Genomic DNA, 72,089 nt, shown 5'->3' on the forward strand with positions numbered 1-72,089 from the left:
CATGGGTCAGATTGATCAGAATCGAGCCTGCAGTCAAGAAATCAGAAGACTGGGAATGGAAAGGGGAGCTATGAAAGAACTAGACAAGATCCTAAAGTGCAGTGGCATAACACTGAATACCAACATTGAGATTATCTAAGCCAAGATATTTCCAGTCACTATGTATAGATAGAAGAACTGGACAGTGAAGAAAGTGGATAGAAAGAGAAGTTGATGACAGGGTTCTTGGAGATGTCTCATCCATAGGATTGCCATGAGTCGAGGTCAACTCAAAGGCAGTTAACAACATCAGTGGGAATCTGGGCTTCCATCTCTGCACTAGAGATGGAACAATGACTTCTTTAGACTACAGTTCCTACAGTCCTCCAGTCATGTCCATGGAAAGATCCTGGCAGATAAATTCTAAAAAGGTAGCTTTTCCAAGCTCTAGCATGTGCCCCTCTATGCCCACATGCATGTCTCTGGCCCAGCTTAGTAAGGATGAAGACACAGTCACCTGCCTCCATTCCACTGTTCCAAGAACTAAAATGCAAGCAAAAGAAAGGTCATGCATTAAATTACTGAAGTTTTTGAAGGCCAAAGATCTTGACAAGAGAAGGCTGGTGTCTGAAGCTAATTGAAGAAACATAAGCTAAATGGTGGGAAAACAAGCTTGTCAGAGCTCTCCAGCAGACAATTAAGATAAAAGGCAGGAGAGAGCAGAATGGGGCAATTTAAGCCATCAACCAATTATCACCATTTCATTCAACTGCATTCTATTCAACACCTCTAGAAGATCAAGAGGTTTGCAATTAATGCTGCGGCATTGGATTGGAAGAATACAGTAGGTTAACATTTTGCCATCCTTCACCTCATGTTTCTCGAAAGTAATAATGGTCTGAGAAGGGAAGAATAATTCAGAGGTCTTTTAAGCTTTATTGGAAGCCTGATCTACTACACTGATTATAATGCTGAAAGTTTCTGGAGATAGGATAAGAGGGAATGAAAGCACTAGGTGACTATAGGGAAATATTACTACAGTGGCTCCAAAGAGTGAGATGGAGTATGCTGCCACCATGTACTTGTATACTGCAGAGATCATACTCAGTGGCCCATGATGCAACATAATTCATGCCAACTGGATAAGGTTGCCTTGGAATCCAAATGTTAGCAAAGGCAGAGCACACTGCTGCAACCAGATCTGCAGATATTTGTTTAAAAAACAACAACACAGCAGAGTATAGAAAGGTTAAGGAGCTAGTGTGGAGTAGTGGTTTGAGTGTTGGACAAGAATACTGGGTGACCAGGGCTTGAATCCTTGCTCAGCCATGAAAACCTAATGGATAACCATGGGCAAGACACACTGTCTTAGCCTCAGAGAAAAGCCACATCAGATGTTATTGGACTCTGTCTCCTATCAGCCAGCACAGTCAAAGACATGGCATGAAAGAATTTGGAGTTCAACATCTGGAGAGCCACAAATTCCAAGCCCCCTCTTCCAAACCAATATGTTGCATCCTTTGATGGTCAGTCAAGTCCCTCAGGAAGCCTTATAAGCAAGGCATGTTGGAATGTTCTGTCTGTATCAGGACTGAGCAACTATGGTCTTCCAGCTGTAGTTGGATTCCAACTCCCAGCATGCCTTACCATTGGTTAATACTAGCTAGTTCTTTTGCGAGTTGAAAACTTAAATACCTCCCACTCTACTTGAAGGAATACCATTGGCCATCCCTGGTCTGCATGACAGAGTGTTGGCATCCTTGTCTTTAAGCTTATGTGTCTATGGGCAGCCTCTTCCAACCTGGTGTCCTCCAGATGTTTTGGAATACAATTCACAGAATTATTGATGATTGGCCATGAGTGCAGGTTGTGGGAGTTGCAATACAAAACATTTGGAAGAGACAAGCTTGGATAAGAATGGGTTAAATGACTGAACCAGAACCATTCTCAACCTTAGCTGTCCTTGTCTAGTATAAAGGAATAATGACTGACCTCACTTGTAGTGGTTTTCTGAGGATCACAAGTTATTATAATTGAAGTACTTTAAAAACTGTGTCAGGAATTAGTATTACAAAAGTTTGAGCAGTTGCCAATTTGTTTTAAACTCAGGCCTGATTCCCTTTACCTTTTAAACTGGATCACAAATCAGTTTGAAGCAGTTCAAATGACCCTGGTTCCCACTTGAATCGATTCGCTGACGTGATTCGGGGGGGGGGGGGGGCGTCTTTTTTTTGCGGTTTTTTTCGTGTCTTTTTGGATAAATCAATTCTGTGCAAGTGTGAACCAGATGTGGATTGGAATTGATTTAAATTTGTTCTTCTTCAGCTGGCTGGAGCGGGTCCATTTTGAACCGATTCATTCATGAATGTGAACCACAAGTGGGTTACTTTACAGGGAAAAAATGTGATCGAAGCAAATGTAGTGGGAACCACACTCCATTGTCAAATCGATCCATTGATTCGGATCACAAACTGCTTTTATTCTAAGTGGGAATGAGGCCTGAGAAGACACAAAAGGAATGTTACTTGTAGACAGTAGGTCTCTTAGAACAGGGTCAATAAAACTTCAAATGCTAGTGAATTATTATTCCCATCACATCTCACTGTTAGCCAAATAATCTGGGATTGATAGGAACTGGAGTCCAACAAAATTTGGAGGACCATGGGTTCCCCAGCCATCCTGTAGAATCATGCACAATGGGATGATGGAGATCCTCCTGTGTTCTCCTAAAAGGTTTGCCTGTGTTAACCATGCACCAAATACTTAGATAAAATCCTTTTATCTAATATCCTTTTGCAAGCTTGGCAAAAGGAACCCCTTTAACAGCTACTGCTGTCTTTGAATATTGGTACTAAGTGCTGCTTTTATGCAATAAGAAAATTGGAGCTCACACTCCTAAATCAAAAGATGCTTATAGTCACAGGCGGTTCCGATGTTTTATCACTGCCAACAAAGTGAATTTTCTGTATGAGCTCTCTGCTTTTGCCCAGTTTAGTTTGTGTATGGTAAGTAGACTGAATACATCAATATGGACTCTTCCTGTCATCTTGTCTGTTTAAAATGGATGATCATTTCAACAGAACCTGTCTTTTGTGGATTGCTCCTGTAGCAAGGAAGCAAACAAATTAGAACCAGATGTATTAATTGTGCAAAAATAATTTTGTTGTAAAGCTGACATTTGCACAGCCTGGTTAACGGCTAGTATAGACTTGTGTCATAATATTGGCTGCTATTGTCAGCTTGATTTATTAGTGTTAGGACTGTGTATGCCTGCATGCATGTATGCTTAAATTTAGATAATGGAAGGAAAGGCTGGTTAATTCCCTTTTCTGCTAATATTCTGTATTTGCCAATGCAGGCTGGTTTCTACTATTCTGACTCATTTGCAAAGATGCTATCATCATTATTTTTTTCTGGGTAAAACAGATTACTGATAAGCAATAGTAATTCTTGGGGCATTGTATGCTTGGCATGATGGCTGATGCCAGTGGTCACTAGGCAGCCCATCGCTAGTGGGCTGGAAACAGGTTCACCATGCTTAATTTGGCTGTTTTTCTCAGCTTTGGGGAATTTATGAGGTGTAAGACTGTTTAGGAGGCCCAATAACACAGCAGCAGAGTAATCCTTCATGTGCAGAAGTTCCTTATTCAGTTTTTGACATACCTAGCTTTTGAAAAAAATTAGTCCTGAAGGTACTGGAAAAATCCCTACCTGAAAACCCAGGGATTAGATAATATTGAGCTAAGCGTGATGAATTTTCCTCCCTGAAATCTACCACTCAACCTTGTTTTAAAGATGTATGGTTGCTCATGGAGAAATCCAGGAATGACCTAAATGTAGAATTTCCAGGTCTGGAACTCCCTTCCCGGAGAAACTGACTTTTACAAAATTTCAGTACGCCTTTGAAGATTAAATGCTCAAGGGGACTGGACCTTGCGAATTGTACTTCACTTGAATTCCAAACTGCAAATGGGTAGGGAATATAACAACAACAACAACAACAACAACAACAATTTTAACCTACATTAATAGACCCAGTTTCCAAGTCAAGGGAAGTCATAATCCAACTGTATTCTACACTAGGCAGGCCTCAACTGGAGTACTGCATTCATTTCTGGACACCTAATTTCAGGAAGGATATGGGCAAGTTGAAATAGGCCCAGAGAAGGACAGTAAGAATGACTTGGACTTGATGACCTATCTGGCCCTTACAGCTCAATGATTCTATGATTTCATTAGATGCACTGATGCAGATCATATACATTGTATAGTTGCTGTGGCCAATTCATCTACTGGAGACCAACCCTGTGACGACGAATCTCTCCATACTTAATCTGGTCCTCAGAAAATTAACATGCTGTTTGCCACTGGGTCCATAATCAAATCCATATCAACTTGGTTGTTCTGCCAGAGTCCACTGGCATAGCCTTCAAGAATCCAGTGTCATTTCCACACCACCACTTTGTAGAAGTCGTGTGATTTATTGAATTATGGATTATGGGTAGATTAATTTAATGTGTCTGTTATATTTTCATCTTGAGTCCAATTGCATTGTTAGCCACAGCCCTATGCTTGAACTCAAATATTTCCCTGCTGTAAGTGAATCCATGAATGCAGCCATCAATTGCCTTTCATATCCAATTTAGCTCCATTTGTCTAACCTGTATTTGATTCATGATAGCCATCATAGTAATCCATTGGTTGTATCATCCGGTGCTCAAGAAAACAGTCAAATAATTAGGATGCAAAAATCATAAGTCTTTCATTAAGTTGTTGCTGGAGATTCACGTCTGTGCCAATATGATATATTTCAAACCAAAGGGATTTTCCTATAAAATTGATTCACTGATTCTGAGGAGCCATTTCAGAAGTCTGCTCCCAATGTTGTTGGTAATAGAAAAATAAATGCAGAGTAAATAGAATTTCACAGCAGTGAGACTCACTGGGAAATCATCTTTAATACATTAGGAATAGCAGTAAGTTGTAAAAGAGAGAGGAAAAAAGGGGACTACTTTAGTCTCTGATAGCCTGTATATCTCTTGGTTGGTTTCTTTCTCTTTTGTCAATAGTTTTGACTTAGTAATATAAATGGCATCAGGCCTTGTTTGCACAAAGAGGTCAGTGATGCCTGCATTCATAGTTAAGACCCTTAAAATACATTATGTTTGTCCATTTCTTGGAACTAGCATTTTTATTAAACAAACACGGTTGGTTTAAGAATTACAATGCTAAAATAAAAGAAACAATCAATGCAAAGGAGTCTTCAATTGTGTTGCACCTCCAGTTGATCATATTTTCCTTCTAGAACTGTACTGGCTTAGTCTGCACAATTGTACTATCCCAAGGAAGGCATTGTTGTAAGAATCCTATAATCATCATTCTGTAATGATATAGGCCTATTATTCTTTGTTGATGTCTAGTTCTGATCCTCTTTCAGAATCAACACTATAGTTGCTTCTTTTCATGTCTCAGGAATCCTCTCATTCCAAAGAACAGAATTCAGTGTTGTAAAGGCAGTAAAAGTGCATTCTGAAAACATTTATAGTAAAGGGCTGATAGCCCAGCCAGCCAGGTATTTTACCAGGGCTTTGCACTTAAAGTTCTGCAAAGGGACAGAGCCTGCTGACAGTAGACAGAGACAGAGAGTGTTCAGGGAAAGATTGCTTCTTAGATGTTCTCCCAGGTCTTGAAAGAGCTGTTTGTGAATGCCCTGATCTGTTGGATTCGTGTTTCTGGTTGAACCATGCCTCTCCACGCTCTGTGTCCTATGGCACTGTCTGACTTTCCTATGGACTCCACCTGGAATGGATATCTTGTGCCTTGTTTTCCTCCTTCTTTTTACTACTAAACTCTCTGTTCACAAAGAGTTTCCCGAGGAGAGAAACAGATGCAGTCCACTGACCAAAATAAGTCTTGTGTCCCTGATCCCTCCCTTCTTTTTTTGGCCTTCTTCTAACAATTGTTCAGGTCGAGTTATTTATTGTTGTTCTTGTGCAGGCACTGCCTCATCAGAATGATGTAGCTCTTGTGATTTAATAGCCATTTTAGGGAGGCTGGCAGAGTAGATCCCAAAAGGAGAAAGAAACACATTTCATCAAGCTATTTGACAATGGACCTGGAATTGTAGCAAATGAGCAAAAGCCATTTGGCATGAAAATGATTTGGCTTGGCTGAAGAAATGAGTCTTTGTCCTTATGATGATGCAGCAAAATCTCCACCACCCTCTTCCCAGGTGAAGCACTTTGCAAATAGAGGGAATGGTGTGAAAACACAGCTGACAGTACCATCTTAAGATTGTATATTCAGAACTTATTCCCAGTGAAGAAGGTATAGGATTGCAGTCATACTGAAACTCCCACAGACTCTCTGTTTAGGAATACAAAGCTGCTAAATATAAGGTTAGAAGGAATTTCCTCTTGCCTGGAATAGGTGGCCAAGACAGGGGAGGATATAGAACAAGCAATCGGAATGCCAGATTATTATGCTTTATTTATATAGCACTGTAGATTTGCACAGCGCTGTACATACAAACAGTAAAATAGATAAGATTAAACCTGCCCATGGTGTACAGTCTAAGAAATAGTAGCATAATACATATAAATAATACATAACAATACAGGAAAGGGTTCAATAAAACAGGCAACAAATTTAAAAACGTCAAATAGCAAATAACAGTCACTAAAATACACAATTAAAATACCACAAGAGTTCCTGCATGGCAGGGGGTTGGTATGGATGGCCCTTGTGGTCTCTTCCAACTCTATTATGATGTTTATCACACTATGCTCTTAAAGAGGTACTATTCCAGTGTGACTCCTCTAGCTGCCTCCTGTTGCATGCTGGGATTGGCAGTTTTAAGGAGCTGAACTTCTCTGCCTGAGAATTCTAAATACCCCTCCTTAAAACTGCCAATCCCAGCATGCAACAGGAGGCAGCTAGAGGAGTCACACTGGAATAGTACCTCTTTAAGAGCTCGTCTGATAAACACCTATGATTCTATCCTTGATAGAATGTGATCCTGCCACATGCAAATTGGAGTAATCCAGGCTTTTTGTAGGAGGGGTAGTGATGGGGAACTCAACAAACTCCACAGAAAAAAAGCTTTGCATTTTTTTGCATTTCAGTCTCATAAACCTCTCCTTCTCAAACCTCACCATTTTACAGGGAGATGTATCACATGCTGCAGTATTTCTGATGCCACCAAAGGCAGCATTTGGTATTTCCCTAACCGACTAGTAAGGAGCAAGGGATGATTTGTGTTTTATTAAGTGGAATACTATTTCTCTGATAATTGTCCATTTTGGTGAAGGGAATTATTTATTCCCTCTGCCTTTTAAAAAAACCTTTGGGCCGTTAAAATTATTTTGAGCTCTTCATCAGATTTCTTTGAATAAATATCCTGCTTCATGAGATTTCATTGAAGGCTAGACTGTTTTCTTCCTTTAAGTCATCCTTCAAGGTGCAGGCAGGCCAGATTTGCAAAAAGGTCCTACTATTGCTAGCCAGGGCTTGTTTCTAAAGCTGCTTGTGTAAGGTGCCTTATATCCTGTTGCATGGTGAAGACAATGCTGTGGAAATGAAAAATGAGTTTGTGTAAAAAGTTATCTTCCCTCCAAAGAGACTACGGAAATAGCATTTCACAGCAGGGTTTATTACTTTCCCTTAAGATATATAGACATGTGTTATCAGTTTAATGCAGAGATTGAGACTCATAGAGCAATAGCATCAACTTCCAGAGTCAAAGAATGAGTTTAGCCATCCTCTCCGAAATTGCTTGAGGCCTGATCCTGCATGTTTTTACTGAGATGCAAGTCCCATGGAGTTTAAAGGGATTGACAGAAGGGATGTGAAAAACTATTCATCTTGATATTTATTACAGTTCTCCAAATTCCACCTGCATTTCCCCCCAACTTTGTATTAGGTTATGAAATTTGTTTTTTTGTCTTCCTGCATGGAGAGTTGTATGCATTTTTCTTAATGTTTGTGGTTGTGTGTACATTATTGCTAACATATACGGTTTCCCATTAACTAGGCTGCTGCCACACTGCAGAATTAATGTAGTTGGACACCACTTCAATTGTCATGGCTCCACCCTATGGAATCCTGGGGATTTGTAGTTTGTTGTGGTACTAGAGATCTTTGGGCTTGCCTACATGATTAATATACTTCTCATTCTAATCAAACAGACTGTGATCTGGCTACATGCAATTCAGAGGAATTCAGGCTTTTTGTGGTGATGGTGGTGGGTTGTATACTGTGTATTTTCAGCAGAGGGAGGGTGAACAGATGCAAATTTTCATAGGTCAGTTGAGCAGTGATGTGAATGTGTGAAAATCCACAGCAATTCACATAATATATGTAGACTAGCCCTCTGACTGAGAAGGCTAAATATCTTACAAAATAACAAATCAGAATTCCATATCATTGAGTCATGACAGTTAAAATGGCGAAGGGCCTGGAAACCATGCCCTATGAAGAACGACTAAGCCTGGAGAAGGGAAGGTTAAGAGGTGATATTTGAAGGGATGTCATATTTGAGGAGGGAGCAAGCTTGCTCCAGAGACAAGGACCAGGAGCAATGGATGCAAACTCCAGGAAAAGAGATTCCACCTCAACATTAGGAGGAACTTCCTGACAGTAAAAGAGCTGTTCAACAGTGGAAGATGCAGCTTTGGAAAATGGTGGAGTCTCCTTCCCTGGAGGTCTTTAAACAGAGGCTGGATGGCCATCTGTCGGGGATGCTTTGATTTGGATTTCCTGCATGGCAGAATGGGGTTGGACTGGATGGTCCTTGTGGTCTCTTCCAACTCTACAATTCTATGATTCTATGAAACTAGTGTCAAACTGCATTAATTTTGCAGTGTGACAACACCTCAAACCATATTTATGCATTTCTTGAGTTGTACATTTTTTTGAAAATTCATATTTTGAGCATGAGTGCATGGTTTCATACATATTCTATTTCTCTAAGACACATTGGAAGCCTCACAAATGTGTGAATTTTCAAGGCAAGATGTGCTTTGTCTCTCAGGCCTGTTACAGACTGCCAAAATAAAGCTGCTTCGGGTCTCTTTGGAGGTATGCTATTTAAATGATGCATGGGTCCTAAAAGTCCGGAGGTCGCGCCAAAGCCACATTCAATTCCTAAGCACTGAAGGGCAGCTTTGGTGCAGCTTCCGGATTCTTAGGATGCATGCATCATTTAAACAGCATACCTCCAAAGAGACCTGAAGCAGCTTTATTTTGGCAGTCTGTAACAGGCCTCAGTGAGCTTCCAGAGGTGTAAAATGGATCTTTTCATTGAGAATCTCAGTCCCAACCAAATTTGTTGTCATTTCTAGACAGCAGTCAAATCTTAAACTCTTCATCTTAATCTGGGTTTTTCTGTCCTGTAGCTATCTTGTCCTCCTGAGTATTCTTGAGAACTCACCCCAAGGAGAAGGTCCATGTACATATGTGTCAATTTTTGCATTCTGAGACACCAAAATTATTACTCACATAGCTATCCCTCTCTCCTTTTTAATTTCAACTGCCAGTTTCTCTCTCTAAGGTATTCTAAATGCAAATTCCAAAAGGAAGAAATAAGATGCATTGCCACTTGTGTAGTAGGCATTATAAACCAGTCATAGATTGTGTAGGGGAAATGTTTACGTAAAAGATAACATTTCTTATGCTAGTGGGCAGATAATTTAAATATATGCACACAACAGCTGAGAGATTTCATGTATTAGAGAACAAAGTTGAAAGGCTCTAGAGAAATGTTAGCATCAGGGGACTTAGAGAATTTGAAATTGGTGCCTTGGGATTTCTTTACACTGCCATTTGTTTTGGACATTATATAAAAACAGGGTAAATATACAGATTCTTTTTTCTTTGTCCTTAGTTTAAAATTGCTGTTTTCCTCCTCTTTTCATGTGAAGGGCACGACAGAGACTTTTTTTTTAAAGTAAAAAAGGGAGATCTGGTTCATTTATTGTACATTTTAAATCTCTTTGGTGTTCATATATTTACGTATGTGTTAACTTATATGATATTATAACATATATGGATTCTGTATGTGATAGGAATGTAATACTTAGATATTTCAAACTTATTATTTTATTACATGCATACTATATTCTTTATAATAAGCATATATTCTTTCTCCCCGAACTGGGAATTAAGACAGCTCACAACAAAATTAAAACCGATGCAGAAGAAAAATATAGTTAGAGGTAAAAAAAAAATACAAAAGGTTAACATAGGCCCGTTCCGGACGGGTGTCAAGTACGTATCCAGTACGTACTAGGGTTTGGAAGGGGCGTCACTTCCTGATGCCCCTAACCCTAGTACGTACTGGATACGTACAAAATGGCGGTGCCCTTCCACACAGGTGCCGCCATCTTGATGTAGTGGATGCATAGCGTCCACACGTCGTGCCCCGATGTGACGCCATGAGTGCGTGACTAGCGCTTCGCGGCATCACATCCGGGGCGCAAAATGAAGTGCCATTTTCGGGCTTCTTTTTGCTCCGCGCGGTAGCCGCGTGGTATGGAAGCTGCAGCTCCCTCGCGGAGCAACCGGCGGCGGCCACAGACCGCCACTTTTAGGTGGTCTGTAACACGCCATAGTAAAACATGACAAACATGGTAAAACAGTTACTATTACTATACTATTAAAACACTATTGAATCAAAGTAATTTAAAGCATGCAGTTTAAATAAAAGCAACACCAATTTCAAAGCCTTTCCCTCAGTCAAACAGCCAGTTCAACTACTGAAAAACTACCAAAATAAAATTTTTGCTTGGTGGTAGTAGGAGGATAAGAAAGAGGCTGACTTTCCTTGGGAGGATGTTCTGGAGCTTGGAAGCAGCCATCAAGAAAGTCCATCTTGAATTCCCCAAAAGAACGGCCTCCCTTGAAGATCTCAGAGCTTGGATAGGCGCATGCAGAGAGAAGTTATCCTTTAGGTAGCTTGGACCACAGGCTTATAGGGCTGTATAGGTCATTTTAAATTGTGTCTGGGAACCAAACTGTTAACTGGTAAAGCTGATTTAACAAGGGAGCCAATGTCCTCTTTGTAACCAATTCTGATCAATAGCCTGAGCACAGGCCTATTTTACAGTTTGTTACTTTCTTTTGAAAAAATGCTTGCACTAGCAATTTTCCTACTGCAATCCATTTAAAATGTTTTTTTAAAAAATTGTAACAGCAGGGTTGAGAGCCATGTGGTTCTCCTGGTGTTTGAATGTAAGCCCCATCAGCAATAGGCAGCATAGTCAGTGGTAAGGAATGCTGAGACTTGCAGTTCAACCAAATATGGAGAGGGTTTCCCTGTGATTTATAGGCCCCATACACACAGGCCAAAATAAAGCTGCTCCGGGTCACTTTGGAGGTATGCTGTTTAAATGATGCATGCGTCCTAAGAATCTGGAAGCTGCGCCAAAGCCATGATGCAGTCCTAAAGACTGAAGCACAGCTTTGGCACAGCTTTTGGACTCTTAGGATGCATGCATCATTTAAACAGCATACCTCCAAAGTGACCCAAAGCAGCTTTATTTTAGCATTCTGTATGGGGCCATAGTTTCTTCTGGCTGAATGTTTTAATAAATATAGGGCCCAAACAGAGGTGCGTTACAGACCGCCGGATTGCGGCGGTCTGCTGCCCCCGCCGCTTGCACTGTCTGGGAGCCGCAGCTTTTAAACGGCGCGGCTCCCAGACGCTGCCGAGAAGGAGCGCGGAAATTGCGATCCTTCTAAGGCCCCAGAAGAGGCGCCGCAAAGCGCAAGGGGCGCATTTGCGGCGTCATTTCCGGGGCGACATGTGCAGACGCAACGTGTCCAGCACGTAAAGATGGTGGCACCTGTGTGTATAGGGGCACCGCCATCTTTACGCCCCATCACGTGCTAGGGGTGAGGCCGGTATGGACGCTAGGTCCTCGGCCAACCCCTAGCACTTGACGGGGGCGTATTAAAGGCCCGTCTATAATGCGCCAGATAGACCAAAATGAAGCTGCTTTGAGTCACTTTGGAGGTATGCTGTTTAAATGATGCATGCGTCCTAAGAGGCCGGAAGCTGCGCCAAAGCCACGCTCCAGTCCTAAGGATTGGATTGCAGCTTTGGCACAGCTTCGGGTCTCTTAAGATGCATGTGTCATTTAAACACCATACCTCCAAAGTGGCCCAAAGCAGCTTTATTTTGGCCTGTCTGTTCAGGCCCATAGACACATTTGAGGCCTTTTCCATCCTTTTGATTTGTTTTCTGAACTTTACAGGACTTTCAAAGATGGCATTGCAGAATGATGCTGGAACAGGTGTCAGGAGCTGCATTATGGAATGAACTTGTGTTTGAAAAAATGAAAATGTGGTGTAAAATAAAAGAGATGGATTCATGATTTCATTGGTGCTGGGGGAGCAGAGGAATACAAACCACTGAGCTAAAACCTTTTGTAATACAAGTCCCTAATCCCACCCTGGCTGGCATAAAATGCCAGTTCAGCCCAAATACATTTAGAACCCCTCTCTTAATTGTTAAGGTATAACTTGTGGATGTTTCAAATGAGTCTATGAACCCTGCATTCTGAAATGAGGATGGTACGATGGTAGTTGTTCTTTCATCCCCAAAGAATAAGTAGTTTGCATTGCAGTGTTATAAAACCTGCCAAATCTCCAAATTTATGCCTTACATATTTGTTTGAAACTAGTGAATCATAAATGTTAACTTCCAGTGAAACATCAGAGGTAAATTGAGCTTCTCGTTTCAGACTATGCAAAAGAGTGGGGCTGCTTAAATATGTAGATTGATAAACATGAAAACAATCTTTCCACTTATATGCCTTGAAATTGCTAATCTGCTTCCACAAGGCTGGTGCCTTGGAGAAATCGGAAATTATTAGAGGGCCAACGTTTATCTAGATCTGTCTATATTTAGTAAGCACGCGTCCTATAGGCATTCAACACTTGACTGAGTACAAATTGCTAGCTGTGGAAAATACAGTATGATATATATAATGCAAAGCCGCTCTAAATGCAGACTCTGTCTGTTTTCATAGACATGATATAAAATGCAGTTCTGTTTAGTTCAAGGAAACGATTGGCTAGGCATGGCATCACATACCTATGTCAAGATGACTTGTAGATTGCAGGAAGAGTCACTTCCGCACTGGCGCTGATGTACAAGTGGTTTTGCATCCATAAACCCTGACCCAGCAAGGAAGATTTGTGGATGAGAGGAGGTTTCGGTTGATGGAGCTTCTTTGGATTCATAACTGTAGATTCATAGACGATTGCTTTGTTTATAGAATAAGAATGGGCACAGTGCAGCCTGTGGGGACTTTTGAGGACCCCATGCCACCCCACCCCCATTTCTTAAAAAGAAATTCAGCATGACTTTTGGGCAACACATGAAAACATGCAAAAATAAAACATGCAAAAATGCAAACAATAGTTCCATTTCCCTCAGTTTGCTGCTGCTGCTGCTGCTGCTGCTGTTGTTGTTGTTGTTGTTGTGCACCTTCAAGTTGTTTCTGACCTATGGCAACCCTAACACAAACCTATCATGGGGTTTTCTTGGCAAGATTTGTTCAGAGGGGGCTTGTCATTGTCATCCTCTGAGGGTGAGAGAGTGTGGCTTGCCCAGGGTCACCCAGTGGATTTCCAAATATATCATACTGAGCCAGGATTCAGACTCTGGTCTCCAGAGTCATAGTTCAAACTCAAGCCACTACACCATACTGTAGTCCCCCTCAAATTGGTAGCAGGAAATGACGCAATATTACTTTCTACCCTTTGGAGTGGATGTACAGAGGAAAACATGTATTTTGGCTTGTTATTTGGGGGTGTGTGGTCCACTAGGGGTAGGATTTGGCTGCTGACTTTCTAGCAGTTGCCCATCCAAATATAGGCGGTTTCAGGTTCAAGTTGTACTAACTCCAGTTAAAATGGTCCAGTAGTTCCACTTCCCCCACATTTTCCTTTTACTGCTTCCTGCTCAAGCTGAATTGTCTCTCCTGGAAGCCTCGGAGAATGACAGATAGTCTTTTAAATAGGTTTCAGCCCGCTTACATTATTTATTATCACCTCTCTCCATTTTTGCAGCAGAAGTAGTCTTCCATGTCTGATTTTCTTTGTCATTCTTGGCTTGTCATCTTGATTTCAAAGCTCTGGTCTTGCTGGTAAATCAGGGAATCCAAACCACCTTGCTGCAAGGATGGAGAAAAGAGGTACAGGTGCTTGCATTTTGACTCTGCTGTTGCTGCTTCATGCTGATGCTGTCCTCCCACTGCTGTTTTCTTCTCTTCTTGTCCAAATCGTTTGCCAAAAGCCGTAACTGAAAGGCATGGGGGTCTTAATATAATTTTTTTTTGGCGTGTTTTCATGCAGAAAGATGTGATGCAAAACCAAGAAGAAAAAGTGAAAAAAGCCCCCATATGAATCTTGTGATAAAAATGCAAGGATATTGTCCATGTAGATCATCTTTGAGTGAACTCCTCTACTGGGAAAGGAAATTAAATTCATGTTAATCAACACTCCTCTCAGGGAAGGGCAGAGGCAAAGGCGAAATTTCTGTAAGACAGACAAACTCCATGCTGTTCCCCTGCTTTGAATTCAGCCTATAAAAGCACAGCGAAACCTCAGGATATCTGAAATGTAAACTCATGGGCACACTGAAAGGTGTGTTTTGATTTATAATTCCATGGATTAGCTGTATTGCTTAAAAAATGTTGGTGGCATTAATTTGAGTGAGAGCCAACATGGTGTAGTGGTTTGAGCACTGAAATATGACTCTGGAGACCACGGTTTGATTCCCCACTTGGCCGTGGAAGCCCACTGGGTAGCTTTGTGTGAGTCATACATTCTCAGCCCCAGAAAACATCATGATAGGTTCACCTTAGGGTCACAGCAACTTGGAAATGGCTTGCAGGCACACCACAACATTCATATGAGTAGCTGATCAAATTTTGGATGTGACCTAGGCCCGTTCTGCTTGCGTGGAAAGTACGTGCACGGCACATACTAGGGTTAGAAAGGGGTGTCCTTTCTGGATGCCCCTAACCCTAGTACGCGCCAAGCGTGTACAAAATGGCAGCGCCCATTCTACATGGGTGCCGCCATTTTGACATCGCGGACGCCTAGCATCCACACATCGCACAGCAGAAATGACACCGTGAGTGCGTCATTGGCGCTTTGCGACGCCATTTCTGCGCCGCAAGAAGAAGCTGCATTTTGCAGCTTCTTTTTTGTTGCGTGGAGGAGTCCTTTTTGGGCGGTTTGTAAAGCACCCTAGAAATGCTTCTGACATTCTGAGCTGTGTATGTGTGTGTGAGAGAGTATGGTCAAGAAGAAACAGAAACATAAAAAAATATTTCATTCTTCTTTTCAACCTTAGGAAAACCTTTCCTGATTTATTTGATTCTACACATTACTATATGTAATGATAATAGAAAGTAACGTGAAAAGTACAGCATTGATAAAGATAAAAAGGAAGGAACAACAATGTAAATTTAAATAGGAGTTTAGTATTATGTATTATAGCAAAATGTATTTGATTATGTAAAAAGTTAATAAAAATATACATATATATACAAAAAAACTTTAAAGGAGCTACCTAAGGCACTAAGGGGCTGTACAGATAGGCACTTTGTGCTTGCCTTACTGCGTGTTAGGTAGGGATGAACTAGGGCTGAGCATTTACACGCCCAAAGCCCTGGTTCCTCTTCACGTGTGCCATTATTATTATTATTATTATTATTATTATTATTATTATTATTATGCTTTATTTATATAGCACTGTAGATTTACACATGGCATGTGCCTGTCCACACAGGGCACGCCATTATGATGCATGGGTGGTGCAGTGCCCAAATGGTGCTGGCCAGTAGGGGTGCCATCATGGTGCACGCGCGCCGCTATGGCGCCCCTTCCAAGTAGTTGCTTACAGCAGCTTCTTTTTGCACCCAAGAGGGAGCGGATCATTGCCATGGCATGTGGTTGCCGCAGCAACAATCCGGGGCTAAAAGGGGGGGGCATTTAGCTGCCCGTCTGTCGAGTGCCTCACCCTATTTGGAGGTGGACAGAGTTTTGCACCATAGAAAACATATTGAAGGTGTTGACTAAGAGCTGGATTCACCATCACTGTCATGGAAACCACTAGCTTTCCCTGCCATTCAGGACAGGCAAGGATACATGAAGTGGTGTGATGAGCATCTGCAGAACTTCCTAGTTTTACAAAAGTTCCTCTCCCGCATCCCAATAAAGCTTGGCGGAGACTTTAATTACTTGTCTGACACAACTTTCTCATGCAGTAGATTTACTTGGGAGGGTATTGGTTCCATTCCATGATTGCATTTCCAGAGAAGAGATACGCAGATTAAAGACATTAACCTTCAGCCAGTCCGCTTTCCCGATCATTTGCTGTTAAGGGCCTTTGAAAAAAATATAAAAGGAAGCTTGCACAAAATAATAAACTTTAAGTGAGGGACAGATAGGAAGTGAAATGAAGAGAGCTACTTTTCGTAAATTTATAAGCCAATCTGAGAAATTCAAGGTTACGGGAGAGGAAGATGGAGCAAAAACACATAGAATGCATTACTTGCTGTTAAAAAAACCTTGGGGCACCTTAAAGACTAACAAGCTTATTAACCCATGACAGTTCCCCAGAGCAGCAACTTGACCCCTAGAGTTTAATAGATTATTTCTCAGATCCTTTTTGAGTTCTATGATTTTGTGTCTATCACTGGAGGAAGCCTGGTCGGTGGCTATAAGGTCCTCTTCTGTGTTGGCATCCCATTCTAAATCTCTCACCTAAGTAAAAATAGTTTTTTGGGGGTTATTTTTTGGCTATGCTTTGGGCATATGCTTCTGCATCTTACATCTAATTTTGTGTGCTACACATTGTTGTCTTGTTACACTGCTGTATTTCATTACGTTGTGTTAGAAACTAGATTTCTTTTTAAATTTTCCCCCTAACAGGATAGAATGCTGAATGAAGAAACTTGGAAACAAGAAACAAAATCAAATTAACATCAAGAGTGAAACTCAAAATATACTGTAATGCTCAAAGGGAGCCAAAGCCACCAGGTAAGGTTTGTTGTTGTTAACTGCCATCAGGTTGACTCTGGCTGTATCCACACTGGAGAAATCCTATTATTTCTTATATTGTACGCCATAGGCAGGTTTACTCTTATCTATTTATTGTTTGTATGTACAGCGCTGTGCAAATCTACAGTGCTATATAAATAATAATAATAATAATAATAATAATAATAGAAATAACCCAGTTTGGCACCGCTTTAACTGCCCTGGCTCAAGGCTATGGAAGTCTGGGAGTTGGAGTTTGTTGTGGCACCCAGAGCGGAGAGCTGGGTTATTTCTCCAATGTGGATGCAGCTTCTGACTCATGGTGACTGTGGATGAGACATCTCCAAGATCTCTTGTACTCCACTGATCTGCTCAGGTCCTGCAAATCTAGGCCTGTGACCTCCCTCATTGAATCTAACCATTTGGTATATGGTCTTCCTCTCTTTCTACTGTCGTTTCCCTTTCCCAGCATCATTGTCTGGATACAGATTTTTTTTCAAAGGAACTATCCAAGCTGCTGAACATATTTCAGGGATAGGAGTCAGCATCTTGCATAGCTCCTTTAAAGTTTGGACTACAACCCAAAGCACATTTTCTGCCTCATTGATATGGAGCCATCAACCACCACTGGGTGGAAAGCAGTGTCAATACATCAGCCCTACTGAAAAACACCTTTCTCCTCCTCTTACCCTTCTTCTTGAAAAAAGAAAGAAAGAAAGGAAATTGTGTTTTTTTTAGATTGCAAGGATTAACTTGTTGTTATTGACTGTATGATACCCACTTTCGCAGCCTTTCTGCTCAGGCAAGGGAAAATGCTATAGACAGACAGAGAAACAGTGAATAGAAAAGAGAAATATTTAATACAGTTGGCCCTTTGTATCCAGATTCTGCATCCATTGATTCAACCAACCATGGCTTGAAACACACATTGTGTCCAGTCTGAGCATCACAATTCAAGAAGAATGTGGACAAGCTGGAGTGCAACCAAAATGGTGAAAGGTCCGGAAACCATGGCCTATGGGATGAAACTTTGGGAGCAGGGTATGTTTAGTCTGGAGAAGAGAAGGTAAAGAGGTGACATGATAGCCCTCTTTAAATATTTGAAGGGATGTCATATTGAGGATGAAGCAAGCTTGTTTTCTGCTGCTCTAGAGACTAGGACATAGAACAATGGATTCCAGCTACAAGAAAAGATATTCTACCAAAACATTAGGAAGAATTTCTTGACCGTATGGGCTATTAGACCGTGGCACACATTGCCTCAGAGAGTGGTAGAGTTTCCTTCTTTGGAGGTTTTCAAACAGAGGCTGGATGGCTATGTGTTGTGGGCGCTTTGATTGTGTGTTCCTGCATTGCACAGGGTTTGGATGGCCCTTGGTGTCTCTTCCAAGTCTATGATTCTGTGATTTAAAAAATGAAATCCTAAAAGCAAACCTTGATTTTGCTATTTTATATAAGGAACACCATTTTACTACGCCATTGAATATAATGGGACTTGAGCATCCATGGATTTCGGTATCTATGGTGGGGTTCTGGAACCAAACTGCAGTGGATACCAAGGGCCCATTGTATTTCATTCTGATGTAGAATTGTTGAAGTTTTTTAAAAAAGACATTTCTTTGCTGAACTTTTTCAAAGCTTTTTTTTTTTTTTTGGGAACAATGTCTTTAATTATTGTCTCTCCCTCAAAGGACCCAAACATAAAACTTTAATTTACTACCTCTATAAACCCAGACAGTGTGGGGGAGTTTATATTTCCATGTTTCTTTGATGGTTTATTATTAAATATGAATGTGATGGTGCTACCAAAGGGAAAAGAGCTGAATCAGAGGAAATTTGTTGCACTTAACATAATTATGCATTGGGATGAGAATAACCTATAATGATTTAAGTAATCTTAAATGCAGCATGCAGTGAAAAGCCCACTGTTTTTCCAGAAAAGAAAGCCTGTGAAATGTTTCTATTGGTAGTGGTGCCTTAATAATTAATAAATCTATCAAGATCAAATATACCTCTCTACTGATACTAGACTAGAAATTCCTTTAAACTTCATGGTGATTGAAAAAAGAGAAAAACCTCCCTTCACTTTCATTTTTGCTGAAGGTGCTCCATTTGAAAGTCAACTCTTGACTGATGTGAATAAAGTCTAATTAAAGTTTTTTTAAAAAAATACTTTTAAATGTAGGACCAAAATAAAAAAAAGGAAAGAAAAGAAAAGAAAGAAAAGGAAATAAACCTTTCTACCATAAAGCTTACTACTGGCTTTTTGGCCAGCAATAAGGCAGTAGAGAAAAAAATATATGATTTATGTATGGTATATGATACATGGTTGTAAAGAAGTATGTAATGATTATTGTAAAAATGTCCCTTGACTGTCTTCAGTTAAAATTGTATATTCATGTAGACATGAAAAGGACATGGCCGGCTCTCCTCCTGAAAGTTAATTTATAGGGCTTCTTCTTTAATTATTCATTGACAACATATTCTACAAACTGTAAGGAGCTAGAATTGGCTCTTGGGTGTCTGTAATGCAGGGGATGTTGGATGTTGTTGGACTGTAACTCCCAGCAGCCTTAGCCTGCGTAGTTAATGGTGAGGACTGCTGGGAGTTGCAAATTCAGCAATGTTTAGAGTGCTACACTTTGCTCACCCTCTGACTTCACCTTGGTGGGTGAGTGAAGCTATTGCTTCAGGGTTCTGTTTCTGACATGGTGACAACTAGAATGGAGCATAGATAAGTAACTTTCAAGGGCATCATGAGTGTACAATAAAATGGCCCACAGTCAGCTATTGATTGCTGGCTCTCTATACACAAGAGCTCTGAGAAGGTGAGGCTCTTCTGAAAATCTGGACTGATGAGGAAGGTGTGCTAGTGCATTGGAAGTGCATTGGGAGAATGGGCCAAGGACCATTCTGTCCCCCAAAGGGCAAACCACAAGAGCCGGGATCATTCTGTATTATGTGCATCACAATGATTTGTTTGATGAGCAAACAAGATGAAGGTTTTTCTTTTTTGCAAAACAGTTGTAATAATTCAGATGGTTTTACCACCAAGCAGCCATGATGTCCATTAGCATCAGCTTCATGTAGCAAAAGCTGGAAAAATATATACTCTTGGGCATGAAGTTATTATATCTGATGTTTGCTTTTCTGAATGAGGTTCTCATCTGTAGTTTGGAACCTCTGATTTATAAGCACATTAAAAAAAAAGTATTATCCACATGTGAAATTATCTATTTACCTTTCTGGCCCTTCCTTAAAGCAGAATGGGAAATATCATTTGGAATAAAGACCACGAACCAGTGGTGAATACAGCCAAGGGCAAAAATGTGGGGCCAAAATACCAGCAAATTTTAACTTAAAGAGTTTGTACTGTCAATAAGAGTACGATCTCATTTCTTTCTTATTCAATGTGCTTCTTGCATGCGTACAGCGTGGAACCTATCTGCTCCCTTTATCTCTTTCACTCGCACGTCGGCTTTTGCTTTCTTCCTTCTTTGCAATTATGTGTTGTGGAGTGAAAAAAGAAAAGTTTAGTTGCCTTGAAAACTTGGTGTGCTACTCCTGCATCCAAGCTTCTGTCAGTAAATACATTGCTTTGGCACTTTTTGCCCAAGAACCATTGATTTGATTAAGTGGGCAATGGCTTGTTTGGCAAACAACATTTTGATTACTTCAAGCCTGGCAATTGTGTTCCTGTTTAGTTTCCTCAGGCAGCAGAGGGATAATGGCAGACGCCTCACTGCAGAGGTTGATTTCTTGGCTGTGCCACCCCAGAGCACAAAGGGAAATGAAGTGTGATGGGAGGGTGGCGGAGCTTGAAGATACTTCATTGTCTTTGGAAGGGGCAGCTTTTAGGATTTTGTTTACAGCTGGCACGAATGGAACTGAAAGCTGAAGTTACAAGATAAAATAATAGAGAGCTGAGTTAGGCAGTCCTGACACCCCCTGCATACAAATGGGAAGAGAAAACTCACTGGGTGGATGTGTCAGCCCAAAGCGGATCCAGGCTGCCATCTGAAGGACCAGAAAATATTGGGGTCACAGAGTTCCACAAATGACCAGCTGGAAGGACTCATAGCTAGATCTTAGAAAGGACAGTCTGTACATAGCTGGCTATTTGTTATTCATTCCCTTCTGTGATAACTCAGCATTATTGAGTGAGATGGGAATTGTGACTTAGTGCAGGAGAATGTTGCTCTTTTTTGCAGTGTTACTGTAACACTTAGGGCCCGAACAGACAGGCCAAAAGAAAGCTGCTTCAGGTCACTTTGGAGGTATGCTGTTTAAATGATGCAGGCATCCTAAGAGGCCGGAAGCCGTGCCAAAGCGCAACTCCAAAGTGACCTGAAGCAGCTTTATTTTGGTCTGTCTGTTCAGGCCCATAGTTACTTTTTTTAGCAGCGGGATTGTAACTCTCTCAAAGATGGAAGAGGAATGTGACATGGTTCAAATGCTGGGGCATGGGAACCTATTGACTGACCTTGGGCAAAGTCACACACTCTCAGCCTTAGAGGGAGGCTTTGGCACACTTCCCCGCACAAATCTTGGCAATAAAATTTACAGTGCTATATAAATAAAGGTTAATAATAATAATAATAATAATAATAATAATAATAAAACTCTTTGAGGGTTGCCCAAGTCAAAAAAGCACTTGAAGGCAAACAACAACATCAAGAACAACAACATACATAAACACTTCTTTCTTTCTCCAATGAAGTTAGATGAAGATGGGAAGCCAACTGGATAATTCTTAAGTTATTAGGTAATTATGGCCCCCGGGAAAAGGTGGAATATAAATAAATTTATTATTATTATCATCATCATCATCATCATCATCATCATCATCATCATCATCATCATCATTTTAGAGTTTAGATTCTCTCCCTTTTTTCATGATCAGGCTAACTCTGGAAAACTTATATGAAGCATGCCCTCTCATCATGAAATGGGAAGATACCTGAATCTTCAGCAGAAGATTCATCCCCATTTCCCTCCCCATCCATTTAAACAACTAAGTAGCTCATTGTCTTTCAATCATACATAACATACACTCAAGACTGCTCACTGGTCGAAGCAAAACTAATTGTTTTCAGGGGAGAAACACTGAATATCTTGAAAAAATGGAGCAAAGATGGTAGCGCTGGGCACAATACATTCAATATCTATCTTTTAAATAGCTCTTCAGGGTTAATTGTAAACATCTCATTACTTACAGGAATAAATGTTCTCAGTTTTGGTTTCTTGTGACATGGTTTTGTGTTAAGAAAAATAACCCATACAACATTTCTCTTCAACACTCTCAGAATCTTGGTTATATAGCCATCTTCTTCTTCTTATACTAATACTGTAGTGTCTGATTATATATCAAAAGATCTTTGTCCTTGGCTCTGTTTTTGTTCTGTTTTGTTATTACCTCTCTATTATTGCAAGCAATAGCTATTACTTGATAAGCATCTAGAACACTCTCCTTGTCAAATATGTGTCATTGCCAACACTTTTGTTCTTTACAGTTCTGGGACTTCCAACTTTAGAGCTGTGTTTTCTTACCTTAGGCTCATGAGATGAGAAAATCAGCAGTGTCATTCCCAGGAAAAAGATGAATTCAGAAATAATTCCTCTGGAATATACAACTCATGGAAGAGAAGAACAGAGTTATCAGCATCCTTTCCAGAATGTCTCTATGTTTGTATTACTTCCTCTGTGTTCAGTTGTAGAAAGCAAGCAAGGGATATGTTTCTCTGGGAGTGAAAGACTGAGTGTCAATGAGAAAATAATTTTGTTCTCTGTATTCCCATATTTCTTGATTTCCTGGATAGAAGCTTTATATCCACTTTAAATAGTCCAACCAACCAAGCAAAAAACCCTGGGAAATGTGAAACCACGTGTACTTCTGGTTTTCTCTTGGCTGCATTATACAGCAACTAGGTGAAGCCCAAACAAAGCCTGATGTCAGCCATTGCATGTGTTTCCAACTTGGAACTGCCTCTTTCTTATACAAAAAGCACGTTTGGGGTAAAGAATACAGAACTGTCTTCTGCTCCACTTTACATCCTACATTTCCAGTGCTGGAAATGGCTTTGACTCATTGAATCATAAAGTTGGAAAGGACCATAAAAACAACCTGGTCCACCTCCTTGCCATGTAGGCATATACAACAAAAGCAGTTGCAAAAAATAATAATGCCCTCCAACCTCTGTTTAAAGATGTACAAAGAGGGAGAGTCCACCACCCTTTGAAGTAGTCTATTCCAGTGATGAAAAACTCCTACTGTCAAGACAGTCTTCCATTTTTCCCCTCATGTATTTATCTAATTTATAACCCATATTTATCCTCATATAAGACCCAAGGCAACTAACAATTTCAATTGATAGTTTTTGTGGGTTTTTCAGGCTATGTGGCCATGTTCTAGAAGAGTTTATTCCTGATATTTTGCCAGCATCTGTGGCTGGCATCTTCTGATGCTGGATTCAAACACATTGCCATCATCAACTCAGCCAATAGAGATAATTCATTAAATTAATTTATTTGGGACAGCATATGATTTTTGCTATTTCTCCATTGCTGAGTTTCCTTGCTTGACTTACCTTTCAGAGTCACTGCAAAGCATTAATGCTTTCTGTTATATCAGTTTCTCTCTCTCTCTCTCTCTCTCTCTCTCTCTGTGTGTTTTTTTTTTTTGCAAATACAGCAAATTGATGTATATTTGAAGTCGAAGGCTTTCATGGCAAGCATCCATAGTTTGTTGTGGGTTTTTTCGGCTATGTGGCCAAGTTCTAGAAGAGTTTCTTCCTGACGTTTCACCAGCATCTGAAGATGTCAGCCACAGATGCTGGTGAAACTTCAGGAAGAAACTCTTCTAGGACATGGCCACATAGCCGAAAAAACCCACAAAAAACTGTGATGTATATTTCCTCATTAATCAGCTTATTCTTCCAGATTTCTGCATGTAGAATCGGGGTGGTAAATCTTTATTGCCTTCGCCATTATTCCCTCCCTGCTGCTAGAGTAGGATATATTTTGCCTAATGTTTGGATTTATTTATGTCCTAACGTTTGTCACTCTTTGAGCCAAGAATTACTGTTTTGTCACCATGCATTAACACACTGACCTTTTCGGAAACATCTCAGCAGCAACTCCCACTAATCACAAATTGCTCAGGGAATTTCTTCTGCTAGTGACTGGCTGTTTAGTTTTGACAATGTTTTATCTGCACCCCAAGCTGTGTGTTTGTAAGCCCAACCACTTTTCCCTATATGGCTTTTTTCTTCCCTAGCTGTTTCTTCATTTTGTTGCTTTATTATCATTCCCAACAGGATTTCCTCAGACAATGATGTGCAATGGGACATGCAAAGAATGCAAAAGAGGGAAGAGCTGAATTATAAAATACAGATCTTGAACGCTGCCACAGTCAGTGTTGCAGCCTATTAACTCTGTTGAGAAGAGTAAATGTGCTCCGAGTGAGCACCTTCTGTTTTCTGAATGACATTGATGTTTATAGAAGATTTGTTTACTTATTAAAAAAGAGCCAAAAAGGGGGGGGGGGGGGAAGAATTTGCATCTCAAGGACCTCTAGCAACAACAGCAGCTGCCAACATAAAGAAAATAACAGAAAAAGCTGTACAGAAAAAGCTGGAGAAGTGAGGAGAAGTGAGAGGCTAAAGATGTCTCCAAAGTTGTCAGATTCAACATACAATGGGCTGTTGCAAGTTTAAAGAATGAGGTGAAGACTCACTAGGGAACATAGTGTTACTCCATGAATATTTATGTGGACAGAATTTGGAAAAAAATTGAAAAATTTCTTGATCTGAAGGTCCCAGTATCCCTAACATAGACATTGGCCATGTTGGCTGAGGATTCTGGGATTGGTAGTCTGAAAAGTAACTTTTCTGAGATCTGTAGCTTTTGGTTTATCTTCTCCAGAGCTTTGAGCATGTGCCAAATGGATCAAAGTGCATGGATCTTTACATATTAGTTGTATTTCTTGGTGCATCTGCTGCATTTTATGAATACTATGAAACCTCTCCATCTGAAAAGTAGGAGGTGTAAGAGGCCCCCTAAATACAAGACCTGCAACAGAACTGGAATGTCATGGATGCTACCTAAGTTGGATATGGGAACAACAGGGAACACTGCCTGACTTGGAAGTAGCTTTTGCGATGACAACTTCTTGTTTTTGTCACTGTTGCTGCTGTTAATTCTGGCAACGAAATGTTGCATGGTGTCCTCAATATCACCTCTTCTTCCTAGGTTCAGTTTGCACTTTGAATACTCACTCCACTTTTCTTTCCTCCCACATTTCATTAGCTTCTTCACTACACTCCTTCACTTCTCATTTTTTCCTTTTTGCTTCCTTCTTGCACATCTAATTCCATTGCTGACTTCCTTCTCTTTCTACTCAATGTTGCTCTTCATTCCTTGTTCCTATTCCTTGCTTTATAGCTTCTAGCATGTATTTTTATGAACTTCCACACTTCTTCAGATGTATGGAGAGTTAGCCAGAGTGTCCATATACAATACACATGGATAGCAATGTGACTCTGGTTTATTTTTTCAGTTAATTATACGTTTTTGGACCATCATTCTAGAATCCTCCAGCCTCCATGAGCATGGCCTATCTGAATTGTAGACAGTGAACCTAGAAGAGAAACATGTTCAGACAGTGACAACTAAATTATTAACTCTGGCCCATTCACCAAATCATTGCAGATAAAAAGCACAGTAGCGCAAAGTAAGCCAGCCGACATGTGCAGTGTGACAGGAATCCACTTTCCCAATTAAAACTTCTGCTGGATTTACTATCCAGACTCTTTTAACTCTTGACAAGAGTTGACAACACATGTGCACAGTTCTTATCAGTTAATTTGGGGGGCATTGTAAAGCCTATATGAATACCAATACCTGCTTTCAGTCATTTACTTCTCGTTCAGTTTTATGGTAACCTTCTGGGATCCAGGCCTCCTGTGATTCAGTTGCTTTATTCAACTAGTGCACGCACACATGGGGCGGGGGTCCATGATGAACTCAGGGCTACTTTAATGAAAGAGATAATGACAGTAAAAATTAGATTGATTTTGGAAAAGTTATTTTTTTGGGTTGCATCTCCTAGAATCCCCCCTAGCTAGCATGTTACAACCCCAAAATGATGTGTGTTTTTGACTGTTGTTGTGTGTTTGTTAATTTGTTGTTGTTCCCTGCCTTGATCAATGGGGGAGGCAGGTAAAATAATAATAATAATAATAATAATAATAATAATAATAATTTCCCAAGCTCTGCAAATACATTATTGATACTGACCATGAACAAAACAGCTAGTAACAGTATATCATGAAAACTGTTAGCAGTAAGTGAGAAGGTTAACATATGTGACTTCTATTATCTGATGAAAAATTTTGGTTCATCCGTTTCTCTCTGTGATCAGTTTTTGAAGTTGAGCTTGTTGGGTGGTCAAGTACAGTTGGCCACCCAACAGACCGGTTTCCCTGTTACCATTTTTGGTCAAGGTTATTGAGAGAGCAGTCACCCTCCAACTCCAAGCTGTTTTGGATGAAACCAATTATCTGGACCCATTTCAAACTGGCTTCAGGGCGGGATACGGTGTTGAGACAGCCATGGTTGCCTTATTTGATGATCTCCGTCTGGGTATCGACAGGGGAAGTGTGACCTTGTTGATGCTCTTGGACATCTCAGCGGCTTTTGATACCATCGACCATGGTATCCTTCTGGAATGCCTGAGGGAGTTAGGTATCGGGAGCACTGCGCTCCAGTGGTTCCATTCCTACCTCTCAGGTAGATTCCAGATGGTGATGCTGGGAGACTCATGCTCTTCCAAAAGAGAGCTGACATCTGGCATCCCCTAGGGTGCCATTCTGTCCCCCATGCTGTTTAATGTTTACATGAAAACGCTGGGAGAGATCCAGAGACATGGGGCGCGGTGTTATCAGTACGCTGATGACACCCAAATTTATTTCTCTATGTCTCTGACTGCTACAGTGACTAAGGATGGCATCTCTCCTCTGGACGCCTGCCTTGAGTCGGTAATGGGCTGGATGAGGGAAAACAAACTCAAGTTGAATCCTGAGAAAATGGAGGTACTTGCGATAGGTTCCCCAAGTCCAGGGATGGAGATTTGTCAACCACTCCTGGACGGGGTCACACTTCCCCTAAAGGACAAAGTGCACAGTTTGGGGGTTCTTTTGGATCCATCACTACAATTATCATCTCAAGTAGATGTGATGGCCAGAAGTGCCTGGTACCAACTTCGGTTGATACGCTAACTGTGTCCCTACCTGGACCGAAAGGACCTTGAAGCAGTGGTACTTGCACCGGTAATCTCTCACTTAGATTTCTGTAATGTGTTCTACATGGGGCTACCTTTGTATCAAGTTCGGAAGCTTCAATTGGTACAAAATGTGGCAGCCAGACTGGTCACCAGTACACCTAGGACTGACCATATAACACCTGTCTTAATATCTCTTCACTGGCTGCCGATTAGTTTCCGGGCGCAGTACAAAGTGTTGGTTATTACCTTTAAAGCCCTACATGGCTTGGGCCCGAGTTACTTGAAGGAACGCCTCTCCCTACACAATTTGCCCCGCACTCTCAGAACAACTTGGATTGTCCTAAGACCAGATTAAGATCTACTTACCATAGGGCATTCACAGTGATGGCTCCCAAATTGTGGAATGGCTTGCCGGAGGAGATCCGTCTTATTACCACCTTAGATGCCTTTAAGAAGGCAATTAAGACGGATCTCTTTCGGCAAGCCTATCCCCCAGACCTGCTATAACAGCTTAAGATGATACTCCACTTGAAACTACGATGAGGAATCAGATATTGATATTGCACATGTACAGGTTTGATGTGTTTTTACGTTTTTGTTTGTACAATGAGAATGTATTTTAACTATTTGTAATTTTATATCTGTGTTGTTCTCCCGCCTCGATCCGTAGGGAGAGGCAGGATATATATATATAAATAAAAATTATTATTATTATTATTATTAGTAGTAGTATTACAGGTTTTTGGACTTGGTATATGCAAATTGTATGGTCAGCTTTACAGGATTGTTGGATAGGTGAGCCTAAGAATTACTGTAGAACTATTTAGGCCTTATGGCAAAGCATTACAAGAGGTCATTTAGACTCACAGACAGCCATTCATTATTTGTGTCCTTTAAATGGATGACCATTGCCTGTGTCTATCAGTATGATAGATTACAGCAGGCGCACCAAAGAACTTTACAAACAGAAATATCTGCCTGGAGCTTAGATGTGAACTCTTCTGTGAAATAATCTAAGACTTAACACCCTTGCCTTCCTGAGGCTACTGAACCGCTTTCTGAAAGGCAAGGAGATCTGGGAAATATTAAATGGCTAGACCGATTGGGAGAGGAACAAAATTGCCCTCCAGTGAGGCATTTAACAATAAAACGAATGAAAGCAATCCTACTGGCCTCCTGGGCCTGAACAATCTTATACCTCAGGTGTGTGGTCTTTGGTCTTTGTCAGATTAAAAAAATATAACATTTGATATATATCACCATGCTGCATATCGAATGGAATGGCAGATCTGTTTGCAGCATGCTCATTTTTTAAAATGTTCTCTATTACTTTTGGAAAGATTTGTGCATGCAAGTAGTATTGTTTCACTAGTTTAGGGCTTAGGAATCTGTGACCCGTTAATGGTGATTGGACTACAACTTCCATAACACCCAACCATTGGCCAAGCTAACTGGGGGTAATAAGAGTCCACTAACATATTCACATTCCCTGATGGAGTTCATCATTCTGTTTCAATGAGAGCTGGTCAGCTGCCCTGGGTGAACCAGCTTAGATAATTTTAAATCTCCAGTTAATCATGTCCATCCCTCTTTAGAAAGTAATTGGCGACAAGGGAATGGCCAGGCAGCAGCTGGCTGTTCTTCAGTAGCCATCCACAGAATAACACAGGCTTTCTCCTGGTCCCTTGGGAAGCTGACATCCTTTTCTTGCATTGGGCTGCTTCATACCCCACATCATCCCCTTGCTACTGAATAGACATGGGCAAAGGTGGCATCAAGACCATAACATCTAAGCTCAGAGATATTCTTCCAGAGCAAGGCATGATAATGGTTGTAATGAATTTATTGACAAATATATAAGGAGTGCGTGCAGATGTTGATCAAAATATGTCATATAGAAGGTTCACTACCCACATCAACCCTCACAAAGTCCATCTATTAGCAACTTCCACCTGTGGCTCTTTCTGTCTCTCTTTTATACTCTTTCTCTGTTTCTCTCTCTCTCTCCCTCTCTCTTGCATACTCCTCCTGTTGTCAGAGGACTTTCATTATGGCCTGATGCATCCATGCTGGCTAGGGAATTCTGGGAGGTGTGATTAAAAATAAATAAATAAATAAAAGAAAATAATAATAATTTTAATGTTACCAAGCTCTGGGCAAGGGAGAGTAGTTTGAGGTAATGCTGCTTGCTCACAAGGACTGGTTGCCACCCAGCAAACCATTCCACTAGAATGGAGATGAAGTTCTCCAAACATCTGAATGCCCAGAGCAACAGAGCACCCTGGTGTGCTAAGCCAGTCTTTTCCAAACCCAATCAAGGTGATTCATTCCGGTTGCACAAATATATATCCTTGTGTATATCCTTTTGACACTGGTATTCTGACGAACATGTTCATTGTACAGTGTGCCTTTTCCATCTGTGGTGACTTGGTTCCACACCTCCCACAGATGGAAAACAGTGGCAGATCAAGTGACATGCATGTGCTTGCATTAGTAGGCTACATGCACACACTGCCATTGACTAATATGGGGCAGGATGATCTGTGGGAGCTCCTAGATAGCTAGTCTGCCAATATGACAGGACCACTGTACATTTCTTCTGCCTCATCTATCACCTCACCATCATATTGTATGACTTGCATTATATTGTATGACTTGCATTATACCCTAAAGGCACCAGATCCTGTCTGCTCTTGGAAGCTAAGCAGGCTCTGCACTTGTTGGGAGACCACCAACAAATACCAGGTACTATAGCTATATTTCAGGGGAAGGAACTGACAAAACCACTTCTAAAGTATTCCTTGCCCCCCAAAACCTATGAAATTATGGGTTCACCATAAGTTGATAGGCAACTTAAAGGCACATACATGCACAGATATGTATGTGCCTTGGGAGCAGATGTATATTATGGAATTTCTTTAGTCTATGTAATCGTATAGATTGACCCTGAATGCACAAACCCCTTCTCCAAGAAAACTTTATTTGGTGCTGCATAAATTAGCTTGGCCTATCCATTTAAAGTTTACTTCTTTGAGCAAATTTTCTTATGAGGTTTTTATTTTGTAAGTTTAAAGGTTTTTAAAATGCGGGAACCTAATGATTTGTAACCAAAATGAAAGTCTATGTCTCTCATTGATTTTGCTTTAATTCCTTGGAAACAATATCGACCCTTAAGAGATACATTTCAACACTTTGAAACTAGGACATAAAGCATTTTCCACACCATTGATTAATAGATACAATATATCATTTTGGCTTTTAATGAGGCACTTTCTCTTCAATGAGGCACCAGGTTAGAATAAGAAGATTCAATCTAGATTTTGCACCAAAAGAATTGTAGCATATTTCTTTTCCACCTCAGCCTCCAGGGTAATTCAAACAGCAAGTCATTCTATGGATATTGCTAATAACTATTACTTAAGTGTATGCTACATGCGCACACAAAAGCTTTTATCCATTAGAGTTGATTTGATATCATTAGCTTGAACTGCATTTCTAGAAGGCTTCTTGGTACTACAAAGAACCTAGTTGGGAAAATGAATTTACAAACATAAAGGCCAAGATTAGAAGTGTGTGTTTTTTTATTCATTATTTTGTGGCTTTTTAACATTTCTAAATAGCTTGGTAGGCCACAACACAACCTCCTTACACTTGCCAAGGAAATAATTGCATATGTGATGTATATAGATTAACAAAGCCTAGCTTTGTCTTGGCTGACGTGTAGTTCGTTATTAGGTAATATGAAGAACAAGCCATATACTGTTTCTTTACTTTGCTAATGACAATGACTTCAGATTTTTGGGCAGATTTAGGAGCATATGCCAGATCTATCTGCTAGTATAGTTTTCAGCTGGACAGAAAAATAATCAAGAAATGCTGGTGAAATTCTCCAAATGCAGGATTGGAACTGAATTTCAGGGGCCTGTAAAACTTGCTTCAGAAAGAAAAGTGAGTCTTGAAAAGCTCCTGAAATTCACCTCCCACTCAGATTGTGATCTGAGCAAGGAAAAGAAGTCCCAGGGCTCAACAGACATCCCTTTGGAGTGGCCTGCAACTGCCCCTTTCTCATTGGATTGGGGCCATGGCACTACACGCTTTGGCCCCTTTCCGCAGTGCAAAAAAGTGGCTCCTTTTCATGCTGTGGAAAGGGTGTGCCCTTGCCACAGTGGCGGCAGTGGCTTTCGTCCACTCCTTTGGTACCTTTGTTTAATGCTGCACCAACTGGGTGCCGTGATGACCCCGCATGTGTGTTGGTGATGGCATGATGCCAGCATGGAGTGGCATAGGGAGGCCGGCATGCATATGCCATGCCCTCACATCAGCGAATAACACTGGTCTGTAGAGGCTCTTAGACTCATAGAGTTGAAATAGACCACAAGGGTCATCTAGTGAAGCTCCTTCCCATGTAGGAACACAGATTTAAAGCACTCCTGGAAAGATGACCACCAGCCTCTCAAAATACTGTAGGAGATTCCATCTCCCCAAGTTGTCTACACTGGGCCCTTGTATCGCTGACATTTGCTTCCATGACCCCCTGTGGATATAAAAAATTTGTCTGACAAGTCCCATTATATACAATGGCATAATAGCATAATATCCCTATCTAAAATAGTATATCCAAAGTTTTGCTTTTTTGGACTTTCCTTTTGGGGGGGGGGGTGGATTTTCAAGCCATGGATGGTTGGAATCCATGGGTGACCGAATCTGTGGATACAGAGGACTGACTGTATCAACTGTTAAAACAGTTGTTCGAGTCAAAAATTCTACCTAAAGTTTAGATGGAATCTCTTTTGTAATTTGAATCCATTGATTTGTGTCCTAGTCTGAGCAGCAGAACACAAGGTCACACATTTTCAATATGATGTCTCTTCTGATATTTACGGCTCATAGCATGATAGGTTTGCCTTAGGGTCTTGAAAAGTAAAAAATGACTTGGAGGCACACAACAACAAAATCACTTCTGAGGCTGCTGCCACACTTCATAATTCATGCAGTTTGACATTGCTTTAACTGTCGTGGTTCCATCCTATGGAATCCTTGGATCTGTAGTTTGTTATGGCACCAGAGCTCTCTGACAAGGCTAAATATCTCATAAAACTACAGATTCCAGAATTCCATAGCATTGTGCCAGGGCAGTTAAAGTGGTGTCAAATTGTATTAATTCTGCAGTGCAGATGCACCAATACTCTTCTTTTGTCCAAGCTATACATCCTGTGCTCCCTAAGTCATTCCTCATATGGTTTGGTTTCCAGACCTCTTACCATCTTGGTCATGCTCCTCTTGGTTTCCTTCCATCCATTTCTGCCAGCTTTCTTCCCCCCAAAGTTTCTACTCTTCAACACACTCATCATTTTCTTTCCTCAATTTTGTCAGAGCTTGAGGGGATAACAGAAAGGGGAACGGTGTCCTTTTTGTCCTTTTCACCTCATCATCCTGGCTAAGGGCATACTGAGGTGCAGGGGGCATGGGGGCTGTTATTCCACCAAAGGATTTCTCATGACATGCAGTTATAATTGGATTTACATCTGCTCTCACAACTGACTTCTGCTGCTGTCCCTACACTACCACAAACATCAAAGAGGGGCAAAGAGGGGAATAGCAATTTGGGAGATCTGTCATGGGGTGGGAGCTCTTAATCTTTGATTTCTTTTCCTTGGAAAGCTGAAATATTCCCAAATGTATAGGGGTAAATGCTTTAGAGTTCTTGCATATCTCTTGCAAGATGAGATGGGAAAGAGCATACTAGCAATGTGGCTTAATATTCAAGAATCTGCCTATTAACATTTGGAGGCCTGGGGATGAAAACATGATAATTGGTTAATTTCTGTGTGTGAATCTGATGCTCAAATTACAGTTCTGGGGCTGATTTGAAGCTGGCAACCCAATGGCTCAAAGTGGAGCTGAGAGCAGCATATGGGACAGCTTCCTCAGCAGAATAAAGACGAGGAACATTGACTGCCCCCCAGACAAATACCATAAGCTATCATTGCCTATGCTGGCTGGGCTTAACAAAATTTCTAGATTTAAAACAGATACCGAGATTCTAATTGTAATTGAGATGGTGCTCTTTCAGAAAGTTAATTCCATTTGGACACCACTGCAAGTGTCACGTAAATACTTCTGATTCTTGTTTACATTCATGTATGCTCTGTGTAGTTTCTGACCTATGGCAACCTGAAAGGTGAACCTATCATGGGGTTTTCTTGGCAAGATTTGTTCAGAGGAGGCTTGTCATTACCTTCCTCTGAGGCTGAGAGCATGTGACTTGGCCAAGTGAATTTGATGGCTGAGTGGGAATCAAACCCTGGTCTTCAGAGTCTTAACCCATAACTAAAACCACTATGTCACACTTGGTAATTTTCACATGCACATGGTTCTAAGTTGTCCAAAACTGCTTTAACTGTTTTTAATTTAAATTGTCAGATCATTTAATGTACTTTTAGTTGCTTCAGATTATTTTTGCTGTTTTCATTTCTTTAGAATTCTTTAAATGGATTTTAGTGCATGTGGGCTATTGATATCTAAACCAACCAACCAAAACGTTACCACTCTTACTCCTAATTGTTAAAATTTCTGCGGCATCCTAGGTGCTGTAAAGAACATTGGCAATAATGTGCTGTGTAAAGAGTCTTGAAATCTACATTGCTAAGCAGCCTTGACTCATCTGTAGAGCTCCTCAAAGAATTATTTACATCCCAGCCTTTCTGAAATGCTAATCTGAATCATTATGAGCCACTGAAAGGAAATGGAAGATAATTTCCTTTCATTATTTTATAGAAATACAGGAGAAACTCTCTCTCCACTTCCCTTCCTTCTTTCTTTATGAACCATTGTTTCTTAGATCAAAGGAAGCCTTGGAGTTTTGCAGGTGGCCACTTATACCTTTTGAAGTTTTATTTCCCCCTTTAAAAAAGAACACACAGACTACACTTGCAAAGTAGCTTTTTCTTTGCCTGAATTTAGCAGCTGCAGCTGGGCCTGATTGCAAAGGAAGGATGTGGAATGACCTAGAAAAAAAAGTCAGAGGATGCTGCTGGTGGCATTGCTAGTGCAAAGGTTAAAGTTCATTCACTAATAAGTAAGTGCAGAACTCACTGTAGATGAAAAACTCAGTTCTGAATTCAGTTTAAAAACTAGATGAATCATTTAGAAAAAATGCAAACCGAAACAGGCTTTTGTTGTTGTGTCTCTTCAAATCATTTCCAACTTCTGGTGACCCTAAGGCGAGCCTATCACAGTCTTTACTTAGCAAATTTCTTCAGAGGGGGTTTGCTATTGTCCTTCTCTGAGGCTGAGAGAGTGTGACTTGCCCAAGATCACCCATTTAAATGGGTTTGCTTGGGTTTACGTGGCCGAGCCAGGATTTGAACCCTGGTCTCCAGTCATAGTTCAGTGCTCAAACCACCACACCACACTAGAGGCACACCTATATTTTCCATTATTGCTAAGCATGGATTGAGCAAATATTGACCACAACAAAGACAGCAGTCAAGAAATCAGAGGAAGGCTAGGACTGGGAAGAGCATCTGTGAAAGAACTGGACAAGATCCTGAAGAGCAAAGATATAACTTTGGACACCAAAGTCAGGATATCACAATGTATGGATGTGAGAGCTGGATAGTGAAGAAAGCCGATAGGAAGAAAATCAATTCAGTTGAGATGTGGTGTTGAGGTTACTGTGGATGGCCAAGAAGACAAACAAATGGGTTCTAGAGTCAATCAAGCCTGAACTCTCTCTGGAGGCTGGAATGACTAAATGTAGACTCTTGTTCTTTGGCCAAATCATGAGAAGGCATGATTCATTAGAAAAGACAATAATGCTGGGAAAGGTAGAGGGCAGTAGAAAGAGATGAAGACCACATGCCAGATGGTTAAACTTGATCTGGGAGGCCACATGCCTGAGCCTACAGGATATAAGCAAAGCAGCTGAGGCCAGGGATCTTGGAGATGTCTCATCCACAGGGTTGCCATGAATCAAGGTTGACCCAAGGGCAGTTAACAACAACGTAGATTGTGCCAAACCTGGAAGCCTGGTTAGTACTTGGATGGGAAGCCACCAGAGATTGCCAGATAGGGCTGGGAACGACTCCTCCCTGAAACTCCCATGGAGTTTTTACTAATCAGAATTGACTGTACTGGCTTAATAATAATAATAATACTGTTTATTTGTATCCTGCTTTTCCTTTCCAGATCAGATGGTAGATGGTAACCTTCGATGTTCCTGTGTTTCCGGGATGCTGAGAGGGCTGTAGGGCACTTGGTAGGTTACTTACCCCTTATGTTGGAATTCATATGGATGTCCAGCACTGAATGTAGTTTACAACTTCTAAGCCTCTAACAATACAGGGGTATTGCAACAGCTCTTTACTCATGCTGGTTGCTTTTTTTGGGCACCTTTTGCAGCTCCCAAATACTGGCTGGCTATCACTGGCTCTTAGGTTGCATAATGCGGAATATATATATATATATATATATATCAAGTAAAACAAAGAAGCCTGCATTAATTCTCACCAAAAATCGATCAACACCTTGATTGACTTTGCACTGAAGTGGCCACCTCACCCGCGCCATAAATTTAACTCTGTTTGGCTAGGGCAATAGCGATTGAATTTCATCTGCGTTTTATCTGGTGTGCTTTTCAGATTTATCTTCAGCTTGGCTAATTAGGATTTGTTTGTTATGCCTTATCTGTTCTCTACCTCGCATGGGTCCTGGGAGGGCCAACTGGTACTGGAGACCAATATGCCTACAATTTTATTTTCTGTACTGAGGATTTTTCTCTCCTTCCTATTTTTTTCCTGGGAGTTTGTTTAACACGATCCCTTTGAGCATAAACAAATGGCTGTAATCCAATTAATGTAGCCCCTTTTAACATCTTTGCCCAGGCTTTTTTCCAGGGTGAGGGGAAAGGCACACAGTTGAGTCGGGTTAATGAATATCAGCATGTACATACAACATTGCCTGTTATCGGTCTGGAGAAACAATGAAAATAAGCTAGTATGTTTACATGTGAAATACTAGGTTAATTGTGTATGTGGGTATATATATTCAGTAGAAATAGATTCCCCTATCTCAGTTATAGAATTAAAAAATTTTAGGAAGAATTTAGGGGTAGTATGGGATGATAAAAGAATTCAGGTTTTGTTTTGTGTTTTGGAAATTCTGATATAAACAGTAGCAACCGGAGGCATTTATGTCAGCTGGGCAATGACTCCATTTTGGGATTCACAAAGGATGGAGACATCTGGGAGCTCAGAAGAACTACCTTTTTGCATTGCTAATGGGATTCAGACTTTATATCCTGGACTTTGCTGTGTTTCCGGTGCCACATGACCGGAAGGAAGAAGCACCCGCTTGCAAAGGTATCCCCCAAAGAACAACACATCAACAACATCTTGAGAAAATGCAACCCTGTGACTAACATTGTCATTTTATATATTTTTTCTCCTGCATGATTCAACACCATCACCTGATGGAACCAGTGGAATTTCTAAAGCTTGCAACATGTATTTTGTGCACTTTGGCTGGCTGTTTAAAAGTATCCCTGCTTTGTGGATTTTGGATATTCTTGTACTTTCCTACATGGCCAACGTTACTTTGGGGTTACATCTGAGCATCAAAGGAGCTATCCAAGGTTCCGAAACTGATCTACACAATGGTCTCAACATTTTGGATAGCTCCTTTAAAGTTCAGAAGAGAGCAGGTTTACCACTTCACTAATACTGTAGTCACCAGCTTTGGCCCTCACTTCCTGGGCACAGATTGGGATGCATTCATTGATTTTTGCATTTCTGTGTTCTTCTGACTGTTGCAATATTGTTCTTGGTGCAGAAATGGAAAAAAGATACCCCCAAATTTAAAAATGCATTAAAATGCAGATGGGCACAGCTCAGACAACAATAAATCTTGGAAGTCTTTAAGCAGAGGCTGGATGGCCATCTGTCGAGGATGCTTTGATATGGATTTCCTGCATGGCAGGGGGGTTGGACTGGATGGCCCCTGTGGTCTCTTCCAACTCTATGATTCTATGAAATCTGTCATTATCAAGAAGAGTGCAAATTGAACGCACAAGCTGTCTTCTTTAAAGGTACAATTAAAGACTAGGATGCCACTGAACATATGCTTAGCTCATGAATTGGTTCTCAATAACAGAGTCTGAGTTCACAGTCCTTTCTTAAGAGAGAGTTTAATCCCACTTTAATTGCTATGACTTCCTCCTACAGAATTCTGGAAGCAATCATTTGGTGAGCTGCATAGAATTATTTGACAGAGAGCTTTAGTGTTGCAGCTAAATGGAGTGCACTGGAACTCTGCATTGAACAATTTTAACCACACTGCATATCACAGGCCCACTATGACACTACCATTCAATGGTGGTACAGAATACAGAGAAATATAATCGTTTCCCATTGGCAAGAGGGTCAGACAAGGCTGCATTTTATCACCCATATTTATTTATATGCAAAACAAATAATACGGAAAGCTAGATTAGACACGGAGGAAGGAAACAATATAAGACAAGCAGATGGCACTATTCTACTAGCAGAAAATAGCAAAGACCATGGAATGACTATTGGGGAAATTCAAGAAAGAAAATGCAAAAGAGGGTTACAGCCATAACAAAAATGACTACTGATGATTTACAAAACTTTAAAGTGGATGATGGAGACATTGAAACCGTTCAAAAATTTTTATACTTTGACTCAGTCATAAGACAAAATGAAGATCTCAACATCTTCTTTGAATTGTTGTGCCCAGAACTGAACACAGGGTTCCAGGTGGGATCTGACAAAACAGTGTCACTATTACTTCTCTTGATCTAGACACTATGCTTCTATTGATGCAGCTTAAAATTGCATTGGCCTTTTTAGCTGCCTCATCACACTGTTGACTCATGTTCATCCCTGTGGTCTACTTGGACTCCTAGATCCCTTTCAAACATAGAAGTCTCCTTAAGCCAGGTGTCCCCCATCCTTATCTGTGCCTTTTGTTTTTCTGCCCTAAGTGCAGTACCTTACATTTCTCCATGTTGGATTTCATTTTGTTAGCTTTGGCCCAGCTTTCTAGTCTATTTAGGTCATTTTGAATTTTGATCCTGTCCTCTGGAGTATTAGCTATTACTCCTAATTTGGTGTCATCTGCAAATTTGATAAGTATGCCCCCAGTTCTGTCCTCCAAGTCATTGACAAGGATGTTGAATAGCACTGGGTCCAGGACAGAACCCTGTGGCACCTCACTGGTCACTTCCCTCCATGACTCCGATATGACTCATTAGAAAAGACATTAATACTCAGCAAAGTGGAAAGCAATAGGAAAAGAGGAATGACACATTACAGGTGGATAGACTCAGTCAAGGAAGCCACAGTTCTGAGTTTGCAAGACTTTAGCTGGTCACCTAATAATGTTCTGGAGGTCTCTCAATCATAGAGCCACCATACATCAAAGCTGACTTGATGGCAGCTAACAACAAACAATAGCAACCATTTGTAGGACTCCAGTGTAAAACAGACTGAAAAGACCGATTTACCAATCATTAGGGAGTGCTACCATACAATTGTTTTTGTGGTATGACCATTTCCCCTCTGGTTTGGAAATGTACTAAGAAATTATACCATACTGAACCGAAAATGTTTTTTTTAAAGACAGGCTAAGATGGGAGGAATTATGTTAAGTAGATGTAGATGGCTAGGCAAACTAATGCCTTTTAGATAGTTTGGACTATAACTCTAATTCACTACAGCCAGCACAGTTGATCAAGATTATGGAAACTGTAGTCAAAGGACGTGATGGGAGCCAGATTGCCTGTCCATGTGGTTAAAGGAGACATGGTACAATAAAAAGTACAGTAGGAATGCATCTATTTGTCTGTCTCTCGCCATCTGAATGATTTTTAGAGCCTAATTTTAAAGCTTCAGGCATGTTTGTTCTGGATCCCAGAGGGCTGCAGTTAGTAACTTCGAACATATGTTTGTTACATACAGATTTAGGGTTTTGTTAGTCACTTATATACTATTCAGACCTCTGCCTTGAAAAATAATTCTGTGTAATTGGTTATTTCCCACACTTAAAAAACAGGATTTGTTCCAATAAAAAAATACAGCTTGTTCTTTGCTCTGTGCTCCTTGCAGTAATTATGTCTTCTGAGAATAAGGGAGGAAATTTCATTTAAAATACATGTTCTTTTGTGAAAGAAATGTATTATATATATATATAAAAACCAAAGCAAATGGCTCCAGATTTGCTTGCCTCAGGATTTAAACCTAACATTTCTGGATTAAAAATTTCCCCTATTGAAGAGCTGGACAGGAACAGAAAGAAAGTGCTCTCAAAACACTTTGGTTTTTGTGTGTGTCTAGTCTTCTTTTTCTCTAAACATGTGTGACTTTGGGGACTATTTAAATTTCTAAAATGAAATTGAACTGAGTGTTCACTGCCGCTGCTGTTTTATGTTAGGTATGCTCCTTTCTTTTTTTTCTTTTTTACAGAGGGGTATTGGCTAGTATTTTATTAGATCTTTTAAAACTCTTTTAGGCGGGATACAAACCAACCCTTTGGGGAGGCCTGCACCCACCCCTTTTCCCGATGGATCGGGGCCTGAGCTGCCACAGCGGCAGCCCTGGAGGCCCCGATCTGCCGCTTTCCCAGGCCTCAGGGAAGCAGCGAACGCCGCTTTCAGCGGCCTGGAAAAGGGTGTCCTTGGGGCTTCATGCCCCAAGGACACTCTGACAATGGCGGGGAGACAGAGGGCCCCTTTCTTTTCCGTATCGCTGACGCGGCCCTGTAAAGGCTGTGCCAGCGGTACGCAGCACGAAACGAGCTCCGTTTTGGAGCTCCTTTCTGCACCACTGAAAGGGTGCCATAGGCACCCTACAGTGGCGCCAGGATGTAACGGCTGCACCGTGCCATTTGGATGTGCTGCAGCCGTTACGTCAAAATGGCGGCGCCCATGTAGACAGGGCACCGCCATTTTGACGTACTGAGTACGTCCTAGGGTTAGGGAGCATCTGAAAAGGATGCTCACGGGCAACTCTAGCACGTACTCAGTACGTGCTTAATGGCCTGTTTGTACAGGGCCTTTGCAACATTGCTTGCATGGTGATTTCAGGTTATTGTGAGCAGAGTTGCTGCTGAATTAAAGAACCTAGCAGTTACAGTAATTTAATTAAATTTGCATATATTTGCATATGAATAAAGCAACAATCTTGAAGGAAAGAACAGGCTTTTAAAAAGAAGATGTGCACATGTGTGTCATAGAATGCATCTTTCTAAGAAGAAGCATTATTTCCTGTTTGTCTATGTCACCAAAAGAATTCTGGCCTAATACACATTTAATACATTAAAATAAAATAAAATAGCTCCATTATTGTAGCTATGTCTGATGATGCTGTTGTGGGATCTTTAAAAGCCTGGACTTCTCTCACTAAGTCCACCGGCTTGACAGAGCAGAGGGACAACAGGACCCAGAAGGCTGAGAATCCAAAACTGTTTATTTGCCGGCAAAAAGTCCCCAGCGGAAATTCAAGTTCCAAATATTGAGGCGAAGAACCTAAGAAAATAGCTGTTCGTATAGTAATCCCAACAATGAGGTCCCTAACAATACATTCTGTTGGCTGGTTCAAAGTGCAAACGTACAAAACTTTCTTACAATTAGGACACAGATTTTTGAATATATTAAAATACATTTTAAGCACAGTTGGAATATTCCATGTGTTGTTTTCCTCATCCAAGGATGCTGCTCTTAATTGTTTTGGCTTTCAATGTAAACTAGATGCCTTGATGCTTGCAAAGGTCAACTTGTTCTATAAACATTTCTACTGCAAATCCTGTTCAGCATTTTCTCTCCCTCGCAAAACCTTGATTCCAAAAGCTCAGTTCTATATATCCATAGTGCAACCATTTCTATAAATCTATAGTGGGGATATTAATCATTAAAATCCATCCATCTCAATGCTTTGTCACTGAAGTGGTGAATCGACTGCAGATTTTAGATCTGGCCAAGATGTCAGTGCTTATTTCCTAAATAGATTCGATAGTTCGGTCAGAGCCTTTTAAATTTAGATTATAACCCCAGACCAGATTTTCACCCAGCATAGAAGCTACCACTGTTTTAACCTACAACCCCAATCCCTACACAAATCCTTAATCTGTTGGAATTCTCCTTATGGTAAAACAACATCTACCCCAGAGCACACAGTGTTTTGAAAATCCTGGTGAATCTGGGTTAAATAAAGAAATTGTTTCATAAGCTGCATCCACACTGAAGAAATAATCCAGGTTGACACCACATTAATTGCTATGGCTCAATACTATGGAATTCTGGGAATTGTAGTTTTGTAAGACATTTAGCCTTCTCTATCAGAGAGCTCTGGTGCTATAACAGACTGCAGTGCCCAGAATTCCAAAGCACTGAACCATGGCAGTTTAAATTGTGTCACACTGGATTATCTCTGCAGCATAGCAGTAGCCAAACAATGCTATGACTTTCTGCCTTTAGGTGCCATTCCTGGTCTGTAACCAAACCAGATTTAAAACAAAGAGTGAAGATGGTGATTAAAAACAAACAAAAAGAAGATGCCACATTAGAAACAAAGCCACTCGGTCACTACAAATTTCATACAGCACGCAAAACATAAAGGACTGATTCAAAGCATTTATTCATCATGTCTTCCCTTGGGCCAAGAGGTACTTATTAATGAGGACAGCCTGCCACTTGCGAGTTCTCGTTGCTGTCAATAACTGTCAGGTAAGATATATTACTTCTCTTATAGGCACTTACCAGAAGACATTTACGCTCTCCATTCTTTCAGCCTTGCATGATTATGAGCAAACGTGCCAGAAACACCTATTTTTAAAACAATGTGCTTCCTATTAAATGCAATTATTATCTTGTAACAGAATGATGAAGCAAATGAGAAACTTGAAATTAATACATGGTTATGAAGTAGACAGATTGAGATCTCTGGATAAATTGTAGTGGATGGACAAAGATAGCTGACTCCCAATGGTTTAACAAAAGTGGTGGCATTATAGTGCAGGGTGGTGCAATCCTGACAAAGATGGCCTGGTTAGAAAAGGCAATGGACTTTTTCATGGTTCTTAAGCAATGGACATGAAGTGAAAGGATCCTTTGAAAGTTTTTCAAAAGCTATAGAAGGCTCTTTTGATGTGTAGAGTGAGGATAGGCATCTGAGTAGACCTCACTCCCCACTTCAAGCCCATTGCTTAGCATGTTTGCTGCTCCTCTCAAAGAAACACACTTTCTTTCTTGCTGCTCCTAGGAAAGGTTTAGAAGGCTCTTCCAAGGTGCAGTAGGGAAAGGCTGCTGAGTAGACCTCATTTTTCTAAAATGCAATATTGATAAATTACCTATGATAATTTAATTTTTTAAACATAACCTTGTGCATGTCTTCTTGATTTTCTAGTTATTGAAACACCACCCCCAATGTACACACCATCACCACTTCCTTTTTTCCCATTAAAGTTGGCTCCCAGACTTAAGACTCAATTTAATACTTGACTTGAAAGTATCTTGCAAAGACTTGGGACTCAACTTGAAACTTGAAAGTAGAGACTTGAATTGGAAGTATCTTGTACAGACATGAGACTCAACTTGAGACTTGAAGGTAGAGACTTGACTTGGAAGTATCTTGTACAGACACGAGACTCGACTTGAGACTTGAAGGTAGAGACTTGACTTGGAAGTATCTTGTACAGACACGAGACTCGACTTGAGACTTGAAGGTAAAGACTTGATACATGACTTGAGACTTGGAGTAAAAGACTCAAATACATCACTGTTCACTATCTCCTTATGCAATTTCCAAATACTCCCTGGTAGCTTTAAAGCCCTTGTGGTGCTGCCACACCATTTACTGCGTAGATATAAGGGTAGGAAGAGAAGGGTTGAATAGGCAGTACCTGTCCTGTCCTGACTGCAGTTCCACAACCAGGGAAGAGGACCGAAGTTTCTGGAGATCTGGGGTAGTACATGTGTGATTTTAGTCCTTTACTCCAGTTGTAGAAATGCCCATGTTTTGCCTCCCTCTCATCTAACTCAGTGAATAGCCATGGCAGCACACCCAGCACCTTGAAAACTACTTTCTGAGGGCAGGAATCAATGCACTTGCATGTGTGAAGTGTTACACACAGTGTACCTTGATGCAGGATCACAACCTGATATTTTTTCACAGACCTATTGTTTTGCAGTGAAACTTGTGCTGCTATCACTGAACTACAGCCAGAATTCTAAGATGGTATAAAGACAAGAAGATATAAAATGGGATGAGGCCAGTAACAGCATTCAATGTAAGGACAAGGAGTCTGTTCTGGATATGGAAGAGGATGGGAAGGAGTGTTTCAAAAGAAGAGAGTGCATTTGTGTCTCGAGTGCAGCCTCCTCCAGATGTGAGTAGATTGCATTAGAGTGCATCTCAATGAATAGAAGTTAATGCAGAGCTGATAATGAATTTCTAGGCCTTGACCCTTCCAAATGGGACATCATCATAGGAAGCCTATGAGATTTCACTTGAGTCTGCTGATTTAAAATTAAATAATTTGTTAGGGTTCCGGGCATTCATGTTACTGTGATCATCTGAAGCCTTTTGTTAGACTAGTAAGCCTTAAAACAACACTTCTCAAAGCTTCATTTCATTTACAGTACTCTAGAGAGAAAAAAGGTACAGAGAGAGCCAGATAAACAGCACTAGGCCCCACCATCTTAAAGCCTAGTTATTAACTCAGCCAACTTCTTTTTCTTTTGCGCTGGCAAAATGGGGGGGAAGCTGTGAAATGAAGTTATTTTGTTTTGCTTTGAGGAATACTCAAGAAATGAGTCTGAACCTATCAAGAAATGCAAAGATCATGTGTTTAAACAAAAACCAACCATGAATGTTTGTCTGTGCTGTGGTCTGTGTGTCTTAGGGTCTCAGGAGAAGCAGCCAGGAGCCTTCCAAGGCTGACTGCTAGCATAGATTGCCTGAAGCACTTGCCTCAGTCTGATTATGGTACAGCTGGCCTTGCAAACAAAAGTCTATAACTACGTTTTGAGATTTATAGCAAAACCAAGAAACCCTTTCCAAACTCTGGAATACATCCCTGTGAGAAGCCCTCAAAAGCTGTGGCCATTCCATTCACAGACAATATGGAGCAAGATAGACCAGTGTTTCAACTTGTTATGAAATGAAGCTTCCTTTGCGCGTATAACCCCTGATCCAAATTGCTTTCTTGGAGTTTCTCTTTGCCCCATTTTGGGAGTTGGAGAGGACAGCAGCTGCTCAGGGATGGGTAGTATATGGCAGGCAGTTCAGATGGAGTAAATGGCATGTGACATGGGGTTGAAGGGAGGAGGAGGAGAAGTTTTAATCCCATTCCTCTTGCTCTAACGGCTGGTGCCTTACATGTCAGTGGACTGGTGCATCTACTTCAGGTTTTATTCTTTACTTTAAAGGAGCTATCCAAAGGGCCAATCTTAATTTGGGGATAAGGGCTGAACACCTTGTATACCTTTAAGGTTTGGACTAAACCCTAGAGTAAATTCACTGTCCCATTGACTTGTGCCACTGTGGTCATGGCCAGAACTGAAATACTGTGGGAGATCTGGCAGTTTGTTTTGGCCCGGAGCAAAATGACTGAGAAAAGAGAATGAAGAAAGAAGAAAAAAGAAGGGAAAGACAATCACTGTGTATTAAACCTTTGCTACTGTGAGGTTGTGAGAGGGCCAAAACCAAGCCCTTAAGCTTTGGAATGAGGATGATAAATTCCTCCCGACGCCGTATGTGGTCATTTAGATTTTTATGGCACTCCTTTTTATATTCACAGACGAGGGGCCTTCCAGCATCTGTTTAGAAACGTCCCTTGTTGACAGCTTTTAAGCTTCTGCAGAATGTATATTGTATCACTTCAGCTGTTTTTATAAGGACATTGCTGCGATAGGTGGCATAAAATGTCAGCTACTGCAGTGTGGTTTGATGTTTTGAGGTGGCCAGGTGGAGAGTAGGAAGCAAGCAAAACAAAGTTGTTTGTTTCTTAACTGTACTATCTAAATAATAACTCTTCAGTCCAGTGCCTTCCATGTTGAACTCCACAGCCTAGCAGTTTTCTTTGACTTTGAATTCCTCCCCTAGTGACATCAATTTTTATTCTCTCACAGAAGGATAAATAATTCAATTCTTTGATTTCTTCCAGATTTTTGTTTTCTTCTTGTTTTTGTGCATTTTTGATGATATTTGACATTGGGGGACTTTTTGTGGGGGAAAAATTGTTTGTGCAAACTCTCCTTTTGCCAAAAGTGCAAGTTTTTTGTGTGTGCAGAAAATAGTGGGTTTTGTGTGTAATTGTTTTTTTGGTGCAAAACAAAAACAAAAAGCCCAAACATGAAAAAAAATCTCACGGTGGTTGATCATTTTCTCCCCTGGGTGCATGGCTCTGTCAAGACATCTTTTGCCATCAAAGATAAGTACCTTTAAGTATATTCTTTACATTTCTACTTCCAAAGTGATTTCTTTTCCATCAAATTGAGTGACAATGGTAGGAAAGAAAATGCAGAAGACATTTTTTCATCTCTTCTCCCTCTTTCTAAAAATATTTCCCTTGCTTTAAAGACATTTTGCTGTCCTTGAATCTCCTTCCCCACTCTGTATCTGTTTTATTTTTTATAAGTTCATCTGAGGAAGTAGGCTCAGGTCTACAAACATTCATGCCAACGGCTTCTTTCTTTCAGTTACAAGTAGTCTCAAACATGCTGCAAGATCCCTTTGCATACTTTGTTTTTACAAGTGCCTGTCTAAATATTTACACAGCACAAATGATTAATCTTATATTGCGTGTGTGTTTGGGTGGATCTCATGGTAGAGGCAATGGCATTACTGTGGTTGGTGTCACCAGATGTGGATGGGGTGTGTGCGTGTGCCTTCCATTCAGGTTTTCTATGGCCGCTTGGGCAAACAGCCATGCCAGTTCCTAAATGGAGGACACCATCCTACAGCCTCAGTTGCTGTTGGGAGGAGGTGCTGAGGCCCATTTAGGGTCAGACGTAGCTGCTCATGTGAACAACCACGCCAGACCAGAAATGGAAGGCACTGTCTCCCAGCAGCTGGGTGCCCCCAGGTGCTGAGGCTTCCAGATAGCCTGTTCAGGGTCTTGCATGGCTGCTGGATAAGTGAGAAAGGGAGTGGGCTGGTCTTGTTGGGTGTATATGCCCTTCTGGCATGTCATCCGGCAAAGTCTGCCCCTCAGTGATGCTCCTGGATAGAAAGCAGAAACAGGGCATCCCTACTGGTGTGGTCTCAGTAGATGGTGGGTTTGGCCAGGGGATAGGATGTTTCAGATAAAGAAAAAGAAGGTTCGATACTTGTGATCTATCCCATGTTTTGCCCACCTCTTCCTCCACCAAGATTCAGGTTGTCATATCAATTGACCCTCTGATCTGCTGATGTTGCTCCTGAATGCCAGATAGGTCCATAATAAAGCAACTACCACCCATAACTTCATTGCCAATGGAGAGGCCAACCTGGTGGACATTGCAGAGACCTGGATGGATGAGTTTGGTGGAATGGATCACTTTTGTCTATCTGGGTAATTGGGGAGTTGTCTTCATCTAAAATAATTCCATCTCCTTCATGAGGAAACCCATATGATCTGGCACCAGTTCTGAAGGCTTTGCAGAAAGATAGTACAGGGCTGCCCAGGAATCTATCTGCCTGAGCTGCCTGAAGTGGTCTTAGATATGGTGTTGGAAAACCCCAGAAATGTTGTCCTGGGTGACTTCAGCATCTACATGGAGGGTACCATGACATGGGATGAATCTGTACAATGTTGGTCCAACTCATAGGGCACTGCATACTGATTTTCACTGTTGGTTGGATGGAGGATGATTTGTTTTTTTGGGGGAAGGGGGAGAACCCCCTTGTCATTGTCAGATCACTTCCTCATAAAATTTGGCTCCTCCTTGCAGGGGTGAAGGATTGATTAAGATGGTCTACCACTGGAGATTTGTGAAATTTGAAGGATTCTCAAATATTCTAGGGGATTTGTTTGATGATAGGGTTAGCATTCATTCTTGGTTGTTGTTCCAGTCCTTGATCTCACTATGGAGTGGTAATATGGAAAGGGCCAATGGTACAATTGCCTCTAAGTGTCCAGTGTGGTACTGTGGAACTCATAATTCACCGTTGTTTACAGAAGACTTAGCAATGAAACAAGCTAGATGAAGGGTAGAGTTCAGGTGGCATAAATCTGAAAGTGAATGCAATTGAAAATCAGTAAAGACTCTTCATCATGCCTATTATGCGACAATGAAGTTGGCCAGAAACTTGTTATGCTTCTAGGGCTGTATCCCCAGCTTTCCATCCAGCAGGATTATTCTAGGTTGTTAGATGTCTTTTGGGAGCAGACTGTGAGAGATCAGGTATGGAATCACTGATTAAAAATTTCCAAGAATCTTGAAGACTAAGCTATCTACCAACCTGTTGTCCAGGATCTTTGGCAGGCTTTGGGCAATTTATTGGCTACTGAGGAAGGAACTCTATTTGGGAAGGGATGGGGTGCTTTTTAAATCAGTATTTTATGTTGATTTTCAATTCAGAATATTTTGATATCATAATTTGTTTCTTTGTGCTTTGACATGATAATGCTTCATATTTTTATAGCTTTTAAAAATATCGTTGTCAGTTTGAGTCCCAGTTTTGGATAAAAGATGAGATATACTTGAATAATTAAATAGGCAATAAATGCAATACAACTTTGGTGGCTCAAATGAGATGATGAACCAACCGATGGGTGAGTTACACCTGGCATTGTGTGGCCCTCCAGATGATTTTGGACTGCAAATCCCAGCAATCCTTGCTGGCAGAAGCAATGATGAGGAATCCTGGGAGTTGTAGTGTGACAACCTTTGGAAGGCCACACAGAAGTGCTGGGAAAAGGAAGACGAAATAGTTAATTAATTGCATTGTACTTATCGTCTGCATAGAGAAATATAGTTCATTAATTCTGTTGAACAGTGAAACAGCATGTATTTACCATAGTTTACAAAGAGTCAAGGGCAGGATGATACATTATGCAGAGAACCTATGGGCACATTTTTCTGTATAGCAGGCTTTGGGTTCATACAGGACTTTGTCCGGAATAGTCCCAACTAGAGTTGATCTGTTAAATAAATGCAATATACCTGTTAAATAAATGGGTTTCAAGTGTTGACATAAATGCCAAGAATTGTTTCAATCAGTCTATGGCCAATAAGACTCCAGCTTTTGCTCCCTTCAGAAAAGCTAAAGTGCAAAATGAACTCAGGCTTGCTAGAGAGGTTAAGAACAATAAAAAGGGCTTTTTTGGATATGTCCACAGCAAAAGGAAGAAGAAGGAAACGGTAGGGCCACTGTGTGGAGAAGATGGCAAAATGCTAACAGGGGACAGAGAAAAGGCAGAATTACTCAGCACCTTCTTTGCCTCAGTCTTCTCAGAAAAGGCAAAGGTTGCTCAACCTGAGGATAATGGAGCAGAGGACAGAATAGGGGAATTTCAGCACAGACTAAGCAAAGAGATAGTAGAGGAATACCTTGTTAATCTAAATGAATATAAGTCTCCAGGACCAGATGATCTACATTCAAGGGTATTAAAAGAATTGGCAAATGTAATATCGGAGCCATTGGCAATAATCTTTGAAAACTCCTGGAGAACAGGAGAAGTCCTAGCAGAGTGGAGGAGGGCAAACGTTGTCCCCATCTTCAAAAAGGGGAAAAAAGAGGATCCCAACAATTATCATCCAGTTAGTCTGACACCAATACCAGGAAAGATTCTAGAGCATATCATTAAACAGAGAGTCTGTGAACCTCTAGAAGGCAATGCCATAATCACAAAAAGTCAACATGGGTTTCAGAGAAAGAAGTCATGCCAGACAAATCTGATCTCTTTCTTTGATGAAATTACCAGCTTGGTAGATGAAGGGAATGCTGTGGATATAGTATATCTTGATTTCAGTAAGGCCTTTGACAAGGTTTCCCATGACATTCTTGCAAACAAGCTTGTAAAATGTGGGCTAGGCAAGGCAACTGTTACATGGATTTGTAATTGGTTGACTGGCCGAACCCAGTGGCTCCTTTTCATCCTGGAGAGAGGTGACCAGTGGGGTCCCACAGGGGTCTATCCTGGGCCCAGTGCTATTCAACATCTTTATCAATGACCTGGATGACAGAATTGGGAGCGCACTTATCAAATTTGCAGATGAGACCAAATTAGGAGGAGTAGCTAATACTCCAGAGGACAGGATCAAAATTCAAAATGACCTGAATAGACTAGAAAGCTGGGCCAAAGCTAACAAAATGAAATCCATCACGGAGAAATGTAAGGTACTTCACTTAGGGCGGAAAAATGAAATGCAAAGCTATAGGATGGGGGACACCTGGCTTAACGACACTACATGTGAAAGGGATCTAGGAGTCCAAGTAGACCACAAGTGGAACATGAGTCAACAGTGTGATGTGGCAGCTAAAAAGGCCAATGCAATTTTAGGCTGCATCAATAAAAGTATAGTCTCTAGATCCAGAGAAGTAATAGTGCCACCATATTTTGCTTTGGTCAGGCCCCACATGGAATATCGTGTCCAGTTCTGGGCTCCATAATTCAAAAGGGATGTTGAGATACTGGAGCGTGTCCAAAGGAGGGTGACTAAAATGGTGAAAGGTCTGGAAACCATGTCCTGTAAGGAACGACTTAGGGAGCTGGGGATGTTTAGCCTGGAGAAAAGAAGGTTAAGAGGTGATATGATAGCCCTGTTTAAATATTTGAAGGGATGTCATATTGAGGAGGGAGCAAGCTTGTTTTCTGCTGCTCCAGAGAACAGGACCCGGAGCAATGGATGCAAGCTCCAGGAAAAGAGTTTGCACCTCAACATTAGGAGGAACTTCCTGGCAGTAAGGGCTGTTTGAGAGTGGAACAAACTCCCTCAGAGTGTAGTGGAGTTTACTTTGGAGGTCTTTAAGCAGAGGTTGGATGGCCATCTGTCAGGGATGCTTTGATTGAGAGTTCCTGCATGGCAGGGGGTTGGACTGGATGGCTCTTGTGGTCTTTTCAAACTCTACGATTCTATGATTCTATGGCGCGTTACAGACCGCCAAAAAGCGGCAGCCTGCACCTGCCCCTTTCCCTGCCGGATCAGGGCCTCAGTGGCTAGAGTGGCAGCCGCTGAGACCCCGATCCGCCACTTTCCAGGCCGCGGGGAAGTGGCAAAAGGCCACTTCCCTGAGGGCTGGAAATGGGTGTCCTTGGGGCTTCAAGCCCCAAGGACACCTTGCAGCGGCGGGGAGGGGGAGAAAGGGGCCGCTTGGCCCCTTTCTCCTCTGTGTCGCTGGGCGCAGCCATCTAAAGGCTGCACCAGCGATGCAAGACCAGGAAGGAGCTCCGTTTCGGAGCTCCTTCCTGCACCCACAAAAGGGCGCACTAAGCACCCTCACGTGGCGTGACGGTGTCATGTCCGCGCCGCCTCGTTTGGAGGTGGTGCGTTCGTGACGCCATCATGGCAGCCCCCATGTAGATGGGGCGCTGCCATCTTGTACGTCCTCAGGACGTATTATGCTTGGGGGCGTCAAGAAGTGACGCCCCTTTTAAACCTAGGACGTCCTGAGGATTTCCCTTATGGCAGTCTGTAACCCACCTATGATTCATTTGACTTCTCATGTGCCCTGCCACCCAGCTAAAGGAACAATTGTCCCTGGGCTGTGCATCCATAACTTTGCCATACTATTTGGATATGTCCAGAGAAAGATCAAGATTCAGAGATTTTTTAAATGTATACACTCAATTATACTTGGCTGCAGGGAATGCAGAGTTGGCCTCTTCTCTCTACAGCTGAGCCTGCAGTCTTTACCAAGAGTGAAGCTGATGACAAAAGGATCGATCCTGCACTGTTGTGGCTGTGCACCATGAGCCATTGACAAGAGGGCAGATTAATGAGGGAATGAGAGATGAGTGTGTAGGAGGTTGCTTGTTGCTAGACAATGATTAAGAAATTAAAAGCAGAAAGCCTTTGTAGTATGCACACAGTTAGATAAGAAAGCTCAGAGCTTTGCAGTTGTAGATCCAGCTACAAAGGAATTGGTGCAAGTGGAGACTGGTATGTTGGAGATGGGTTGTAAATCTGTCCTTCTTATTATGGAGGATTGACTTAGCAACTTTTAAAGCATTATTAGCTATGCCTTTGTGAACAGAGGCAGTATATTTCAGAATATGAGTTTACCACCTTTATACCCGGTTTAACATTCTAGAGAGGCTGCTGGTTTCAATTTCCTCCAGGTTGCAATCTGGAAAAGCTTTTTTTGTGTGGACTATATTTCTCAAGATCTCCTAGCCAGTATGCATAGTTATCCTGCTGCCCCAGGGAGATCTAGGAGATTTAGCTATGAGCACTGACTTCTCCAGATTCAATTGTTCTTATTGAGGAAGCAATCTGTTGAGAATCTACACTTCAGAAATGTAGCAGTTTGACACCCCTCAGTGCTATGGAATTCTGGGATTTCTGCTTTTGTGTGATATTTAGCCTTGCCTTTCAGAGAACTCTGGTGCCCCACCAAATTACAAATCCCAGAATCCCTTAGCATTGAGAAATGGAAGTTAAAGTAGTGTCAATCTGCTTTATTTCTGCAGTGTGGCAGCATTCTGACACCCTACCTGTCCAATCTGTTTGCAGAAAATATCATACGGAGAGGACTTCATATGACTTAGCAGAAGGAGGAGTGAAGATGGCAGAAAGATTTTATATATAGATGTGATTTTGTATATAGACGTTTCAATTGTTTGAATTTGATAACAATTTTAAAGGTCTTATCTGTGAGCCATGTTGGGTCCCTCTGGGGAGAAAGGCGGGATAGAAATGAAACAAACAAACAAACAAACAAATATATAAAGCATCAACAGTCTAAGATATACAGATGATACCATAGTGCTAGCAGAAAACATCACAGATTTGGAACAATTACTAAAGAAGCTCAAAGGGGAAAGTGCAAAGGCAGACTTAATGCTAAACATAAAGAACACAAAAATAATGACCACTGAGGATTTACATAAATTCAGTCTAGGCAATTAGGAAATTGAAATAGTGACAGAGTTCCCATACCTTGGATCAAACATTGTTCAGAATGAAGATGACTGTTAAGAATTCAGCAGGAGACTAGGAATAGGAAGGGCAGCAATGTAAAAACTAGATGAAGTTTAAGACGATCTTCAAGTACAAAGATTGGAAACTGACCATCAAAGCTAGCATTGTTCATTCCGTTGTATTTTCCATCCCCATGTACCAATGTAAGAGCTGTACAGTGAAGAAAGAAGATAGGAAGAAAATCGGCTCTTTTGAGATGGAGAAGAGTGCTGTAGACAGCCAAGAAGACAAGCAAAGAGATGCTTGAACAGATTAAGTCTGACCTTTCCCTGGAAGCCAGGATGATTAAGTTGAGGCTGTTATAGTAATTCTTATATTAAAAGCCACCGTGAACAATGAACAATTTCAAATTAATTTAGACAAAAATAAATTCCACTTTGATTTAGGCTGGAATAAAAATACTTAGGAACAAAAATTCTAACTGTTAGTCATTCCTGTCCTCCATCCCTTTTCTTTCTGTACAAACAATTTGCTGTCATGGCAGGACATCTGTACTGGGAAACCCCTTAAACCGGACTAATTAGCGGCAGTGCTGAGTGCTAATGACAATGACTTTTCATCCATCAGGAAGGGTTCATTTTCCACCTCTGGCTTTAATTATTCTGTTGTGACTAATTGACTTGCAAATCATTAAAGGATTCATTGGCTGCAAAATAGAACGTATAAAGGATAGGGCTGATAGGAGGGCTGGTCCTGCTGTTGGCTCCCCACTAAAAATTAATTGATTCAAACCACCTTTTGGACTTTGTCATACTGTAATGTACAATCCTTGAAAGGTTGTGTTGTTTTTTAAAAAATTGTATTAGATACACCGAACCTGTCATTTCTAGGACATTTCTATCCATTATTTTATGCTTATCTTCTTGCACAAAACCACTTCTTTTTTCATTTGCAAATGTAGAATTTGAAAATAGGGGACCCCATCCCCAGCTTGATCTTTATAGTTGTTGGAATAATTGACAGGCTGTGTTGTGGTTCATCTATAGTGAAATCAACTAGAATTATTTAGTTGGCAGCAGCAGTGAGTGGCAGTTGATGGCTTTGCTGTCTATGGAGTAATGAATCTATGGTGCTTTTTTGGGGCTGCATCAGAACTGAAAACCCCAGAAGCAGTAAAACTCCCCAAATCTCATGTGTCTTCTAGGTATGGCCATGTTGGATGCAAGCCCTAGTGGCAGTGGTGGCCAACTGGTCAACCGTGGTGGTGATTGAGTGGATTTTGCCACCTCTCCAGCTACAATAACAAAATGCTATCTCTTTATATGTTTCTGGCTCTCAGTTGTCATATTCCAGGTTGAGTCTCCCTTACCTGGAATTCTGAAATTTTCAGAAAATCAAAACATTTTTTTTCATGGGTGGCTGAGATTGTGACACCTTTGCTTTCTGATGGTTCAGTGTACACAAACTTTGTTTCACGCGCGAAATTATTGAAAATACTGCATAAACATACCTTCATGATATATAAAGGGATCTTGTAGCAGCTTTGCAAATGTGTGGAAGATGTTGTAGCATAAGCTTTTGTAGACTTGGTCTACTTCCTCAGAAGCAAGTATACAAATGTTTATGGTACACCTTCTTTCACACAGTCTCAAAGCCGCTACAAGATCCCTTTGCTTTCGGGCTATGTGTAGAAGATGTATATAAAACATAAAGTAATTTTGTGGGACTCTTCAAGATGTCTCATTATGTAGATGCAAATATTCTAAAATCTGAAGAATTCTGAAATCCAAAACACCACTGGCCCTAAGCATTTTGGATAAGGGAGATACAACCTGTATTTCAAAATCCAAAATCCATAACATATCTGGTCACAAGCATTTGGCATAAGGGAGGCTCAAACTGTTCCAGATTATTAGCATTTTGACTAAATTTTGGGCCTGTGTACCCAGATGACGCATTTCCAAAACTAGCTGACTCTGAGGTGGTTTAGGCATTTCTACCTACTTTTGCCTGTCCTTCCTCTGGGGCATTACATTGACACAGTGTTTATGGCATTACATAAAACCATTCCCTGGTCTTAAGATTTGGTCCTGAAATATCATGGAAAGGGATGTTGCTGACTTGGCAAATCTAATCAGCCAAGGTAATATTGAGTCGGACTTGAGAGCAAATGCTGCAAGGCAAGAGCTGGCATGCTCACCTGTGTGTGAGTGTTTTATCATAATATTCTTGGAACTGTGTACCAAGATAAATAAATCATATCCCTGGCTTTAATAAAAAGCTGTTTGGATTACAATATCTCTCAACAATGAAATAATCATGGGGGAGAGATTGTTTAGGGCTGCTCTTTCTTCTGGTTCACTTGGAAAGAGCAGGGGGACATTTTTATCTTGCTATAGAAAAACAGCTGTAAGTAGTCATGTGTTAGAATCCTGGTAATATTCTATCAAATATATGTTTTATGTGTATGGGGATGATGGGGGTTGGGATGCTTTTGCTATGGCTAGTCTAGATGTAGTTAGGTAGGAGCTGAGTGGTACCAGGTGGCTGTTATGTAGTGTCCATGAAGGCCTCTCTCAGAGGCTTGGAATGTAAGCTTAGAGCATAGAGGGATAGTAGCTATGGGGGATGAGTAATGGTGAGAAAGAGGTGGGGATTTTTCTGTGTGGGCTTTTGGTTGAGGGTGGAGTAGACAAACCTGGGGTTCTTATGTATTGTTTTTGCTGGGAGGGGTTAGTCTCAGCTTAAATGCTGAATGGAATTGAATTGCTGATCTTGGAGCTATCAATAAAGTCCTGTTTATTCTTCATAAAACTGACTGGCTGATTGTCCTGGGTACTGGTTCCACATTCTGACACCATGCTAACTAGCAAAAGAGGCACAGGGCAAATTTCTAGAGGGCAGGCTTGGATGCTTTGACATCGCCCTGATCTGGGTTACATGAAATGCACAAAGGAAGGCAGAGATAGTGGACGTTCAGTTTTCCAGACAAGTTAAAAACTAGGATAGCTGCTTGCTGTATTTTCTTTTGTATTCTGTCTTTTGATCACATGTTCTTAAGTAGTTTATATCAGAGAAAGCAATATAGTAAAAAAATACAATCATGCAAAATTATTGAAGAAGACAAAAATTTCCTCAAAGACTAACATGATATAATTTTGGGTGGTGTTTTGGGGCTATGTGGCCATGTTCTAGAAGAGTTTGTTCCTGACGTTTCACCCACATCTGTGGCTGGCATCTTCAGAGAATGCTGGCATGAAAGTGAGTGGGTATATATGGTAATGTTATCTGGAAGATCCTGGTCTCAGACAGCATCCACACTGCAGAAATAATCCATCTTGACACCAGTTTGACTGCCATGGCTCAGTGCTATGGAATTCTAGGAACTATAAATTTGTGGGACATTTTGCCTTCTTTTCAGAAAGCTCGGGTGACCCACCAAACTACAGTTTCCACAGTTCCATAGCATTGAGCCATAGTAGTTAAGGTGGTGCTAACTGATTATTTCCGCAGTGTGGATACAGAGACAGGAACTTTCCCAAACTCTTCTTCTAACACTCAGATTCAAATAAAACCAAATAAATTAAAACTATCCAAACAGATTAAACATATCCAGAGGAGAAAACAGTCCCTGTCAACCATAACTCAGCTTCAGTGCTAAAGCCCTATCTGAAAAAGGTTTTGCTGTGTTTTTAACCTCTTCTCTTCTCTCTCTTCATTGACAATGTTTTTATTTTCTGGTTATGCAAGCTGCTCAATTTTGCAGCTGAAATTCAGCAAAGCCTTGGATTAATTTATTTGAGGAGGTCTTTCACAGCTGACTGATCTTGAAACTGTGGTTTAAAACCATAATGACTTGAGGGGGAAGAGAACGTATTTTCAAAATGAAGAAACATCACTCAAGGTCCTGTACAGCAGTTTTCAATTAGGTCAAGAGGAGCTTGCAGAAGGTTAGCATTTTAAGAGCAAACTTTCCATTGTTTTTGCCAGCTTCAGGTATACCCTCACGACTTAACAGTAGAGTTTGGAACAATTCCCTTTTTTGGACTACAACTCCCAGAATCTTTCTGCTAGCATGGCCAGTAGCCATAGGTACCTGGTAGAAAGAAGCAAAAATAAACCCAGTGTTCATGAACTGCTTGACCTTTTTTAGTCAAGTACGAACTGCAGAACAAGGTTTGAATGTTTCTGAGGAAAGCGATACTCAAGAACTGGGATGGATCTGAAGATTATTATTTTTGCTCTACTCATATAAAATTAATTGCTTTGAAGCCTGGGAATGGACTAGATAAGATTCTAAAATGTAAAGAGAGACAATCGAATACTGAAGTCAGGATCATCCCTATCAATAGTATTTCCAATTTCTATCCAAGAAGAAAGCTGCAGTAGAAAAAAACATGCAACTCGTTTGAAATGTGATGTAGAGGAGAGTTCTGTGGATACCCCAGACACCCAAAAAGACAAATAAAAGAGTATTTATTTATTCAAGTGTGAACTCTCACTAGAAGCCAAAATGACTCAACTGAGGCTATTGTACTTTGGATATATCATGAGATAGTAGTACTCAATAAAGCTGAAGGCCATAGGAAAAACAGAAGAATACACTAAAGGTAAATTGACTCAATAAAAGAAGTCACAGATCTAAGTTTGCAAGAGCTGAGCAGAGCTGTTAATCTCTTGGAAGTTGCTCACCTATACTGTTGCCATAAGTCAAAGTTGATTTGAGGGCCCAAAACAACAACAAATCAAATAAATGAATACAGCAGTAAATCAGTTTATCATCATCAAGGTTCATGTGGTCAGGCATTCATTTTCATTAGCTAACATTGGCCCGTTCCGCATGGATGGAAAGTATGTGCACGGCACATACTAGGGTTAGAAAGGGGTGTCCTTTCTGGATGCCCCTAACCCTAGTATGCACCGAGTGTGTACAAAATGGCAGTGCCCATTCTACATGGGCGCTGCCATCTTGATGTCATGGATGATTAGCGTCTGCACGTCGCGCGGTGGAAATGATGCTGCGAGTGCGCCATCATTTTCATGGCGCAAAAAGAACCCACTTTTTGTTGGTTCTTTTTGCTGCATCTGGGAATCGCACAGTTTGTCTGCTGCGGTTCCTGGACGCAGCAACCAGCGGTGCCGGCAGAGCGCCCTTTTTGGGCGCTCTGTAAAGCACCATTATTTCTTTTTTTTAACGCCTTTTCACTTGTTACTTTTCTTCTTCCTCAGCAGCATTCAGCCTGATTTTTTATTTCAGTTTTTCCCTGTCTCTACTTACACCAGGGCTGAGCAACAGTGGGAGGCCAAGGGAGATGTATTAATGCCCAGAGAAACCTTGGAGTGCCACCCCACCACACAAAAAATAAATAAAAAATATATTTGCCTCAAATGCCACTCAAAGTCTTAAATTGTCCTTAGGAAGTGTCTGCAGCTCTTTAAGAATATCTACCTTGCATTTGAACAAGTGTGCAAGTTTAGGAAAAAAATTAGAGCCCACATACTTTGCCCCATCTTGGGACAGCAATGCAATAAAATGCTTCCATTACAGAGAAATCATGTATATTTTGCTTTGTACATTATGATTTATGAGCTTTTAAATTCATTTCTTGTTCCTTGTCCCTTTTTTCTTTCTTTCTTTTCTTTTTTTGGTTACATTCTTTGAATACCAATAGATTTTCAGCTGAGCCTCTGAATAGCAAGATCAAGGAAAGACTATCTCTTCTCATAAACAGAAAATGCTTTCTTTGATTAAGCAAGATGCAGATATTTATTAAAGGATTCCAGTGTTCTCTGTGCGTGCGTGTGCGAATATGCAATTCAAACCATCACAAAAAGTTTTGAAGCTAAGATCTTGCACAGATGAAGGAACAATCCCATGGAGCACTCCAAACTGCTCCAGGCAATTTCTCAGAAGCACAGTGCTGACCAGCAACATTGGTGTGCTACAATAGTACATTGAAAGGGAAAGCTGTCATTCGGTATTAGAACATAACCTTTGTATGCAAAAGGCTGAATCTGTGACATCTCCTCATAGGGCTGGGAAAGACACCTGTCACAAACCCTGGAAAGCCATTGCTAGTCAGCATAGATCAAAATGTGTTCCTTCAGATGCTGGTGAAATACAATTTCCACCATGCCTGACCATTAGAAACTGGTTGGAACTGAAGATCAACAATATCTGGAGGCCTACAGTTTTTCATCCCTGATGTAGACATTACTGTGTTAAATGGAGCAATCATTTAAATGACTATGAGACAGAGTCTTATGTTCTATTACTAGTGTTACATCTCAGTGATCGGGCCCATGACTTATATACAAAACATAGCAGATTTAAGCCCTGAAATCTCCAGGTTGGCCTGGGAATAATCTTTGTCTGAAATTGATAGTCATGACTCCTCTCAAGGGACATTACTGAGCTAGCTGGACCATTGGTTTGACTCTGTAGAAGGCAGCTTTCTATGACTGTTTGTGAAAGGGCACATCCCTCATATTTTTGACCCAGACCCTATTGGATTGGCTCCAGTCTTAGTCATTCTTAAAGAAGACCTACGACAATTAATGAGACTTCACCGAGTCACAACTCACTTGATGCTCATTGGGTCTGTTCCAAGTATGACCAAGTCTGCGTCTAACCTATCTTGCCTAAGGAGACTTTGATGGCATATCTCTTTTTTACTGTTCCCAAATAACACTGCCTTTATTTGATTATCAGTGTTAGTAAGACAGGAATAGCTTGAATCCAGAGGTAGCTTGGATCAATATTGTCGGCATATTGGTCTAATTCCAATGGTTACTCTCAGCTACAGTAGATCCGTTGAAGTTTATTTACTGTTAACATGGTGCTGATAGTGAGGACTCCTGAGAGTTGCAATCCAGCAATACCTGGAGGACCAAATGATTCCTACCTCTGATTTAGACCCCTCTTTACACACAGGAATTTAACATGTATATTGGATTGGACCCCAATTACTGGCATATGGCAGCTGGTACCTTCATCTAATTTGGGTTATGCTTTGAACATGGTGTCAGTATTTACTGGCGTGCAAAATAGCAGGAAAATGCTGTGAAACCCCTAAGTTGCTGACTGTATTCTGTATGGTATTGATTAAGGAAGTTGATCTTACATAGTCTAAGAGCATCAGACGTCCCCCTCCTCCTCCTGCAAATAAAGCTGGAAGATTTTGTGTAACTTCAAATTGCAGAAGGAAGGTCAGTACAGAGTGTCCCCTCCGGCATGATACTCTCAGACCGAAATGTCCTCACTGAATCAAAAAGTGTGCATCAGCGGAACAAGCTCCTTGCTTGAAAGCCACGTGGAGGCTTCTCGTGTTTTGCGTTTCTGATGACATAAGCATTGACCTTGTTGTGAATCCTTTGATGGGAATTGCTACATTTGCTCCCTGCAGTCTAATCTGCAATATGTAGGACTGATAGAAAGATCGACCATTTGTGTGAGCCTTGAGGCTTTTGATCTGCTGCAGTTCTGAGGAGGAGGCTGGGGAAAAAATGTACACTCATCTATTTTTTTTTTTTTACAAAGTTTGGATCTGTGCTCTCTGAACCACACACATACTTCCAGTAAATAATTGTGAAGGTTAATGCAAAGTGACTAGATAGGGTTTGCTTATGGTAAATGAAAAGACCAAAAGCATTGATTACTTTAATGCCTGCACTTAATCAATGTGCTAATCCTAAATCAAACATGCAATTTTTTTTCAACCCAAGTTGTTTTTTGTGACATGCTGTTGACTATAAACATGGTGTATATACAGCCCTTGAGATGTGTGTGGTTATAGTGTAATGGGCAAGAGTATGTGAGATCATGAAATAAGGAATTGTGATATTTTCAGTCATTTCCAGTAGACAGTTGTCAGCACAATTTGGAAAATATACACTTTGGAACTGCACCTCCCAGAGTAGCCATGCTGTCTGTGGGGTTCTGGGTGTTGTAGCAAACAAACAAACAAACAAACAAACAAACAAACCTCCCAAACCAGAAACCAACAAAACAAAACAAACCAAGAAACCACCAGCTTATAGAAAATGTGGGTTTACCTCCTATGCCACGAAGCTTTTGTGTCAACAGTAAGCCTAATAGACCTCAAAGTCTTATTAGGAATATTTAAAGAGCACTTGAAATGTTTAGAAAGGAATAAAAAACGGTAAATGTGAAGTCGAAGGCTTTCATGGCCGGCACCCATAGTTTTTGGTGGGTTTTTTTGGTCTATGTGACCATGTTCTAGCAGAGTTTCTTCCTGATGTTTCGCCAGCAACTGTGGCTGGCATCTGATGCCAGCCACAGTTGCTGGCGAAACGTCAGGAAGAAACTCTGCTAGAACATGGCCACATAGCCCGAAAAACCCACCAAAAACTGTAGAAAATGGTAAACATTATAGCTATTTTTGATGTCAGCATAGGGCTGCTAACATTTATCAGGCTGGCTAAGTACAGTTCCATTATGCATACAGGTATATCTGAATGTGCAGACACATATTCCTTTCACAGGAGTACACATACATAGTCCTAAGAGGGTGGAGAGGAAGGGATGAAAAAAAACAACAACCAGGAAAGAAAAGGGACAGGGAAAAATATAGAATTTTAAATACTGGATTCAAGTGAAAAGTGCTGTTTCTTTGTAAATGGAAAGGGAGCAAAGATCCAGGAATGATAAACATGAGTTCTCTTATGTGTGCAATGCTCACATGAACCTCAAGGTTGCAGAAGCAGAGTTGTGTATGTGGTGCTATTGTGCATACAGATCCTCATTCTTGGCCAATGCATCTCTGTCTGGCCTTGCTGAAATCAGTGATAGCACTTGTTAACCATGCATTCAGTTGCACACTTGCTTGTGTAATGTTTCTGCCCTACACAAAGGTCATGTAGCACCTTCAGCACATAACTTCAAATGGAATTTCAGAGGATATCAGCCTCTGCATTCTTCATCTTGTGGCCCTCTTTCATATTAAAAGAACTGAGTTTTGCTTCCATGTTCAATGTGAGATAGGTCAGGTCCTTATTCTGGCATCATTTCTGGCAATGGTTGCAGTCCAGTCCCTCCAATTGATGCTGTCTGGCTATCGTGGCGAGGGAAGAAAGGTCAGTTGATTTGCTCCAGAAGCAGGTGGTCACCTGTTTCTCCCGCCCTCTTTTTGTCTGCAGTTGAGTTAATGCAACATGACCAATAATAATTTGGCATCCTCCCTAACAGTCCCCTGTTTCATATTCTAGTCTTTCTACCATGCCTCCCTCTGTTTTTAATTAAACTGCAAAAATTGATATTCCACAAACTAGGCAGTGAGAATATTGCAATGTCCTTCATCACAGAAAAGGTTGCTTTGACAAATGAGATGGAACAACCCTCTTCCACTGTGACTTGTGCCTTGCTCCTCCTACGCCTCTTCTGCTTTACGAGGGTTTTTAATTATAATTTGCTCAAAAATTTGTTGTATGCAAATCATGGATGATATTTATTAAAAGATATCTCTTATCTGCAAATACCTTTTCTCTTTCCACTGATTCTGTCAGAACCAAAGAAAGAAGATGAACTACCACTCCATGATTTCTCCCAGCCAGTATTCCTGGTTTAGTGAAAGCCAGAATGGTGCCATGGTTGGATTGTTGGACTAGGATTCCTGGAGACCAGTGTGTCCATGGCTGACCTTGGGCAATTACACTTTTCACCCCAAGAAGCAGAAAATGGCAAATCTCCTCTGAATAAATCAATAAATAAAACATTTGATTGATTGTGATTGTTGTTTTTTAAATCATGCCAAGAAAGCCACATGACTGAGTAGCTGTAGATAAATTTTTCAGAGTATGACTTGATACCTAGCACCATCTTTGAAAGGATGCACCAGCCCCAAGTGGGTTGGAAATTAAAAATGTTAAAGAGATAACTAAAAAAAGAAATAACATTTGAAAGGAAAGAGGTAATTTGTATATTCTCTTTGAAACAGGGGTAGATCTGGAACTCATTGTAGATCTCTGGTGATCTGCAGTTGATCAAATCCACCACCTGATCCTCCAATAAATACAGCAATAAAACAATCCCACCATAAATTGTAATTATAAATTATAATTCTGACTTTTAAAAAACTAGGTCAAGGGAATCAGGATTTGATTTGTGTGCTGAAGGACTTTGGGCTCCGTTCCCTTCTGTTGAAAGTCCCGGGCTCAGAATAAGTTAGGCCCAAGGGTGTTTCTTTTATCCCAGGTTGTGGCTGGTGGATCTTGAAGTTCTAGGTTTTTTTCTTCTTTTAAAAGCAGAATTGTTTAGGCAAACCTGTAGTGTGCTTACCCCTTTTTATAAGGTTAGAATGAGGGAGACTTATAGAGGATCTTGAACCAGAAAACCAAAGAGCAGAATGTTAAATAGAATGCCTTGTGAGAGAAGTACACTCACCCCTGCATATTTGTGGATTTCATATTTGCGGATTTGATTATTCATGCATTTGATTAATATCTTCTCTCTAGGAATATCCAGGTCCTCCAGTGCAACTCTATGGTCAACTTTAACTAAAAGTTGCACTGAAGGGCCTAGAGATTCCCAGAGAGAATACTCTACTAGACATTTGTAGCTCCTCCAGTGCAGTTCTATGGTCAATGTCTGGCAGATGTTGACCACAGAGTTGCACTGGAGGACCTAGAGACTCCTAGGGAGGTATTCTGTCAGGTAAAAACATGGCGTTTTTGTTATTTGTGGTTTTTCCATATTCACGGGGGTCTTGTGTCCCTAACCCTAGCGAATATGGAGGGACAAGTGTATTCCACAAAATGGAGTGCAATTATTTGGTCTGTACACATCTTCTGTTTATTGGCTGATGTTGATCCTGGCTGGAGAAGTCTGGAAGCTGTAAAGCAAAAAGTCCCTTTCTCAAGTTCTAGTATTAACTGTACTAGCTAGAGAAGGAGCCTTTGGCCACGATCCAGTGGAGTACTTCAGTGTGCATCACCAGGGAAACTAGGGCCTGTTACAGACTGCCAAAATAAAGCTGCTTCGGGTCTCTTTGGAGGTATGCTCTTTAAATGATGCATGTGTCCTAAGAATCCGGAAGCTGCACCAAAGCTGCACTCCAGTGCTTAGGAATGGAGTGTGGCTTTGGCGCGACCTCCAGACTCTTAGGACCCATGCATCATTTAAATAGCATACCTCCAAAGAGACCCGAAGCAGCTTTATTTTGGCAGTCTGTAACAGGCCTAGGATTTCTCCCCTCCCTTCTCCTTACTTGTGCTGCACCCATCTGTGGTGCTTGGAATCTGCCTAAAGCCAACCATGTTGGATACATGCGCAACCCAGTTTAGGGGTACCCACGGCCTTCAAAAGTGGTGGTTGGTGTTTCTGATAGAAGCAATGAGGACAATGAGAGGAGGTGGGTTGGATGTTGCCAGTAGGACAATGCTGAGATGGCAGATAGATACTTGTGTGTTATGATTTTTAAAAAAATGCGAACTGTAGGATCAGAGGGAGATCAAAACAAACAAACAAAAAACCTCTGAATTTTAGCCTACAGTTTGAAGGAGTTCTCCAAGGTGCTCAATCCCATCATCAAAACAGAGTTCACTGCAGAGTAAAACCCAGAGTAGATTCACTACCCCGCTAATTGTGGAGTCAGTGACTTCCCCAGAATAAGGTAGGAGTATATCATTCATTTCTGGTATTGATTGTCAAGGGAGATATATTTCCTGTCAATTTCCTATAGGTGATTAACAAGCAGCTGGAAATGAGAATAATGAACTCAACAGATGCTTGGTGCTATTCAGAGAGGCAACTTAATATGCACAATGCGACTTCATTGAGGGGCCTGCCTATATGCCCTGATGGCCTGAATGACAGTTTGAGCATTTAATGGGTTTCTGTTAAATTGTCTTGAAATCTTGCTTATGTCAACATATTGTAATATTCAGTTTGGTTGATGTAACGTGTTTATTGCTTTCTTTCCTCCCCAGTTAATCAATTAACTTGAAGATTCTGGCAGCTCTAATAAACAAAAGATAGTTTTCTTGCAGAAAGGCTGGGGAAAAAAATATAAGTATGGATTCCGATGAAGAATCTAATTTTTCAATTTGATACCTGGGTCAATATGACAAGAAGTTCTACCAATCCGAGAAAAGAAGATTGAAAGCTGTCTGAAGGTCCAAATCAGAGGTGACCTTACCATTATGCAGAATGTGGTAACTTGCTCAAGTGGCACATGCTGGGGTCATGGGAAGGAAAGGGCAATGCCAGCCATCCCTTCTGAGATAAGACTAGCCATCTTCTTTGCTGAAGGACAGAAAAAGTCAATCAACCAATCAATAAATCAATACGTGAAATAGGTAGGAATAGTTCTGATACTGGGGCAACAGGATTTCCCTATCACTACCCTGTTAGAGATGAGAGACAAGAGATAATATGTTTGTATCCTACCATGAGATCAGAATTTGGAAATGCTACTTTGGGGAACAACAATCACCAGAATCCCACAGCCAGCATAGCCAGTAATATCTGGGGGATTCTGGGAGTTGTGGTTCAAAATAATATTTCCAAATCTGCCTGATGAACAGTCCTTTATCGATGAGTAATTCTTTCACACCCAGTTGGTGTCATCTTTTCCTGATAGCCTCAACATGTTTCTATTCTCAGTAAAATGGAGAGCAAGTTTTGTGCCCAGAGAAAACTCAACAATTCACTGTTGCAGTGCCTGCCTTGGGATTATTTCAAGACCTTTGTGTTGCACTAACTGAAGATGGAAAATGCAGGAAGAACTCACTTGGAAAAAAAAATCAAATTCACAAAGAGTTTATTTTATGCTATGTTTATTTTCTCTTTTCCCCCTCTGTGACTCTCACTTTTTCTCACCACCCGCTCAACACTTTGCCATACATTATTGAAAAACTCTTCCCTCTGGGTTTGGCTCACATCTCCTAGTTCATACAGGAGATTCATAACTAGTGAAATAGCTACCCATCTGCTAGGGAAGCAAAAAAAAACTGAAATGCATCTGGTCTACTAATTTTTGTTCTCCCCCTGGAGTTTTATGTATCTTGAGTAGCTGCAACACTCTTTCAGCTTTAGTTCACCCACAGCCCCACAGAAGTCAGGAAGAAAAATACAGGGGAACAAAAAGCACATTAAATAAATCTGAAACAACTTGGTGAGCAAAATGAAGGACCAATGACTGGAGACTATGAACCTTCCCTGTCTTGTCCTCTGTGAATTCAAGAAAACCCATGCCATGCCACCTGCACAGTCTACTTCTCTGCTGCCAGGGTGCCCTCCCAAGGTTATTTCATGGTCAGGGGAGCATTTAGCTGTGTTTCTTCAGCCAAATGCTTTCATGCTTCATTATATGTATTTTAATGCAAAGCATACTGAGGTCTAAATCCTGTTGTCAGTTCTGACTAAATGCTCATATCTAGCTTTGCTCATATTTAGCTATGCTCATATGGAACTTGGCCATTTATTCAGCACCACAAGACTGGCACCTTTCTGTTTGTGTGTATAAAGAATAAATCAGAGCCTACTGGTAGTGGGGGAATCATAATGGCCAGGTATTAACTTTAGCATGGGAAACACTATGATATAGAACATGTAGAGGAGTATACTATTGCATTCATGCTCTGCTGCAAACTTTCCTTGGGCATCTGTTTGGCTACTCTGCAAGCAGAATGCTTTACTTTGGTCTGATCCAACATGGTCTTATGTTCTTCGATGTACCCATGGCCTCAGTTGGTTTAATGCAGCTCCTTGGACTGACTTATTGCTCGTCTCAACTAGGGAAACTACATTGAATAAGTGGCATTTGTCTACATGTTGACTCACAGTTCAACACTGATTAAATTGTTGTACTCTAGTTGACAGCCTGAGAATTTACCAGATGCAGATGTGGCAATACTATCCTGACATCAACTTGTCTTCTTAAAGTACAACACAACTGCATCTGTGTTGGCTTACTGCCAGGTAGCCAAGGTGTTAATGCAAAGATTTTGGGAATGGCATGATATAAAATCTCCTAAACTTCTGAAAAGATACCTCATGCCCAATGGGATCTCGACAAGTAAGAAAGGTGTGAAACTGTCTAGACCTTTCAGAGCCAAGTTTCTTTATGGAGATTTCCTTTAGGTAGTGGTTCTTAACCTGTGCTCTAAGGAGCCCTTAGGGCACTATGTGCACTTCCGAGGTGCTCTGCAGCTACTCTAGGAAAATTACAATCTATCCCATCTTCCTCCCCACTCCCACAACACTACTCCTAAACACCATTAACTTGTATGATATAGGGTAGGCCTCTTAGGGGTTCCACCATAGAAATTGATTCAAGAGTCAAAAACGTTGGGAACCCTTGCCTTAAGGCATGCGAAGTGAATAGACTGTTGGAGATGCAGTGGTTAATGCCTGAGATCCTGCATCATTGTGTCTGGAATGTAAAGTTTCACACCTTTGGCAGGTGTCAAGACCATCCCTCCTTGTACAGGTGATGCCTCTGCTGTTGGATGGCCAGAATGGATGCTGGATGGAAAGGGAACAGGTGATGCAGGTGACTGACATGTGGCTTGTTTTAGATGCAACTAGAGTTGATGGGGAAGAGAAATGAAGTTGCTTTTCCATACTGGAAAAACATCTTCATTTCCCTTCTCTCTCTCTCTCCTGTGACTTCAGTTCCAGATGAGACTGGCTGTTTCTTAGTCCTGTTCATAACCCCACCCTCTCTAGCCACTTAACAGCAGTAGCAGTACCAACCACACCCAGGTTCAATAGTAAATAGCTCTTTGCACAATTTCCCAAATAAGCCATAAAAGTGCATATGCAAATTTTGTGCACAGATGCCACAAACAGGATTCCAGCTTTTGCCTCACTTTGGCCTGTTACAAACGGGCCTTTGCGCCGCCCCCGTCACGTGCTAGGGGTTGGCCGAGGACCTAGTGTCCATACCGGCCTCACCCCTAGCATGTGACGAGGGCGTAAAGATGGTGGTGCCCTATACACACGGGCGCCGCCATCTTTATGTGCTGGACGCTTAGCGTCTGCACGTCGCGCCCTGGATGTGATGCCGTGAGTGCACGAGTAGCGCCTTGCGGCATCCCATGCAGGGTGCAAGAAGAAGCACCATTTTGACGCTTCTTCTTTGCTGCGTCCGGGAACCACACGGTTTGGCTGCTGTGGTTCCCGGACGCAGCAACTGGCGGCGACAGCAGAGCGCCGCTTTTTGGCGGTTTGTAACCTGCCCAAGTGTGACTTTTAGGAAACCACGGTTGAGGCTGGATAACAATGCCCAATTAGAGGCATTGTGGGGCCAGATTACCAAGTTCAATGTGAACAATCCTGTTCAGGGAGTTGCACTGGAACTTTGAACCTGGCTGAATGTCAGCTTGAAACTGACTTAGTAACTCTGCAGCTTCTTATGATGTACCTGGAAGGAGGTGCCTTCTATGTGTATGATGCCTTCTCAGTGCTGCCCAGTTTACTTATTCAGAATAAAAGCTTTCTTTTAATAAATTTCTTCTTTTGTCTCCACTCATGTTCTCAGATGCTCAGTGTACGCTGCTAGCCGAAGGCAGGGGAAGAGCTCTGGATACTGGAATTGCTGGTTATCAAGAGCAAACAATCCTGTCTCTCAGGAAGGGAGGGGAAAAGGAGCAAGAACAAACCACTGATGGCTGCTGGGTGCCCAAGAAAAAGTGGTGGTGCTAGCTTACCCAAATCTTACCCCCAACCAACTAGACGCTTTCTCCTTAATCTGAGAGTTTAGAGTGGGAACAGTCTCTAGCAACTTGTATCATTAACATATTATCATAAAAATAAATAAATATAAATTACCACAATAAATACATGCAAAGGTTTTATAAGAACCTAGTGTATCTTTGTTAATGTGGAGGGTGATAGCTGACCATATTTGAAACAGATATGTAAAGCCATTCTCACCTTTGATCAGAAGGGATGTTGTGACATCTCTTGACATGTTATGGCAGGATTTTAAAAAAAAAAGCATTTCAGGACTTATTTTGCAATTGTGCAAACACAGACATACCAAATTTCATTTTTGCAGGTACGAAAAATGTTTTGTACAGGTCTTTTTGTGCAAATAATTCATTTTGCAAAATAATCCCCCCCCATCACTGAAAAACATGCAAAAATTCTCATAATCTCTATCAGCGGGGAGAACAGTTTTAAAATGTTTGATCCTTGTGTGGAAGAACAACCCAAGCAAAGATTTATACTCCTAGTTCAGCGTATAATTGAAAACTAGAGGGTGCTCTTGATCCACAGAGCTTGATCAGCATGGTTTTCTAGGAGACCGGAGCACTTGTGGAACAGAAATGTTGAACATTGACTGTTAGATGTTCTGACTTGATCTGGTTCTCTTGACCCCACTCCAGTGCCTTACAAGGAGGAAGAAATGGCTATCAGCTAAGAGTTGAAAAAGTTGGAAATATGTGTAACTGAAAACTGAACATGGAAGCAGAACAGCCTGACCTGCCTTGAGAGTAGTCCACTCGCAGCCTTTTGGCAGCTTTCTGGATTGGCTTCATTTTCAAGCTTTGTTTGTTGCATGAATTGGGCCTCTGGGGGAAAAGCGTAACAGACTCCTAATGAAAGAGTAATGCACTTGAAAAACAGCAAGCGGTTTATTTTTGCCATAAATCGGAGTGCCCCTCACTTCATTTGTCAGATACGATTACTTCCAATGGGGCCTTTTTAAACTCTACAAACAGAATACACTACACATTTCATAATGGTATGCCAAAGAGCTAGAAAATTACTTGCTCAGGGAAAAAGAAGAAGGAACAAGGGTAGGTTTGGACCAGGAAAAAAAAAAAAGATGTGAAAATTATGGGAAGCTTTTATTTATAAACGGCCTGAGGGCATCTTAAGTAAAGAAAACACAGCTTTAAAAAGGCAACAGGTTGTGTTCTCAGGGAGTGATGGCTCCAGGCTAGGCTAAAAAAAAAAAGAAGAGAGAAAAGACAGATGGAAACTTTTTTTTGCATATTCTTTCTGCCCTTTCTGCCCCAAAGTATAAGCTAGCTCACTCAGCTGCTAGACCTCATTTTACCATCTTCTTCTTTTATAAGGGCAAATAAAGCTGATTCTTATAAAACAGGGATGAAGGTAAGCAAAGCCAATTCTGTGTTTTATTCATCTGGTATAATGTCTTCAGCTTCTGCTGGTACGATGCCTTTCTCTGTGGTTTGCAATTTGATAGTGAGAGAGAGCAATCCATTCAGATGTTATGGTTGTAGCTATGAATGCCTCCCACTAGTTTAGCTTGTGACCTGCTTTACATTTGCTGCAAAAGTGAAATGGAAAAGAAAACCCATCACACTGAGCAAAGAAGAGGGTGGCCAACTACAAAAGAGGACAGTCCCCCTGCAACCCTGATTGTAGTGAAGTTGGATTTCCTCTGAGGATAGCTTATAAGGCAAACCTTACCTTGGAAAATATATTCTGTGAAGCATTCTGGAATCTTGTCCTCTTTGCATCAGGTCCTAACTTAGGAGGTGTTTCTGGAGAGCTGCCCCTGGAAAAAAGTGACTCTGACAAGAGGGGGAAAATGGTCTTATGGAGAAATGGTACCATGAAATGCTGGTGTTAACACTGCAGAGAACTATCTCAAGTCAGTTCTGCAGTATTGGCAGGCAGGCAAACAGAAATGATAAGCCAAAAAGTTCAGGCAAGGTGTCTGGGATAGCAAGCAAAATGTCAGGACCTTGGACAGAGTACCAAGGACTTCAAGTTGTTATTGTTTTTGTTGTTGTGTGTTTTCAAGGTATTTCTGACTTACATCGACCCTAAAGCAAACATAACAAGGGGCTTTTCTTGCTTAGAGGAGGGTTTGCTCTCTGAGGCTGAGGGAGTGTGACTTGCCCAAGGTGATACAATGGGTTTTCATGACTGAGTTGGGGTTTGTCTCCTGGTCTCCAGAGTTGTAGTAGTCCAATGCTGAAACCACCAAACTGGCAACTTCAACAAGAAGATGATTGGGAGCTCCCTTAGACAAGAAATTTTTTTTTGAAAGTCCCGGTGTTGTTCCTCTCCAACCAATTTTATTTTGCATATCCATATTACATTTTCTTCATCCCAAAGTATTTCTGGCAATTCTCAGCATAATCAAAGACATTTCATTTCTACTTCCCAGGTCAGTTTAAATTAACCCAGTATTTTCTGAAATGAAATGTATCTCACTTTGGCAGTCTCTACATTAACCCAGTATTTTCTGAAAGACTGTATCTTACTTTGGCAGTCTCTTTGTATTAAGCTGGAAACAACTCGTCACCAGTAAAACATAACTATTGCTTCCAGGACACAGATTCAACAGAGATTGAGTGAAGAAAAGAGAAATGTCAGCACTAAAACGAAATGATTCTAATATAGAACTAGTTTAATATTGGTAAAATACTTTAGCACTTTGGCTATAACTCCTGAATAATAATAAAGAAGGCGCTGTGGAAATTGCTGAGCATCATTTTCTGAAATGTTGCCTGAGGCTAGATGTGACATAGGAATGGTATTCCAAGAAAGCGCCTGGATGCAAAGCCATGCCTATGCAGGCAAAATCAAAGCAGAATGAAACGGAAACTCTCAATTTTTCAAGAGACCATATTCCTTTCACTGATAAGCCCTTAGAAAACTTTTGCAGACATTCAGCCTGCCGTCCCATGGGTTAAAATACAGTTGGTCCTCCACATTTGCAGCCTTGACTGGTGGTTTTGATTATTTGTGGATTTGATCCATATGTTGTCTCTAGGAATTCCTAGGTCCTCCAGAGAATTTCTGCTGGAAATAGACCATAGAGTTGACCTGGAGGATCTAGAGATTACTAGAGAAAACACTTCTCTAGGTATTTGTAGGTCCTCCAGCATGATTCTGTGGTCAACTTTTGGCAAATGTTGACCATAGAGTTGTGCTGGAGGGCCTAGAAATTCCTAGAGAGTTGGTCTGTGAGGTTAAAAAATAGTGGGATTTTTTATTTGTGGTTTTTCCCTACTTTCACAAAGGTCCTGTGCCCCTATCCCCAGTGAATGTGGAGGGCCCACTTGTTAGCAAAAAGGACTAGGGCAGGGCTTCATTGCTCACCATGGAGGTCTTGATGGAGCAAACCCTACAAGACTTTTGTTCCTTGCTGTTACTCAGAAAAATTGGTTTGATACTAGGCCACTGAGAAAAAGCAAGCAAATAAAAGCCAAGATTGTTTTGCTCTGAATCTATAACAGCCAGCCTTTGTTTGGAACTGTCGAGGTGCAGGACTGGCCTCTTGGAATGGATAATGTTTTACCTCCCCTGAATAGCCCTTGCTTGGAAATGAAGCGCACTCACTCTTCTCACAGTGAAGATTATAGTTCATATTGCACTGTGTTATTTGTTCGTAGCCACCTGCTGTTTCAGGCTTCGGAAGCATCTGGGAATGTGTAATTCAGCTCAATTGCTGTAGGAAGTGCCATATCATGGTAATGTAAAAGCAAGACCTTGGAGGAAGCAAGGATGGTGTGTTGCAGGTAATGCAACAGTTCAAAGACTTCACTCCTCTATGTTCTGGGTTTATTTTATCATTTTGGCTTCCTCCACTGATGACTACTGGACTAAAGCTTTCCATAGTCAAGAGCAAGTAATGTAGTAAAAAGAAAGACAGTGGGCAACATGGATTGCCATGCCCCTCTCCCTTCGGGACAATCATGACATACCTGTTGAAACTGAACCAGAGGCTCTTA

General features: G+C 41.1%; 1 long non-coding RNA gene across 1 annotated transcript; it reads left to right on the forward strand.

Annotated features, from left to right (window-relative positions):
* Positions 1-16,936: 16,936 nt before the first annotated feature.
* On the forward strand, positions 16,937-42,907 carry LOC121937015. Its single transcript, XR_006105068.1, has 3 exons — positions 16,937-17,037; positions 35,510-35,579; positions 42,742-42,907. It is a non-coding gene; the product is annotated as an uncharacterized LOC121937015 (long non-coding RNA).
* Positions 42,908-72,089: the final 29,182 nt, after the last annotated feature.

Source organism: Sceloporus undulatus, chromosome 7, assembly GCF_019175285.1.
Source record: "Sceloporus undulatus isolate JIND9_A2432 ecotype Alabama chromosome 7, SceUnd_v1.1, whole genome shotgun sequence".
Lineage (NCBI taxonomy): Eukaryota > Metazoa > Chordata > Lepidosauria > Squamata > Phrynosomatidae > Sceloporus > Sceloporus undulatus.